This window comes from Dendropsophus ebraccatus, chromosome 5 (assembly GCF_027789765.1).
Source record: "Dendropsophus ebraccatus isolate aDenEbr1 chromosome 5, aDenEbr1.pat, whole genome shotgun sequence".
Lineage (NCBI taxonomy): Eukaryota > Metazoa > Chordata > Amphibia > Anura > Hylidae > Dendropsophus > Dendropsophus ebraccatus.
This window is the reverse complement of record NC_091458.1, coordinates 22,513,715-22,585,803: the sequence shown is the minus strand read 5'-3', so window position 1 is coordinate 22,585,803 and position 72,089 is coordinate 22,513,715. Positions and strand designations below refer to the sequence as shown.

At 44.6% G+C, this 72,089-nt stretch overlaps 1 long non-coding RNA gene across 4 annotated transcripts; it reads left to right on the top strand.

Moving 5' to 3' along the window:
• The first annotated feature begins 36,925 nt into the window (after nt 1-36,925).
• Nucleotides 36,926-57,753, top strand: LOC138793425 (uncharacterized). Of its 4 annotated transcripts, none has more exons than XR_011363262.1 (3): nt 36,926-36,993; nt 52,863-52,952; nt 53,432-54,106. It is a non-coding gene; the product is annotated as an uncharacterized lncRNA (long non-coding RNA). The 4 variants fall into 4 exon arrangements; XR_011363261.1 differs by lacking the exon at nt 36,926-36,993 and adding an exon at nt 37,535-37,615; XR_011363260.1 differs by lacking the exons at nt 36,926-36,993; nt 53,432-54,106 and adding exons at nt 47,365-47,453; nt 57,478-57,753.
• The last annotated feature ends 14,336 nt before the right edge of the window (nt 57,754-72,089 follow it).

Genomic DNA, 72,089 nt, shown 5'->3' with positions numbered 1-72,089 from the left:
ACAGACAGCTGTTTCGGGGTATTGCACTTACACACTGATGAGGGGCAAATACCCCGAAACAGCTGTCTGTGATGGATGCCTTGCTGTGGTATTTTGCAAATCCTGTTATTTTTTGATTGTGGCTTGTTAGGAGGTGGTCTCCTTGACTGGAGTCCCTCCTTGGCTTGGTTGTTCCTTCCCGGAGTATCGATGGCCTATGCTGAGGATAGATCATCAATCTTAAAAGGCTGATAATCCCTTCATCAAAGTTATGAAAATTGAAGGGCTGTGTAATGAGCAGATCAGTGCAACTTGAGCACTCTCCAGTCCGATCGTTGGGCATTTGACTACAGATGGCTAAAGATGTTGGATGCCGCCCTGGGGAGTCCAGGGAACATGATACAGCCTATGGCCTATGGATGTATCCATGTTTTCCAGGACTCCCTAGGGTGGTATCCAACTTTTTCAGCTATTGGTATTCAAATGCCGAACAATTGGACTGGACTTGTTCAAGTTTCACTCACTCCTAGTGCTCAGTACCCCAAAGTAAGAGCAAGGACACACACGCCACCAAGAACCATGCTCACATTTGATAGTTCTGGTTTTCAAATACATTGGTAAAGACCACATATTAACCATTTTCTTGTCAAAACGGGCAACCAGTGTCAATCTATTTAAAAACCAATGGTTTTCGCCACATGTGGCCCACTGCTATGTGGGATCTTAGGATCCTATTACACGGCCCGATCATAAAGTGTAAATGAGCGCTGATCTGCTAGCAATTACACGGGCTAACTATAGGGCAGCAAGGGCTGCACGGACATCGTTAGCGATATCCGTGCAGCCCTTGCCTTTAGTGTAAATTAATGAAGTATATCAGTTTTCTGTGGCCGCTTCATTGTATAGCGGCTATAAAAAACTTGTCAGTTCACACAATGGGGTGCGCCCCATTGTGTGCAGCCGCGAATTTGGATGCGTGCGCATACAGGTACGAGGGCATCCAAATTCAGGAGAAATGGAGATCATCTGTGCGGTACTGTTGTATCGGCCGGGACGATCTTCTCTGACACCGGCCATTCTGTGAACCGGCCGGGTCACAGAACTGCTTGTGTCTTGTGCCATATGAACATGGCCTAATATTGTATTTTAAAGTATTTTGTCTAAATAAAACAAGGTCAATCCCTTTTAAGAGTTTATCCCCCCTGAAATAATTGCAAATATAAGCAGGATAAAAAGAAAACTTTCCGAATTTCCTAGCCGCAGAACCTGAATATTGTAATTTAATTACCTTTAACCAATGTACTGATAAATTGGATCTCCGAAATTAATTAAAAAATGTTTCCTGGAATACAATTTATAAAAAGATTGTTTTTTTTTCTGCATGATCCGAAGGTAAATGGATAATGTAACATTATTCTTCTTACAATAAGATGACTTGTGAATGCTAATTTACCCTGATTTACACTAATTTTCTCATTTTCCCTGGTTTGTGTGATAGAAAGAGGTTATACTGATACAATAGTCATTCTCTATCTTAAGGGTATATTCACACGGACGGGCTCGCAGCGAGATTCTCGCTGCGAGCCCGGCAGGTCCTGGCAGTTCCCATACACTACATAATTGCTGCGGTCTAAACGACCGCAGCGAGTATGTAATTATACCGCCCTTAACCCCTTCTGCTCCCGCCCGGCTCCCCCGCTGTAAGCATACTTTACCTGTCCTTGCTGCACGGGTCCGGCGTCCTGCTGTCCCGCTCGGCCAATCAGTGGCTGCGGCTGGGCAACACACTAATTGGCCGGACGGGAGAGCAGGACGCCGGACCCGTGCAGCGAGGAAAAGTAATGTATGCTTACAGCAGGGGAGACGGGCGGGAGCAGAAGGGGTTAAGGGCGGCAGAATTACATACTGGCTGCGGTCGTTTAGACCGCAGCAAGTATGTAGTGTATGGGAACTGCCAGGACCTGCCGGGCTCGCAGCGAAAATCTCGCTGCGAGCCCGTTCGTGTGAATATACCCTAAAGGGGTATTTTACATTTAAGTAAATCATTTCTGCTAACTTAAAGGGGTATTTCCATCTCAGTAAGGGCCCTATTCCACGGGACGATTATCGTTCGGATAATCGTTTAATCGTTCGAAACTAAGTGATAATCGTTCGGTTGAATAGCAGTTAATGATTAAATGACAAACGATAAATCGTTGATCACTTAATAAGACCTGGACCTATTTTTATCGTTGCTTGTTTGCAAATCGTTCGCATGGAATAAGATGTCGTTCGGTCGTTCGCAGTAGTGACGAACGCAATAGCGACGTTAAGACGACCGCAAGAACGATCATAAGTAACGATCATCGTTCCATGTAGATGGGTGAAAGATTTCAGGTCGTTCGCAATAGCGGTCGTTTGAGATAGTTTATAAGCGCTGCGGAATCTGTTGGCGCTATACAAATAAATATTATTATTATATTATTATTATTGTTAACGATTATGTAAACGATAATCGTCCCATGGAATAAGGCCCTAACTTATGTCTGTTAACTTAAAGGGGCATTCCTATCTCAGTAACTCATGTCTGCTAACTTAAAGGGCTATTCCCATCTCAACTAACACAGTTAAAGGGGTAGTGCGGCGCTTATCAATTCTTCACAGAATAACACACATTACAAAGCGGCCGCGCCATCAGCCGTTCAGCCGTGATTGGCTGAGCACAGTTATGCTCAGCCAATCGCGGCTGAGCATCTGATGACGCTGCAGAGGGCGGCCGGCACTAGGGACAGTCGGAGGTGTTCGGCCGGCGGCCCGAAGAGGACGTCATTGTCTGAAGATCGGAGACGGGGGTCGACACGGATCAGGTATGTATAATGCACCACACTTCCGGGTACACGGGCGGGGGTGGTGGGACACGGGGAAGGGGGCCATTCACAGACATAACATACATTACAAAGTTGTATAACTTTGTAATGTGTGTTATTCTGTGAATAATTGCTGAGCGCCGCACTACCCCTTTAGGTTTGTAGAACTCTTCAAGTGAAATATTTTTGAACGTGATTTCATTTAGTAAACTTGCCTCCTTCTCCTGATGTGGCAGCTCTTTCTTTCCCATTGTTGACAGCTCGTTGCCTAGGTTACCGACCACCACTCTGCTCTAAAAGCATCCGTACTGTCTACCCTGGGGTCAAGGACCTGTGACGCCTGTGCAGACCCCCAGTCAGGACTGGATTTAGTGACACAGGACAGGTGAAGCCCTGCACTGACACCGACAGTCCCTGACCTGAGTTGGTGTAACACAGAAACACAAACAAGACAAACACAATAGTCTCTAAGTCAACAGGCCAGGTCGGTAACAATTGGTGGGTGTGGTACAAAATCAGTAGTCGGGAGAGTAGTCAAAAAGTGAAGCCAAAAATCAGGAAAAGCAGAAAATAGCAATCAGAAAATAACGCTAGCTTAGTCACACTCTAAAGAGGCTCTATCGCAGGCAAGAATGCTTGATGGGAGTGGTGGGTAAATGGAGACTGGAGGCCCAGCCCCAGATGTGATTGCGACAGAGAACCCTGCCTCCAGCACATAGTATGGAGCTGACTAGCGGTGCCGACCGCCAGTCAGCAGTTACAATTCCGGACACCTGGCCTGATCGGCTAAGGCCGGTGAAGCCCCAGCTGCGCAACAACAAAGACCACGTTGCCAGCAGCCAAGCGTGACTGCCAGCTCCTGACACCCCTCTATTTACAAAAAGGTTGTAAACATTCTCAGGGACACATACAGGGTTTCCTGGCCACAGACCCATCTGTGAGCACATTAGAGACTTTGCCCGAAGGACTACTAACCTCATCTGCACACTTAGCTCAATCTTGTAGGATTCCACTATGTTTTTTAAACATCCAGACCCCTATTACCTTCTCGTTCCCATACCTCAAAAACTATTTTTGGATCTACTCTTTCTTTAACCCTGGATCAACAAAAAATTCTAATACGTTTCCTTATCATCTCCTACTTAGACTACACAAACATGCTTCTCTCTGGCCTCCCATCATTGCACCCTATCAGTCAACCTCAAGTTTACTCCTTGATTGATTTCTTCCCATGATCCTCCTCTACCTTCAGCTAATATGGCTCTATTGCCCCCACCATGTCTTATACCTCCCCATATGTAATCTGGAATCCTCACACAGCATCCTGCCCTATACTTCTACTGTCTGCTCCTCACCCGACCATCTCCAAGATATCTCCCAGGCATCACCAATACTCTGGAACATCCTACCATAACACATTGTATTCTTCTTCGCCATTAAGATCTTCAACAGCAACCCAAAAACTAGAGACTTTCCAGTCTGACACAGTGCTCTCTGCTGCCACCTCTGTCCATGTCAGGAACTGGCCAGAGCAGGAGAGGTTTTCTCTGGGGATTTTCTACTGTTCTGGACAGTTCCAAACATGGAAAGAGGTGGCAACAGAGAGCACTGTGTCAAACAGGAAATAATACACTACTTCCTGCAGGACATACAGCAGCTGATAAGTACTGGGAGACTCAAGATTTTTAAATTACAAATCTATATAACTTTCTGATACCAACTGATTTGAAAGAAGGAGTTCCCCTCTAATGGCACAACGAGAGAGAAGACAAAAAATTCTTTGGAATGCCCCTTTAAATTTTATGTTAAATCCATTAGAGCATAGAAAAATAAGTCGGCATAATAACCTTAAACTCTTCATTGTATAGCGCGCCACTCGTTTCCCGTCGATTCAAATGCTCTAATAACCTAATGTCGCGGCTAAGCCTACAAACCATACAAAGGCCGTACAACAACCATTCTAGAAAATAACTATATTAGACCCAAACTATAAAGTAAACCGAAAAACAATGACTTATTTGTATTCACAGCATCAAAAGTGTGTAATTAGACGTGATTAAAGCCAATTGTGAGAATTGATATTGCCGGCAGAATTGTCAACCTGATTATTAGAGTAATTAATTGGGCATCTGGATAGATACAATTAAATGCAGCATGGACTCTGCAATCTCGCTCGGCAGCAGTTGTTGACAGAGGTCCCGGCTATTGAAAGTAACCAGTTTTTTCTAAGCTTGGGGAAAAAAAATATCCAAATCCTTTGCCAACATTGTAATTATCCAGCACATAGCTATCTATCTATTTCACAATGCACCTGACGCCCCCACCTGCAGCCTGGCAAGCAAAAAATATCATCTAGGATCTAAAATGGAATGCCTGCCGGTCCAGCTGTGCTTACCCGCTATTCATATGCTACATAGCGCGTGTTCAGATAAGCCCGGCGTCTAATCACTGAGCACACTCCAAAATAGAAATGCTCGAGATATTTCCAGAAGCTTAAAGAAGAAAAAAAGAAACATTTATAAACTGTGGCGGCTGTAGTAGTAGGGATCAAAGGGATATTGATGAATATATATATATATATATATATATATATATATATATATATATATATACTGTATATATATCAGCAATGTTTTTGTGTTGTATATAGAATAGAATATGACGCAGCTCCATTAGAATAAAAAAGTACCGCTCCATCGGCTTCCATGTTCACGTGCAACACTTAAAGTGAATGTACACAATTCTATATTGAATAAACCATAGTGGCCATTGGCTGCATGATTTGGCTTTTAAAACTGACTTATCACTGGCCACTGGCCCCTGCATGCAGCCAGGACTTTCTCTGCATACATTTGCTATCTGTGTTGGTGGACCCATATCCTTGGTAGTCTCATTTTTTCTGTTACACCATTACGTAGCAGTGATGAAGTGATGGAGGTTTTTTAAAACCTTGGTTTAGCTGATTCCCCGAACTTTGTCAAATGTACTCTGTCCAAACCTGAACATAACCTGAACCTTATGGAATAAACTACACTTGTTTTCACCATATCTTGGGTGTGCAGGGAGATTCTCTTGGACTGTTACTTATTGGGAGGAAAAAAACCGAATCCTTAGCTTTCTAGAACCCAGTTCAGACTTGGAAACAGCAGTGCCGCTCTTCTATGATTGATAGTGTCAGGATTGTGCAGCAACCGGGTGTGAACTGGGCCTGTTTTTATTTCTATGTGTCACACCCGCTTGCAGGAGATAGATAGAAAGATGGATGGATAGATAGATAGAAGATAGATAGGAGATAGATAGATAGATAGATGGATAGATAGATAGATAGATAGATAGGAGATAGATAGATAGATAGATAGATAGATAGATAGATAGATAGGAGATAGATAGAAAGATAGATAGATAGATGGATAGATAGATAGATAGATAGATAGGAAATAGATAGATAGGAAATAGATAGATTAGAGAGATAGATAGTTAGATAGATAGATAGATAGATAGATAGATAGGAGATAGATAGATAATAGATAGATAGATAGAAAGATGGATGGATAGATAGATTTGAAATACTTATTATGACCCCCGTAAATCAGAAAACCTCTTAATAATATTATGTTAATATCCCATAGAGAAGTCAATTAGAATGGCTCCTGATATATTCTGGTATTACAGCCGGGGTTGTGTTACACAGCAGTAGAGTAATAACATTATTTTCCTGCCAGTGTGCTTCATTCAGCAATTACAGAGTAAAACTATGTATTATATTTTAATTGTAGTGAAACAGCAGGTCACATATAGGTTGCGTTCCTCTGCACAATGACTGGAGCCGGGATATTAGTAGGCAGTCATACACATTAGAAGCAGCAACTAAACATAGAAAGGAAAAGTCTGTGTGCGTGGAATTGTTCAGCCTTTAAATTAGGTTAACCCTTTAATAGTGCCATGACTCATGCATAGAGACGTATTATAGATGTATTGTATGGAACGGTATTAGGGCTTCCATAGAGACAAAAGGTTTCTACCTCCATAGTCTCTGCATAGTATACTAAGACAGGATCCCTATGGGGCCTATGGTTGTGTGCTGTACAGTCAGTGCCTTGATTTATATATTTATGATATTTATACTATGTTACAATGTCACAGAACTGCCTATATGATACTCGGACAGAGGATTTCTCATTCTCAAGTGCATTATTTTACATTTAGAAACATTGAGCTGCAGTTTCAATTGTTTGGACCACTTATCTACTAAAGCTAAATCATTTTCTATATTACTTACACCTCCAAGAATATCAGCCCTATTGCACACCATTGTGTCATCAGCAACAGACAAACCTTACCTACCAAACCTTCTCCTATATCACTATCCTTACCTACCAAACCTTCTCCTATATCACTATCCTTACCTACCAACCCTTCTCCTATATCACTATCCTTACCTACCAAACCTTCTCCTATGTCACTAATCTTACCTACCAAACCTTCTCCTATGTCCCTATCCTTACCTACCAACCCTTCTCCTATGTCACTATCCTTACCTACCAAACCTTCTCCTATATCACTATCCTTACCTACCAAACCTTCTCCTATGTCACTATCCTTACCTACCAACCCTTCTCCTATGTCACTATCCTTACCTACCAAACCTTCTCCTATATCACTATCCTTACCTACCAAACCTTCTCCTATATCACTATCCTTACCTACCAAACCTTCTCCTATATCACTATCCTTACCTACCAAACCTTCTCCTATGTCACTATCCTTACCAGCCAAACCTTCTCCTATGTCTCTATCCTTACCTTCCAAGCCTTCTCCCATGTCACTAACTTTACCTGCCAAACCTTCTCCTATGTCACTATCCTCTGTTTCTCTTATGGATCTACTAGGCATTGCTCCCACCTAGCCAGAATCCTGCTCCACACTGGTGAGGGATAGCACCCCAAAACAGCTGTATGTGGATGGATACCTGGCCTTGGTTTTTACCTTGCCATTGCATTGACTTATAGGGCCACTTAATATAATGGTTATTGTGGTTTTTTACAGGAGCCACCCCTTGGCTGGGTCCTTCCCGGAAGGATATCTGGCTAGTCCTATGTTTTGAGACTGTTCAATGAGGCTCCACAGGCTCTTCTTTTGCATATTCATGTTTTCCAGGGAGCAATGTACCTAGGATTTCACTGCATTGAGCGCTTTAACTAGCAGCCGACAGTGTTATCGTTTGGCTGGTCTCCCTGAGATCAGCGATCTGATTCTCTTATGGCTCTACTAGGCATTGCTCCTACCTAGCCAGAATCCTGCTCCACACTGATGAGGGGCAACACCACAAAACAGCTGTATGTGAATACCTGGCCTTGGTTTTTCCCCGTCATTACTTTGACTTATAGGGCCACTTAATATGGTGGTTATGGTGGTTTCCTTACAATAGCCACCCCTCAGCCGGGTCCTTCCCGCAGGGATATCTGGCTAGTCCTGTGTTTCGAGACTCTTTAATAAGGCTCCACGGGCTCTTCTTTTGCATATTCAAACCTTCTCCTATGTCACTATCCTTACCAACCAAACCTTCTCCTATATCACTATCCTTACCAACCAAACCTTCTCCTATGTCACTATCCTTACCTACCAAACCTTCTCCTATGTCACTATCCTTACCTACCAAACCTTCTCCTATGTCACTATCCTTACCTACCAAACCTTCTCCTATGTCACTATCCTTACCTACCAAACCTTCTCCTATGTCACTATCCTTACCAACCAAACCTTCTCCTATATCACTATCCTTACCAACCAAACCTTCTCCTATGTCACTATCCTTACCTACCAAACCTTCTCCTATGTCACTATCCTTACCTACCAACCCTTCTCCTATGTCACTATCCTTACCTACCAAACCTTCTCCTATATCACTATCCTTACCTACCAAACCTTCTCCTATGTCACTATCCTCACCTACCAAACCTTCTGCTATGTCACTATCCTTACCTACCAAACCTTCTCCTATGTCACTATCCTTACCTACCAAACCTTCTCCTATGTCACTATCCTTACCTACCAAACCTTCTCCTATGTCACTATCCTTACCTACCAAACCTTCTCCTATGTCACTATCCTTTCCTACCAAACCTTCTCCTATATCACTATCCTTTCCTACCAAACCTTCTCCTATATCACTATCCTCACCTACCAAACCTTCTCCTATGTCACTATCCTTACCTACCAAACCTTCCCCTATGTCACTATCCTTACCTACCAAACCTTCTCCTGTGTCACTATCCTTACCTACCAGACCTTCTCCTATATCACTATCCTTACCTACCAGACCTTCTCCTATATCACTATCCTTACCTACCAAACCTTCTCCTATGTCACACACACATATGGAAAGAACAGAACCCAGAATGGACCCCTTGAGGTCACCAGTCTCTACTCCACCAATAGCTTAATAGCAGGAAGTAATGAGAAAACATTTGAAAATTAATTTAAAAAAAAATTAAAAAAAAATGGTTGTAGTAAAAGATTTTACATCCTTGATATGTAATGACCCAATATCTTTATGTTTCTAATTAGGAACATTTTTCTGTAGTTTGACATTAAAGAACTAGAGAAATATCCGGGCTGGGTGGTAAATGGCTTCTTTCGCTTTGACTGGCTATATAAAGACATTGTAATTTTCCATCTTTTGTAGCACTCCGATACTATATGGTGCGTCGTACTGTGCGACATAAAAATGCATTTTATCCTCAAACTTTGAATCAGATACTTCTCGGTATAATTATAGCGTTTGGCAGCTAGGACACCAACCTACTGCCAAAAAGAAAAAAAAAGAAGCGGAGAGGTAAATATTCTGCAGCTTGTACTGAAAATGGAAATCTAATGATTTAATGTGCGCAAAAGAATAAGCAGCAATCTGCCAGTACCTGGCGTGGTTCAGCACCTGAACATAAAGGCTCTTCATTCACAAGGTTCTCAAAAAGTTCGGCTTGATTTTTGCTTTCATGTGAGTAATTATATGTCTGCAATCACCGATCAAAACCTGACTGCTATGGGGAAACAATGCAGCTGGCGCTCCGCGGCACAACGCAGGGAGAGGAGGAGGAGAGCTGCAGCAGATCAGCAGGACCTAATGGCCCATCCCGACTCCGTGTTATAGCTAGTAGAAATCGTAAAAATAGGTATCTTGTATCTTAAAGGGGCACTCCGGAGAAATGATAGTCCTTTTTAAATCAACTGCTTTTAGAAAGATAAACAGATTTGTAATTTACTTCATTATTAAAATCTCAAGTCTTCCAGTACTTATCAGCTGCTGTAGGTCCTGCAGGAAGTGGTGTATTTTTTCCAGTCTGACACAGTGCTCTCTGCTGCCACCTCTGTCGATGTCAAATCCCCATAGAAAACCTCTCCTGCTCTGGGCAGTTCCTGACATGGACAGAGGTGGAAGCAGAGAGCGCTGTGTCAGACTGGAAAAAATACACCACTTCCTGCAGGGCATACAACAGCTGATAAGTACTGGAAGACTTAAGATTTTTATAATGAAGTAAATTACAAATCTGTATAACTTTCTAACACCAGTTGATTTTTTTTTTAGCAAAAAATTCTTCTGAAGTACTCCTTTAGAGTATTTTTAAAACTTGCCTGTTTGTATGAGGTGACCCCTTAAGAGCGGTAAGAAGGGATTTAAAGGGGTTATCCAGTGTTAGAAAAATATGACCACTTTCTTCCAGAGACAGCACCACTCTTGTCTCTGGTTCAGGTGTGGTTTGCAATTAAGCTCTATTCACTTTAAAGGAACTGAGTTTCAAAACCTGCACCTAACTGTAGACAAGAGTGGTGCTGTCTCTGGAAGAAAGTGGCCATATTTTTCTAACACTGGATAGCCCCTTTAAATGTTCTCACTGCTGTTATTGAACCCATGGGAGTCCTCTTGCTAGTGCATAGCCAATTCTTATGTTGCGTTTACACGAAACGATTATCGTTCGAATTTGTACAATAACGATCGAATTCGAACAACAATCGTACGTGTAAACGCAGCAAACGATGAACGAGAAATCGTTCATTTTGATCTTACAACATGTTCTTAAATCGTGGTTCGCAAGAAATTTGCAGATCGTTCCGTGTAAACAGTCGTTCACCGATTTAACCTATGGGCGAGATAGGCTTAAGCAATCGCAAAACGATTTTTCCGTACGATATATCGTTCCGCCTAAACCCTGTCAGTTATAAAAAAAAATCGTTACTTCAAAATCGTTAATCGGGCAAATTCTCGCTCCGTGTAAACGCAGCATTAATCTCTCCATTATAGTGGGTAGAACTACGGCTAGGTTCACACTGCGTTTTCAGCATCCGTTTAACGGATCCGTTTTTTTTAACGTCCAGAAAAATAGGGTCAGCAACGTTTTTTGGTCCGTTTTGGTCCGCCAAAAAATACGGATCAGTTTTTTTTTTATAATGGAAGTCAATGGAAAAACGGATGCACACAAATGAATCCGTTTTTTGCAATCCGTTTTTCATGCGTTTTTTGCAAAAAACGGATGCGTTAAGCGGATGCTGAAAACGCAGTGTGAACCTAGCCTACCCAGGAATACTCACACCTGGACCTTTACATAACTGGCCAGTCAAAGAAGAGCACTACTCCCTATCGCTCTCCACTATGTCATGACAGACTGGACAGACTGCTGCTTAGATGTTAAGGGGGTCCCACTGTGGCACTAAATAAATACAGCTGTTAATTACACCTGAGGCAGCTGCCCTGAGCTTTATGGGTGGTCAGAGCTGAGAGGGAAGCCTTGATTTACCTTAAAGGAACATTGTGGATTATCTTCAATAGGAAGAATGGCTCAGCTTGCAGGTACAAAGCCCAGGCTTTCTCAGTCTCTCTCTTCCCTGCACATAGCACATGCAAAGCTCCGTCTCCACTTTCTAAATTTTGTCCTGCTCCAGCTCTAACTAAAGACAGATTTCCCCTGATAACAGGCAGTAAATGGCAGATTGCAGTGAAGTGAGACACCTAGGGGCCAAGACTTTGGAGCTGTTCATCTGGGGTAAGGTAATTTTTGGTAAATAAAGTGATTTAGACATATGTTAGGAATCTGTGGATTGTGTTGCGTAATGTGTTAATATATAATAAAGTATATAACAGCACAGTCATAGGCCATCGAGACTTCACTGACCACTGGAGGCCAGGACTCCATAGACTTGTGATGTCCCTTGTGATAACAGCAGCAGGTCCTGTAAGGTTTGAGGTGCGGCCTTCATGGATGGGACTTGTTTCTCCGCCACATCCCACAGATGATCGATTGGATTGAGATCTGGGGAATCTGGAGGCCAAGTAACCACCATCTCATGTACAATGTCTGTAGTGTGGCCCCTGGGGCATTATCCACTGCCCCTGCCATAGTGCGTACAATGGTTAGGTAGGTGGAACATGATAGCAGGACACAAGGAGAACATTGCCTATTGTACTTCTCCGCCATCTTGTCTTCTTCCCATAGTGCATCCTGGTACCATCTCTTCCCCAGCTATATGACGCACATGCACCCGGCCGTCCACATAGTGTAACCTGATCCATCAGACCAGACACCTTTTTCCATTGCTCCATGGTCCAGTTATTGTGTTTATGTGTCCATTGTACACACAGAATAAACCATAGGCCCTCTGACAAGTCTTAGGCTACACAGCTTCATACATGGAGGGCTGTGATGTCCTGTGTGATCTGACTCTATAATCCACTATGTCAAAGATACTTATGTGGTATCCCACAGTTAAGTGCCCTAGGCACCTGTCATAAAGTTCTCTCTTCAGTTTAGTGGTGATGAAGGTAGCATTCTCTAGTTTCACCACTAGGTGTCAGTATTACTTTTAAACCTTGTTATTTCATACACAGCTGTAGTTAGCAAAGGTTTACTGTTGTTATTGTACCATGTGGTCTGTGCGGACCTATAGATGATACTTTATCTTCTCTTGCCTATTCCTGCTCTCCACACACACACACAGCCCCTGGGGAAGTAACTAGTTAGCCCCGTGTGGACAGGAAGTTCAGATCAGTCTAGTTTATACAGTGTGTTAGTGAAGTGGTGAAAGACACATGTGTATGAAGCAGCCAGAGACACTCAGTTCTTATAGTCTATCTATACCTACTATGCAGAGCTAAGCACCACAAGAGGGAGAAAGTCAGGGATCATCTCCGCCCATGCCAAAAACTACTCTAAAAATTGCAGGGAGTATCCTAAGCTACAAGAAGAACTAGCCTGGATAGAACAAAGATACCGAAAGGTCTATGTATTCTACCTCGCAGTGCAGGTGACACCTGGGAACCTCGGACACTTAGCTTCACCCAGGTGACCACGGATGGGGCTTGTATCACCTTATTATGATGAGTAACTTGACACTGTAGGGCAGAAGGTGGTCAAACACAAGTCTAAACACAGATACAAGTAAACTTCTCACTCTCAAGTATTCTTTTCAAGTTCTGGCAGAGCACAGTACTACATTGGGTTGGGACTCCCTTGACAATCTCCTCTCCCCTACACTGTTCCACTCTACTCTATTCTCAACTATACAAGCACTACTACAGCTACCTCTATTGTATTCAGCACTTTAAAGTATCTCTGCAGCACAGAACCAGTTGAGCACTATCACCTGTACAAAGATTGTTTATCTACTGCCAAAGTGTTCTGTATTATCCAGAGACTGCTCAGTAAAGCTGTTCTATTTATTCACTGGGACTCAGTCATTTCTTTCTATGCACCAGCACCTATAAACATCCGCTACACACCTTGGGTTATTTTTCCCATTTCTGTTGGTGGCGCTACCGATAGTCCGGGTGGGTCAATTGCCACTAAGCACTACTGTGACAAGAGCCCAAGGGACCAATTACGACCCGGCAGGTCACCAACCATTTTGGGAAGTACAGGCAGCCATCCTCTACAAAGCAGGTATCACCATCACACCTGTGTGCTGGACTAGCACTGGCGTCAGGATACTATCATCCCTGGCTGAGCTGTACCACTACACCAACCAACCACCACAGAAGTGACGTCCCTAGTAACATCCCAGCACGCCACCGGTCGAGTAGTAGTGTACCACACTGATACCAGCACAGGCTTTCATAGGAGTTTCTAGCAGGAGGCACCCAAGCACCCGAGCTGGAGCTTGTTGTTAGCCAACATACTGTACTCCACATATCCGCGTGATTATCACAAAGAAGAACATTTCTTGATCTTATTTACCAACATCTTAAAAGAGAATGAGACTCAAAATAAAATGCGGTTCCTGTTATGACGGAAGAACGTGGTGCCAACAGAAGGGGCGCATAATTATGGATTCCTATCGCAGCAGATGGCATATACCATTCTGTGTCTCATTAAATCTTCATTTTATAGTTCTTCTTGTCTATATTTCCACCCCGTGAAAGATGTCCTAAATATCAAAATGTTCTCAGTCCTTTTATACATCAGATGTAGGTTTTTTTCTCTATAGGCTATTTTAAGGTTCCATCTGTGATTGTATTAATCACATAAATGCATTCTATAAGGAATATAAAGGGATTGTCCATGGTTAAAGGAGAAGTCCGGTGATTTGAAAAAAATCTGAGCCAGCTGGGGGAACATAATAAAAAAACACTACTTACTCATCCCAAGTTCCGATGACGTCACAACTGGAGGAAAATACCCAACCCAGCTGATGGATTGCCCGCGCAGCCAATCAGCAACTGCAGAAATAATCCCCCCTCCCCCGCGTCACTGACTAGCTGAGTGAACAGTCCATCAGTCAAGTCATGGCATTCAAGTAGTAAGAAATCGTGTAGCCTAAGAGTCCTTAAATGGCAAGCCAACGCTGGAGTGGCACGGAGAGAGATAAGTGATCTGCCGTCTGTCAAATTTTTTTTTTCAAAAGTCGGACGTCTCCTTTAAATACAAACTGCCTTTTTCCCTAGAAACAGTGCCCCCCTTGTCTGCAGGCTATGCTTGGTAGTGCAGCTAAGCTCCAATTACCTTTATCGATAACGGATAATAATCACTATACGACCAATTGCTATACATATAATGATTACAATAGAACGTTATTGTTAGGAATGAGACAAGTTTTAGACTCCTCAAACTTTCCACCTTTCCTTAAAGTCTGGGTCCAGCATAACAGCTGTAGGACAACCATCCTTTCCACTATACCATTGTCTAGCATTGTTTTATGTAGTAGATAGCTTAATTTCCCTTTGACCAAACAGTGGCCAACCACCCCACAAGCCCGACGTCACTTATCCTCTGCATAAATGATAAGAGACCTTCATTGGAAATCCCCTTTAAAGTGTCACTGTCATTTATAACATCTTCACAGTAATCAATGGTACAAGGAACTATAAGAAAGTCTGTAAGTTTTATTAGGCAAAAGAGCTTCCTTCTGTACTGACAGGTCTGTTTTCTTGCCTTTCCTACTTTTTCTTATCTGCTCATTACCAATATCAAAGAGTGAAAATGGGTTTACACTGCCCATTACAGTCTATAGAGGGGGAGGGGGGCCATGGAGGATGAGCAGGAAGTGGAGACAAACAGCCTGTGCAATGTGCAGACTTTGTGGCCACAGAAAACGCGGGATTCACAGGTTAGATTGCTCAGTGCTGATCTGGGAACATCTGGGGGTTTGCTACAGTGAGGTAGGATTGCAGGATGTTGTTTTTAGTCAGAGCAGGCCTTAGGGGTGTGCCAGCAGTGCGGTCGCACAGGGCGCTGTGCACTCCCAGCAGGAAGGGGCCGTCTCCTCCAGCCCCCTGAGCCCATATATCCGTCCCTGGCACAGCAGCATTGCTGAGAGACAGCAAGGAGAAGGCTCTTCTCCCCCGAGATGTGACTGCAGCCTGGCCACATCCCCCGACCCCCACAGCGTCTCCCAGCTCACAGATGCCCCTAACCACCTTCCCACTCTGGACAGAGATAGATCAGCAGTGTGATCCTCCGCTCCACCTCCTCCTCATGGGCAAAGACATCCCATCACTGCTACTTCTGTGTGGGTGAGTATATGTATGTATCTGTGTGTGTTAGTGGAGTGTGTGTGTATGTGAGTTAGGCCTTATTCACACATCCGTAGTGCAGTCCGCAACCGCGGCCCGCACTACGAATGTGCATCCGTAGTGCTCCATGCTTCACAGAGGCTAGTCTATATAGTGTATAGGCAGCACAGAGGCTAGTCTATATACTGTATAGGCAGCACAGAGGCTAGTCTATATAGTGTATAGGCAGCACAGAGGCTAGTCTATATAGTGTATTGGAGGCAGCACAGAGGCTAGTCTATATAGTGTATAGGCAGCACAGAGGCTAGTCTATATAGTGTATTGGCAGCACAGAGTCTTGTCTATATAGTGTATTGGAGGCAGCACAGAGGCTAGTCTATATAGTGTATAGGAGGCAGCACAGAGGCTAGTCTATATAGTGTATAGGCAGCACAGAGGCAAGTCTATATAGTGTATAGGAGGCAGCACAGAGGCTAGTCTATATAGTGTATAGGAGGCAGCACAGAGGCTAGTCTATATACTGTATAGGCAGCACAGAGGCTAGTCTATATAGTGTATAGGAGGCAGCACAAAGGCTAGTCTATATAGTGTATTGGCAGCACAGAGTCTAGTCTATATAGTGTATTGGAGGCAGCACAGAGGCTAGTCTATATAGTGTATAGGAGGCAGCACAGAGGCTAGTCTATATAGTGTATAGGCAGCACAGAGGCTAGTCTATATACTGTATAGGCAGCACAGAGGCTAGTCTATATAGTGTATTGGCAGCACAGAGGCTAGTCTATATAGTGTATTGGAGGCAGCAAAGAGGCAAGTCTATATAGTGTATAGGAGGCAGCACAGAGGCAAGTCTATATAGTGTATAGGAGGCAGCACAGAGGCAAGTCTATATAGTGTATAGGAGGCAGCACAGAGGCTAGTCTATATAGTGTATAGGCAGCACAAAGGCTAGTCTATATAGTGTATTGGCAGCACAGAGGCTAGTCTATATAGTGTATTGGCAGCACAGAGTCTAGTCCATATAGTGTATTGGAGGCAGCACAGAGGCTAGTCTATATAGTGTATTGGCAGCACAGAGTCTAGTCCATATAGTGTATTGGAGGCAGCACAGAGGCTAGTCTATATAGTGTATTGGCAGCACAGAGTCTAGTCTATATAGTGTATTGGAAGCAGCACAGAGGCTAGTCTATATAGTGTATAGGCAGCACAGAGGCAAGTCTATATAGTGTATTGGCAGCACAGAGTCTAGTCCATATAGTGTATTGGAGGCAGCACAGAGGCTAGTCTATATAGTGTATTGGAGGCAGCAAAGAGGCTAGTCTATATATTGTATTGGAGGCAGCACAGAGGCTAGTCTATATAGTGTATAGGAGGCAGCACAGAGGCAAGTCTATATAGTGTATAGGAGGCAGCACAGAGGCTAGTCTATATAGTGTATAGGCAGCACAGAGGCTAGTCTATATAGTGTATAGGCAGCACAGAGGCTAGTCTATATAGTGTATTGGCAGCACAGAGTCTAGTCCATATAGTGTATTGGAGGCAGCACAGAGGCTAGTCTATATAGTGTATTGGAGGCAGCAAAGAGGCTAGTCTATATATTGTATTGGAGGCAGCACAGAGGCTAGTCTATATAGTGTATAGGAAGCAGCACAGAGGCTAGTCTATATAGTGTATAGGCAGCACAGAGGCTAGTCTATATAGTGTATAGGCAGCACAGAGGCTAGTCTATATAGTGTATAGGCAGCACAGAGGCTAGTCTATATAGTGTATAGGCAGCACAGAGGCTAGTCTATATAGTGTATAGGCAGCACAGAGGCTAGTCTATATAGTGTATAGGCAGCACAAAGGCTAGTCTATATAGTGTATTGGCAGCACAGAGTCTAGTCCATATAGTGTATTGGAGGCAGCACAGAGGCTAGTCTATATAGTGTATAGGAGGCAGCACAGAGGCTAGTCTATATAGTGTATAGGCAGCACAGAGGCTAGTCTATATAGTGTACAGGCAGCACAAAGGCTAGTCTATATAGTGTATAGGCAGCACAGAGGCTAGTCTATATAGTGTACAGGCAGCACAAAGGCTAGTCTATATAGTGTACAGGCAGCACAGAGGCTAGTCTATATAGTGTACAGGCAGCACAAAGGCTAGTCTATATAGTGTATTGGCAGCACAGAGGTTAGTCTGCATCCAGACTGCAGTTGAGCAGAGGGAAAACAGCCACAGAGATGGAGTTTGGAGGGTGATAGTGATAGAATGACCAGACATAGTCCTCCTCTTCATACAGAGGACAGCGCATTCTGCTAAGTCACCTGAAATAATAGTAACACTTCAAATGAAAGAATCCCTATGTTCATCTCTTTTCAGTATTTGCATATCTTCCTCCTCTGACTTGAAGAATATTTCCAATTAGTTTTTGTTTTTGTAGCGATGTGTCACAGGAGCGCTTTATAGCTGAATTATTCCGCGCTGTATCCATTACACTATGATAAATCACAAGCATAAGACCTCACAGCTCTTACTGACTCCCTTATGCCGCATTGTAACCCGTTCCGACCAGGCTTATTCTGGGTCCTTAACTAGAGATGATCAAACAGGGCCGAGGTTCAGGTTCGTACGAACCCAAACCATTGGCATTTGACTCCCGCTGCCTTCCCGTTACCTGGGGAATGGGGAGACAGCCCAAAAACTGCCTGGAAAACAGGGATACAGCCTGGTTAATAGGCTGTATCCCTGTTTTCCAGGCAGTACTCGGGCTGTCTTCACCTTCCCCACGGAACGGGAAGGCAGCGAGAGTCAAATGCCAATGGTTTGGGTTCGTACGAACCTGAACCTCGGCCCTGTTCGATCATCTCTAGCCTTAAAGTGACTCTGTACCCACAATCTGCCCCCCCCCCCTTCCCAAACCGCTTGACCCTTCAGATAGCTGCTTTTAATCCAAGATCTGTCCTGGGGTCCATTCGGCAGGTGATGCAGTTATTGTCCTAAAAAACAACTTTTAAACTTGCAGCCCTGTGCTCAATGGTCGTGGCCTAGATTGTGTGTGCATTAGGCTGGCACAACCTCTCTGTCCCTTCTCCCCGCCCTCCTCATCATTAGGAATGCCTCAGGCAGAATTTCTACTATTCATCAGCTGTGTCAGCACGGCACATGGGCTGGATCGTTAAGGCACCTGTGCAGTGTTCACTACAGAGGAATAGGAAAAATGGTGAAGAGGACGTAGAGGAGGGACGGAGGGGTGGTGCAAAGTTAGGGCACAGATATTCTAAGCCACAGCCGTTTGGAGGTGGATTATAGACTACTTAATGCTTGACACTGCGCCAAATGTGTATATGTATCTCTAGTTGTATGTGATCATATGACCAAAGATTATATTCCATAGCTGTCTGAAGATGGCTGCAAAAGGAAGGACAGCTCCGGAGTACAAACTGCTCCTTTGAAACGAAATTATGTTCTTGTTATTGTTCTACAATGATGGTTTGATGTTCAGATCGTGTTCTTCGCCTTGTGAGATGGCTGAAATTTTAAGCAGGCCGAAACATTGTTAACGTTGGCAAAGTACAATGCCACGAACTTTGTCGATTCTCCGGCCATTTGGAGTATACCTTAATGTAAATGGCCCTTAATGAAGGTAAGAATAGATATCGATCCCACTCTAAATCATCCAAGAGAAATACTTGACAGAAACTAAATGTGAAGAGCCGAGCAGATGAATCTATTTCATCTCCATGTTCTCATATTCCGATGATTGGAACAGGATCCGTCATTCTCTCGGCACTCCGGGAGTGATGAGGCAAGCACTTTGAGTAAACTCTAATCAATAACATCTTCCTCTGGACAATATCGACCACTCCACGCTCGAGCCTTTAAATGAACTTGTTTAATGTTGGTTGTGATTGACTTGCAAAGCGATGTCACGGGCCATTAAGACCTGGCATTGAATATCCATGGTAACTGAGGATAAAGAGGGGGATTATCTTTGTGGACTCGGAGAAATGGAGGGGACAATTACATGGTAGCTATGTCTGTTTTTCTGCAATATATTGTATGGTAATGCGATAAACATAGAGATAGATCAGTGGTTATCTCGATAGGCTTCTCTGGACAACCTAAATCACAGCCTCTACAAATGGCGCCATTATTATTATGTATTTATACCGATCAGCCGTAACATGAAAACCGCCTACCTAATATTGTGTACAGTAGGGTTTCTGTTTTAGCCATAAGAAACTTTTTAAGCATCAACTGAAGGGATCACACCAGACTAGAGATGAGCGCAACTCAAGCAGGCTTAGGTCCAGTTGTTCGGTATTTGGAAGACAAAGGTTGTTGCAGCCCCAAGGAGTCCTGGAAAACATGGACATAGACTGTTTCTATGTTTTTAGGACCACCTATGGCTGCATTCAACTTCATCAAATGCAGAGTGAGCGGACTTGAGAACGCTCAAGTCGCCCTTATCTCTACACCAGACGATTTGTCCTTGGTCCTCCATGCATCCAAGAGCCTTGGGCGCCCTTGTCCCAGTTGTCCTACCTTGGAGCCTGTCTGGTAGGAACTAACCACTACAAACCAGGTACACCTCACAAGATCGGCCACTTGGAGATGCTCTAAACCAGTTGTCCTTTCTTGGAGTCTGTTTGGTAGGAACTAACTGCTACAAACCAGGTCCACCCCACAAGATCGGCCACTTAGAGATGCTCTGAACCAGTTGTCCTACCTTGGAGCCTACTTAGTAGGAACTAATTGCTACAAACCAGGAACACCTTACAACATCAGCCACTTGGAGATGCTCTGAACCAGTTGTCCTTCCTTGGAGCCTGTTTGGTAGGAACTAACCTGTACAAAGCAGGAACACCCTACAACATCAGCCACTTTGAAGATACTCTGACCCAGTTCTTTAGGCATCAAAATTTGGCCCTTGTCACAGTGATAAGCCATAGTAACTCTACTCCACACAAACCACCAAGGGTTTGTCCAGGTTGGACTTTTTAGCTATTTGACCGGCTGGTTAAAAACACTCTGTCCATGCTGTGTGGCCACTTCTGGGTTCTGGGGTTGTGTCATTGCTGCCCTGTTCCAACCCCTTTAACTGAAGTTAGTAAAGGGGTACTCCGACAAAAACCTCTCCTTCTCTCCAGACTGGAAAGAATACACCACTTCCTGCAGGATATACTGTAGGAGCTATACTTTTGGCTGGCAAGGCTCCATCAGGACCTGAGCTTCTCCCATCAGACTGTGCACACCAGGACTTTTCACATTCTCAACTAGTTCTTCCTCTGATGGTGCAGGAACAGGATCCACTCACCTTCTGGCTTCTTAAAGGGACATAATCTTACCTTTGTTGTTGCTCGCTACATGTCCATTGGTTACAATCATAACACTATATAGTGGTTGTCAGGGTGTCAGGGCATGATGGGTGATTTAGTTTTGCAACAGTTTTGCAACAGTTTTGGACATGGACTCCACGTTGGAGTTTTTTTTTTTAACTTTGAGTAACACTCTTAACACCCTGTTTTAGGGTCCATAAGAATATCTTATAGTGGCAGAAGCCATTAATATTGAGCTATAAATAAGCTAGACACATCTTACTGCAATTATATATGAAAAATGCCTGAAATCGGATTTCTCCTATTAGGACTGCGGTACGTGGTAATGAACTGCTTAATTTGGATATTTTGTCTAATGCCTGCGATAATTAATTCCAGAGTAACCTGTCCTCGCATGCGTCCAATTAGAACAGCGCACGTTTAAGATAAGCCAAATTATTCATTCAAGACTCCTCAAATCATTTACTTTGTAAATTCATTTTTAATTATAGAAATGTTTCCTTTTTGATTATTTTTTTCTTCTTCTTTTTTTTTCCAAGCAGACAGGTAATTTCGGAGCTGAATTTTAATAAGGAGATGTAGGTCAGAAAGCTGCAGGGGATCGGTATTTCGGCATCTCGGCAAAAAAAAATTCAGCGATCAAATTGGGATAGGATGCTGGGTTCGTATTAATGCTTGGGTGTGTGGATTTAGTTGTAATTTAGTCAGAAATCCTACAATGGAGTCTGCCTGTAGCCAAGTAGCTGAGCTGAATTTGGTAACCAGTGTTTCTTTTTCTGCTAAACATCATTGGGCTATGTTCACAAAACATCTTGTGTATTTTTGGAGGGTCGTTATTTTGAAGCTAAAATACTTTCATAATATGCAGATTACAGTCAGAAGTTGTGTGAACATAGCCTTATACTGTTTCTGACAGCCCACCCATCACTTTTATACCAATGCCATTCCCTGAACCTTATGGTGACTTTTTTAGCCCACCTGTACGCTATGAGCTAAAGACATGAGAATAGTGCAATAACACAAACATGACTTTTTCTAAAGCTGAAAGTGTAGTGTCCCACTATGTGTTTTTCTTTTCTTCTTACTCCTTGGTAAAAGTGTATCTCTCTAGTGTCACAGGTTGGGACAGGAAGCCGCTGTTCCTTACTCCAACCACTAGATGTCACACTCTCACTGCTCAGCTGCAGCTAACACTAGGTTCTAGCTACTCTCACACTTCCCTTTATAGCAAGTATTTCCTTTTAGTAGTTAGTTAGTGCCTGGCTACAGGCCAGGCAGGACACGTATATAGTTATTCCTGCCACTAGTTACCCAACCACCTTGGGTGACTAGACAAGACTGCTAGGGATACCAGAGACAAGGGAGTCTTCACCCTTGCCTACGCCGTGGATTTTGCAGCTAAAGCAGGCGAGTCATCCACCTTAGAGAAAACTCAAGACTGGACCTGCAGTAGAGCACAGTGCCAGCAAGCCGCTCTCTACTGACAAGACTTTCATCTTTGTAGGAAGCTTTCTACTAGCTAGCTCAGCCCAGAGCAGAGACCTGGGACTCATACAACCCAGTAGGAAGGAAACCTGACACTGTGGGGCAGAAGGCGGTTAGGTGAGGTAACTGGGACTCATCCATACGTGAGTACGAGGATTTCTTCAAACACTCTAAAGAAACTTCCCTGACACCTGTTACCTTACTGTTTCTTCTATCAACTCACCTTTCTATCTGTTGGAGTGTTATTGCTGATTATTTTTTCACTGTTTGTAACTGTTTTGCACTAAGAAACCTTTTTCAAGTAAAGTTTGAAATTTGCTTGAAGTGGGACTCTGTCATCTCCGCTGCCGCACTTGCACCTACACCTCGCACCTCACCTTAGTCCTAACGGCAGAGGTCCAGTTCCCATGTGTCCGGAGGTGGGTGTTACCGCTCCTGGCCACTGTGACAAGTAGCCTCCAAAACACCGAAACCCACAAGCAGGCCCAACATCAGCTCCAGCAACAAGGGTCACGGCAAGAGGCCTCTGCAGAAAGTATGGTGAGTTTTTTTTTATTGTGGGCTTAATTATTGAAGGGGTACTCTGGCCAATTCAAATTCAAGTGCTGGGGCTGCATAGAAAACAATAAACATTCTATTCTTACCTAACCACGCTCTCCCCTAGGGGTCCTCCTGTAACGCCCTCTTGTCCCCTGCTAAAGGCTCTGATTACTACTTCTGAGATGGACTTGTCTCAGCAGTCAAAACCCATTGAGCCAATAACTGAATGAAGCAAGATGGCAACCCGGCCAGTGATTGGCTGAGGGGGCTGTCACAGCCGATATGACTCTGTCTGAAGTATTAACCAGAGAGTTTGGTGGGAGTCTGGAAGATACCACATGAGGACCCTGGGAGAGCATGGTTAGGTAAGATTATTGTATTCTATGCAGCCCCAGCACTGTATCAAAAATTTAGAATATGGAGTACCCCTTTAAGGAGTTGTTGAAGTCCTGAGACCTTCTGTTATACTGGGATACAGCTGAAGATCCAACTCTTTCATTTTATAGACTATGAACAAGCTGATCACTGGGTATCTGACCCCTATAGGAAGAGAGGGCAATGAATGGAGAGCTCACTGCACTCATTGTCTATGGGGCCACCGAACGCTGAACTTAGCGTATTCAGTGGCCCCATAAAAAATTAATAGAGCAGGCGCAGTCATCGCTCCATTCATTGTGGGGACAATTGCACACAAGCTCTCATAATTGATTGGGATCCTAGCGAATAAGCCCACATCCTGTGGTTAAGGAATAACAAGATAAGGTTGGAATACCCCTTTAAATCCGGCCCTGACCACAAGTCTTGCTGTTTACCTCCAGTGACCTGGATTACATATTTTCATTGCACTTATGTATCTACAATTATTCATCATAGTGACATACCAGGGCAGCAAAAACAATGCCCTGAGGCCAACCTGCCAAAAAGTGAGAAAATGAACAAGAGATTCTGCCATCATGCTATCACCTCTGTCTCCCTGACTCGTTGACATTGACTCGAGGTGTGCACTTTGTGACAGGTCGGTGGCACCATCTGCTTCGGAAGCCGGTGGTTTGCATTATTCCACCTGTATTAATTATGCATTCCTAAGTTCTCTCAAGAGAAACATTCATTTTCTATATTCATTGATCAATAAAACTAATGTGTAAGACCTTGGCAGCCCTTCCATTAATACAATTAGCTTTATTCTCTGGTCTTTTAGCTGCCGTCGCCATCAATAGGAGTCACTGGAGCAGCAACAGAGAGTTATCTGACCTGAAAACAATCCCCTGTATAATATCAGATATTGTGGTCTGATACTGCTGGCTCTATGTTATATGATACATTGATGATGGAAATGTCACCATCCATCTGACGGGTACAGCCGATAGATTGTCACCAATCTCTACATTAAATCTAGAGGCATTACTTCCTGTGTCCCTGTCCTGTAATGTATAGGATCACAGAGGGAGCACTATAAGGCTATGTCCACACTACGTATCTTTCCGGCCGTAGTGCGAACCGCGAATATACGTACGTAGTTTTGAGTTTGATGCGTTCGCTTGAAAGTATACGATATACGCCTGCACAATGCACACTACATATGAGCCTGCATGTTCGCAATCCGGCCGCATGTCTATTTTTCCCACGGCCGCACATGTACGGCTGCGTACGAACTACGGCCGGACTCGTACGTATTGTGAACATAGCCTCAATGTGTGAGGACATTGATGGGGGGGCTCGGGGGGGTGATTACAGATGAGTGAACCGAACAGCACAAACCAAGGTTTCAAACCAATTTTTTCTTTGTAAAAAACTAAAAAGAGACAATACCTGTCCATGCTTCCCCCGGTATCCACCTACAAGTCACTGGTGCCCACCGCCAGCTTGCTTTGTGTATGTTTTCTCATGGTTAAACAGCATGTTTTTGTTCCAATGTCAGTGTTTTTTGTTTCAAACAGCAACAATGGAACAAAAAAAAACATGATGTGATAAGTAAATATACAGAAAACAAGCTGGAGGGGTAGAAAGCAGTTGGCATACACAGGGATTACATCTATTGCTTTCTAACCTGACTGCTTGTTTTCTGTATATTTACTTACCATGTTTTTTTGTTCCATTGTAGCTGTTGGAAAAGAAAAACAGCAATACTGAAACAAAAACATGATGTGATCAGTAAATATACACAGAACAAGTTGGCGGGATAGAAAACAATCGGAATACACAGGAATCCTATCTATGCAAAGCTAATCTACAGAAAACTAACTGTATGCAACTGATAAACCCTCTAAAATAATATAAATTATATTATTTTAGAGGATTGAGCTGTTATCATTTGCAGCACTTAGTGGTTGAGCAGGCCTTCTGGGTTCTGCAAATGTCCCTTTAACTGCAAGCACTCCTGACCAGCGCTTGCAGTTATAAAGTTATGACTACACTTGCACTACACTGGCTTATTGGTCAGTCGGGATAGGGGTGGCAGGCCCAATCGAAAGTAAGCACTCAGACATTTCTAATTACCCCCCTGGGTGACACAGAGGTATAATAGTCACATGCTTTTCTGTATTCTCTAATGTATAGCTGAGGGAACGCACTGGGTTATTTGTTGTGTGTCATGCTTTTCTTATGTCCAATCACAGGTGCAGGTATTTTCCCTCCTTTCTTTCTCCTCTCACAGCTCTCCTCTCTTTGCACTCCATAACCCCACCAATTACTGGGAGACTTAGTTTGCCCCTATAAAAGGAGGTTAGTTCCTGGTGAGCGGGTCTTCCTCTAGTCAGGAGTTGGAGAGGGAAAGACAGTGTGTGAGAGTGTTCCGAGTCAGTAACGTCAGCTAGCATGCAGTGCTAGACCCCTCAGGAGAAAAGGATGTTCTCTGAGGATCACCTTGTCCACACCAGCGATACAGTGAACACTACACAGGGCTGTATACCTGAATATGGTACTGACCCCAGCAGGACAAAGCTGCCACGTGCCTACGTATCCTGATGTAATGCACGGCTCTTTTGATTTTGGGTAGTCTGCTTCTACAGCGCAGGGACCTGGGGCCTCATACTAACCTTATAGGACACTGTAGGGCATTAGGCAGTCAAATATGTGAGTACAAGTTTTCACTTCTTCTCCTCTCAACTACACTATCCTGGCAGAGTACAAAGCTAAATTGGACTGGGCCCTTATGGGTGGTATTACACGGGCCGATGGGGGCCCGATAATACCTGTAAACGAGCAGCGATCTGCTAGATCGCCGCTCGTTTACTGGGCCTATTACACGGCCCGATAATCGTTAAACAAGGGCTGCAAGGACATCGTTACCGATGTCCTTGCAGCCCTTGCATAACTATATACATTACCCACCCACACTCCAGGGCTGCTGCTGCGGTCTTCTCCACAGGTCCTGCGCGCTCTTACGTCAGAGTGGCCTGTCAGCTAACAGGCCACTCAGCCAATCACAGGCTGGGACCGCCGCGGCCTGTGATTGGCCGGGCGGCCTGTCAGCTGACAGGCCACTCTGACGTTACAGCGCGCGGGACCCGGGGAGAAGAAGACCGCGGCAGCAGCCCTGGAACGTGGATGAGTAAAGTATATCGTTAGTCGCCGCCCACGCACCGCGATTACATGTAGTTGTGCCCGGTCGGCGCCCGACAAAAATAGGTCAGAACCTATAACAACGATCAGCCGATGATCGTTGTCATCGTCTGATCGTTGTATTTATTACATGGAACAATAATCGGCCGATTCAGCCGATTATCGTTCTGTGTAATAGTACCCTAAGAGGCTCCTCTACTCTCACTTCTGTTGTTTCAGCTTCTTCTACCTCTTGCTTGCACCTGTAGAAACAAAAGTCTTGTTTTGTATTGCACTGAAAAAGTACCTCACTAAACAGATGTTATTCTGGTTAAGCTACTGGACTCTGTCAGTCATTTTGCACCTACACACCAGGTTACACTTGGATTATCCAAAGTTGCAGAAGCAGTGCCTGTCTGACCGGGGATGGGTACCAACGAAACTCGAGGCTACCGTAACAAGTGCTTAAGTGACCCTACACCCACCTAGCAGCCACAACACCGACAGAACTACCCCGGACAACAGGCACCACACCACTGATATGCCGCAGTAAGGCATAGAGCTTAAGATGTTATGGTTCTCTGAGCTAAAGGCAGAAGAGAAAGGAAAGAGGGAAAAAAATACCCATTTTCCACTCACTCAAAGTTTTTAGGCACGAGCCAATATTGTATCATTAGTACCAATACAGTAGGGACCGTAATAAACAAAATGAGGAGCTGTCTTCATTCTTACAAAAAACGCCCAGTACAAACCATAAGGTGTATTATCAGGTCCAAAAAATTAGGGGACCCAACTCCTAGCCCTTTTGCTTCTGGTGGATGAGAATCTATACAGAATAACCCTCTATAGAGGAATTATTAGGAAGTAAAAGGTCGGGAGACCTGCCCAAGGGTTGAGGCCCAATAATAATTGCTATATATATATCGTATTCATTGTCTTAAAGGGATTATCCAGGGATTTTTTAAAAAACATCAACTGGTGTCAGAACATTATACAGATTTATAAATTACTTCAATTTAAAAATCACAAGTCTTCCAGTATTTATCAGCTGCTGTATGTCCTGCAGGAAGTGGTGTATTCTTTCCAGTCTGACACAGTGCTCTCTGCTGCCATCTCTGTCCATGTCAGGAACTGTCCAGTTTTCTCTGGAGTATCTCTTTAAATACATTGTGGTGAAACAGTTAACTTTTAGGCTGGGTTCACACTATGTATATTTGAGGCTGTATTTGTGAGGCTGTATAGCAACCAAAACCAGGAGTGGATTGAAAACACAGAAAGGCTCTGTTCACATAATGTTGTAATTGAGTGGATGGCCATCATTTAATGGCAAATATTTGCTGTTATTTTAAAACAACGGCTGTTATATTGAAATAATGGCCGTTATTTACTGTTATATGGCGGCCATCCACTCAATTTCAACATTGTGTGAACAGATCCTTTCTGTGTTTTGAATCCACTCCTGGTTTTGGTTGCTATGAGGACCTGACATGAGGACCAAATACTGCCTGAAATATACATAGTGTGAACCCAGCCTTCGAAGTGTGTTTCAATATCTATTTAATTTTACAAACTTAATTTTGCTCATATGGATGAAAACCTAATCCTCGCGGGAGCTGCATCCACATCATCCGCTCATTACTGCCTTCACCATAAACACATATTTCTATTTACTCCACAAACAGCAAATCAGAATGTGAATACTTATGAGGATATATATTACCGCAGCTGCTTCTACCTTGTCTGGAGAGAAGATTTATGAAGTGTAGCTCCAGGGGAGTAGAACTATCCTCCGTCTACAGGAGAGTGAGCACATTATTTCAGTACATTGTACGGGAAATTATTTCCAATACGTTCACATGCTGATGTATAATAGGTATTTTTTCTATAGAAAGGGCATGGGGGGCTGGGGGTTTAGATTTATTATATAATATACACTGAATGGCGTAAAACCGTCACATCAAGTGAGCCCTAAATGGAGCCTAGCCCACTATCCCTGCCTTCTTGAGGTTCTGCCCTAAGTGGCAGACCCCAACTGGGTGACAGTCCCTACACTGCTGGAGTGCAGATGGCAAGAATTGTCAGTAAGGGTGGGCTTCTTTTGATGACAACTGATGCCACAACTGATGGCATCTTTTCCATTAAAGCGGAAGTCCCATGCAATGGACAAAAAACAGACAGGCGTGGGGGATGAAGGGAAATAATAAAGCATGTTAACTCACTCTTTGTGCCTTGTAGCGCCATTCCTGGGTCCTGTTCCCAGCATCCAGTGCCCTTAAGCTCTGCTAGCTGCAACGTCATATACCTGAGTGAGTGATTGCCTGCTCAGTCATTCAGTGACTGGGGTGGGAGACCACCCCAGTAACTGACTGGCTGAGCAAGCAATCGCTCAGCCGAGCCGTGATGTTGCAGCTAGCAGAGATGGGTATGAGGCGTACCCGGTTTCCAGCTGGAGATCCGGCGGCGGTGAACAAGACCCAGGAGAACTTGTTTAGTATTTTCTCATCACCCCTGCACAGCACATCTGTGTCAGACTGGAAAGAATACACCACTTCCTGCAGGACATACAGCAGCTGATAAGTACTAGAAGGCTCAAGATCTTTAAATAAAAGTAAATGACAAATTGATGTAACTTTCTGACGCCAGTTGATTTGGAAGAAAACAAATTTCACCAGAGTTTCCCTTTAAGCAGCAGTAGTTGGTAAGCCAACACCGACCTGGTGAAAAATATATAGACTTAAGTAACTATAGGCAGTACAAAAGACCATGTATGATGTACTCTCTACTAATAGAGTCAGCACAAGTGGTCTGTTCTATGTTATGTCTAAAAATGTCCTATTCTTATTACTTTATTTATGTGGTTATTAAATGCTGTTACCTTTACCGGCTTTATTATGCTTTTTTCCCCCTTTTTTTTCTCTTTCTTCTACATTTCGGCGTCTTCACTCAATCAGCAATGCGAGGTTTACACCGTAGTGAGTAACCTGAAGATAATGAAATGTCACTTTTCTTTAGGAAACCTCTTGATTATAGGGTTTTTACATATCCGCGGTGATTCATTTTCCTCTTTCTCTCTGACTTATTTTATACTTTTATTTTTAGTTATTAAATTTCCCATAACCTTGTATGGCAATTTCCAAGGTAGAGTCATTATTTATTGATGGCATCTCGACGTGAGATACGGCGCCGACTATACACATAATATAAGCTGGCATGTAAATTAGAAGCAAACAGGGACTCAACACTTTTCTTCTTATCGAGAGAACCTGATGATTTCTGAATAAGGTGGCCCGGGGCGAACAATGCCCAATTCGATTAGATCGAGGACTCACAAAAGCTTTTACTTATGGAAATGCATTCTCATTTGTTTGGATAGGAAATGGTTTGCATATAGATTAACAACCTACAATTTCCATTGACATAAATTGCCAACCAAAATTCGACTTGTTTCTCACATTGCCCAGAGGGGTAGCTGCGGTGTCAGCAAGCCGCTCCAATAAGGCCAGCAAACTTATAGGGGGAGATTTATCAAACATGGTGTCAAGTAAAACTGGCTCAGTTGCCCCTAGCAACCAATCAGATTCCACCTTTCATTTTCTAAAAAGTCTGTGAGGAATGAAAGGTGGGATCTGATTGGTTGCTAGGGGCAACTGAGCCAGTTTTACTTTACACCATGTTTGATAAATCTCCCCCAAGGTGTAAAGTGAAACTGTCTCAGTTGCCCCTAGCAACCAATCAGATTCCACCTTTCATTCCTCACAGACTCTTTAGAAAATGAAAGGTGGAATCTGATTGGTTGCTAGGGGCAACCGAGCCAGTTTCACTTTACACCATGTTTGATAAATTTCCCCCATGGAGAGGACAGCAAGTTGTATCTTTCTAAAAGTTGGGGCCAAGTAATAACACCTCTGCTTATACACAGTTATATATTTCATGTTATAGCGCCCCCTAGAGAATAAAAAAGGTTGACATTTTATTTGTCTGAGCACAATGGGGGTGATGTTAGTGTATTGGATGGAATATAGTATCATTAAAAAATGAGAAAGTTATACAGATTTGTTATAAACTTCTATTTAAAAATCTCAAGTCTTCCAGTAGTTATCAGCTGCTGTATGTCCTGCAGGAAGTGGTGTATTCTTTCCAGTCTGACACACTGATCTCTGCTGCCACCTCTGTTTATGTCAGGAAATGCGCACAGCAGGAGCAAATCCCCATAGAAAACTTTCCTGACATGGACAGAGGTGGCAGCAGAGAGCACTGTGTCAGACTGGAAAAAATACCTCACTTCCTGCAGGACATGCAACAGCTGATAAGTACTGGAAGAGTTGAGTTTTTAAAATAGAAGTAAATTACAAATTTATATAACTTTCTGAATTGAAAAGAAAAAAAAAATATGTACCCCTTTAAAATTAAACCTTGTACCAATGTACAGGCCTAAAAACAATTAGATTAGTCACCATCACAACATCCAAAGCCCACTTCAAGTATGAATAGATACTTGAAGCACATAATAGCCCTCTATACATGTGGAAAATAATGTCTTCTGTAAATTGAACACGGCTTCTGTGAACACATTGAAGAGATTATACAAGCAACACGCATCTTTCATACAGACAAGAATTAAACCCAGTGAACTCATCCGGGTTCAGGCGCTGCATGTCAATTCATGTCAACTTTGTCTCCCTACAACAAATATGGCAGAATTCATCTTATCTATGGCAATTGCCCTTTCCTGGGTCCTAAAGGTCCATGTAGAAGAGACAGGGAACAGCTTAGGAGCGGGAAAACGCAGATCCTCGGCTGAGCACATCTTTTATAATATATATAAGTATATAAAATATATATTGCTATCTACTGCACAACTGCAATATATTTAAATAGCAGCACAAATAATACAGTGATGCGGCCTAGCAAGCTAGTACCAATCCTGCCATCTTATCTCACCAAGTCTCTATACCAGCAGTGATCAGTCTGACCTGTGAATCCAGCGTTTTATGTCTCCAAACTGCATGGGCTCTCTCTGTCCTCTTCCTGCTCACTCATCCCCCTTGGCCCCTCCCCCCTCCATAGGATATAATGGACACAGCAGAACCCGTCTTCACTTTGCTCCTCTGTAATGTAGATGACTTTGTCTGATAATGCACAGATAAGAGGTAAGGGGGGATGGGGGGGGGGGCTGCAAAACAGCTTTTTCAGTACAGAAGGAAACTCTTTTGCCCAATAAAACCTGTTACAGGTTTCTTAAAATCGTTTGTGCTATTCATTTCTGAAAAAAATTACTGACAGTTAAACTTTAAGGGGTTATACTCAAGGGGAGAAGTTATCAATCATTTGATGGGTTATGCTGCTTTTACCGACGGGGGAAAATGGGCGTGGCCTCACTCGCAGCACTTACTGAGTACCTAGTGTTTTAAAATACATCCACCACTACACACAGGGGCAATATTGTTGATACGATTGGGGAGAAACCACAATTAATTTACAAGGTTAAGAGAGCATGCACTTGCTTTGCTTCTTTCGAGGACCTGATAGGCTTCAGGCCGGGCCCTCTATACTGGCTGCAGTGACTACATTTCTCTGTCTCTCTGTCTACACCCTGCAGTAGCTAATTGTAGGGAATACAAAGAATTTCACATACCAAAATCCTGTTGGGGCCAACTGGGGTAGCCTGTACCCCTTGGAAAAAAGTAACTTTGGGACTGCAAGCACCTTATGGCTGAGCAGACAAAGGGAAAATAAGATACCCCCACAACTAGCAAGTAAGCCCCAGGTTGGACCCTTCTCTAACATTTATGGACAATGGGGGAGATTTATCAAACATGGTGTAAAGTGAAACTGGCTCAGTTGCCCCTAGCAACCAATCAGATTCCACTTTTCATTCCTCACAGACTCTTTGGAAAATGAAAGGTGGAATCTGATTGGTTGCTAGGGGCAACTGAGCCAGTTTCACTTTACACCATGTTTGATAAATTTCCCCCTGTGTTTTTCTACTGAATCTGGAATGTTTGTGGAAATTGTCTCTTTTAATCCTTCATTCAGAAGATGTGTAGAAGAGACTGTAGCTTACATTAACCCTGTGTCTATTTCCCACACTACCTCTTCTACGATCCAGTCCCATCCCGTCATCTTCTTCGCTTAAGGCCTGCTCAACCAATCACGGGCTGACTGGGACAGGACATCACTGCCGCCTGTAAATGGTAGTGCGGGCCCTCACCGGAGAAGATGACGGGGCAGAGCCACAAGGAGACATGGGGGAGCCTGGACAATCACTTTTTTTTTTTTTTTTTTAGATGTGTGTCCACTCTTACCGAACCTGCCCAAATTTTTGCAAAGTCTGGCGGCTCAGTTTGCTCATCTCTACAATTGATACTTAGAATCTGCTCTGGTAGTCTTAAGACATGGGTCCAACCCTTATTATCGGTATGGGAAGATCTTCTGCTTTTGCTGAATGTACAACTGTCATACATGTTCACGTTGGGATCATCCCTTCGGGGTCCCTCCACTTTGGCTCAAGTTGGAAGTTTCTATGATGAGGGACTCAATGGTGCCCATATGCCTTATTAGGTCAAATTGGACTTTTTTGATATTGCTTATTCATACTGTTGACAAAAAAAAAATTAAAATGATATATTAAATGAGGGTTACTGAAGCCAATAAACCTTTTGCAGTTCTTGACAAAATATTTTCCCTCTATTTTTAGATAACTAGAATAAAGTGGTATTTTTGGACAAGGAGACAGTAAATTGCCTGACTCCTCACCTTCAGCCTGGGCTGCATTTGTGTTATTTATACACTGTGCGGGAACTGCTGAAGTTTGCATTTTGTATACTACAGCAAATATATATTTTTGAATTCTCCAACTTAGTACAAAACAGCTCAGGGGAATTTCGCTAGGTGTCAAAAATGCTTAAAATTAAACAATTTATGGTTCTCCCGTGAGCTGGTAAAAATTTTATAATTTAATTAGGATTTTAAAGTAGAACTCAGATACTGTACAGGTTATGGCGATGCTAGAAATTGCTGCGCCATGCCAAGTCAATACAGTAAAATGTGTTCATTAAGTTGGATCTAGTCATTTGACTATCCCCAATGGGACGCCAAACAGTTGACTGTGATCTGTTCAATTGCCTACAGTGCCACCACAGGAGAAATAAAGTATTACACTTCATCACATCAATGGGCTACGTTTCGTCCACGCCTGTTCAGATCTCAGTGTGGCCCCCTGCCCGATTTGGCCGATTATCGTTTCTGTGGAATAGGGCCCTTAGACATTGCTTGCGATAGTCTCTTGCAGCTAGAGCTGGCGTTTTGTATTGTATTAGACTGCTTGGCATTCTGACCTCTTTACCTGTTTTTCTTACCTCTGTTTTTGCCTGCTATTTTTGTATTATTCTGCTATTTCCGGCTTGACCTGTATCCTTCTGACTATTCTCTATTGTGTTTCTCCATCTTGTCTTGTTCTGTGTTTCACTTACCCAGGGTAGGGACTGTCATCCAGTTGTCACCCAAAAGCCTAGGGTCAGGCTGGCAAGTAGGCAGGGACAATCTTGGGGGGCTAAGTGCTATGGCTCACACTGTCCCTGTTTTCCATCCAGGTCCCAGGTCCCCTTACAATCTGTTTGTTTGATGCAGGACAGGGCAGGTCCTCCATCGTGAAAGACTCTTTGTAATCGATGAGAGATCCTGAACAACCAAATATTTCCAAATAAAGTATATGACAATAGAAACTAAATCAGAACCAGACACTGGAACACGTTTTTTTTTTCTAATATCTTTTTATTATTCTGATTTGTTAAAAATTTGAGCACATTATTATGGGGGCAGCCATCTTGTGTAGCCAAGGCTTTAGAGTTCCCAAACAACATCTAAGGGTGGAGACGCACAACAATTATAGTAGGGAGTTATGTTCTTGGATATCATATCAGTAGTGAACACTGCAGTATATATCCGGCACACTGTTCTATACAGAAGACTGTGACTTGTATTTCTGCCCGTTTTCCGGAATATAAATTTTTACATATTTACATTAACCGGCTTAGTATCATATTAAAAACCCATCTGTGCCACATTGTAGAAATTTGTTTGTTATATGGAGAGAAGTGTCAGGGACTTGGTTACGTTGGAGTGATATCACAGTGAGGGGGCTGCTTATCAGGGGGAGATGATGATGTCATTGTAACAGACAGGGGAACAACTAGTGATTTCTTTCTTTTTTTTTTAACATTATTTTTATTAAGTGATTTCACACTGAAGAGATGGTTGCATCTGGGGAGTACTGGTGATGTGACCTTAAAGGGGTACTCCAGTGATTTTTTTTTTTTTTTTCAAATCAGCTGGTGCCAAAAAGTTATATAGATTTGTAAATTACTTTTATTAAAAAATGTCATCCAATATTTATCAGCTGCTGCATGTCCTGCAGGAAATGGTGTATTCTTTCCAGTCTGACAGTGCTCTCTGTTGCCACCTCTGTCCATGTCAGGAACTGTCTAGAGAAGTAGCAAATCCCTATAGAAAACATTTCCTGTTTTGGAAATAACAATTGCCGATATACCCCTTTAAGTAAAGGTTATTTTGGGGAAAACTACTTATATCATAGCAAGACAGCTAGTTAATCTGGGAAAGAGGGACATAGGGGTAGTAGATGTTCATGATGTCACAGCAGTGTCGGACTGGGGTATCTAGGGCCCACCAGAGGAAATGATCCTCCGGTCCTCTTGTAGGCCAGTCCAACACTGTGTCACAGTAAATAAAAAAAAATAAATAAAAAAAAATAAAATATATATATATATATATATATATATATATATATATATATAATCTCCGTACTGTCTCTTTAATCCATTTCCAAACGTATTAACCCCCTTTTCGTAAAGCGCCCAAATAATTCTGCAACAAGCATGAAATCATAAGCGGCTGTGGAATCCTTTATTAGACAGGAAAGGAAATGAACCAGTCCTGATCAAAGTGGGAAAAAAAAATCTATACATATATATTCAAAAGAAGGAAAAGTGATTTAGTCAAGTCTCTGAGGGTAAGTGGCGGCCGGTAGGAGTCATTACAGTTTATCACGGCCGGCAGCGGTGGAGGCAGAGGTGTAATTGGACGGGTAAATGATCAGTGGATTACAGCCCATGCTATTGTTCTTCACTAGATAAATGTAGATTACAAATACGCTTCTCTACAACTTAGAATTCAGATCATAGTTCCTGTTTTATGAGACCTATACATCCTATTCAGCCCGGACCGGCCGGGAATTAGACCAGTGAGATATTAGGCTGGAGGACATGTTTTATGCATTAGATGTGTTCTGTGTATATGTACTTAAGGCCATTGCATGAGATTAGGTTTTGTCCAGAATCAGCATTTCCCTTGTTAAGTTGTGTTCAGGATTACCAGAATTGTTGTTGTTTTTACTATTTTTGACCATAGTATTACAGGAAACCCTAATGACTTGAATATCTCCTTTTTTTAATCCCTCAGAAACACTGCCATCTGGTCTTGAACCTCAGCCCAATTCATTTGAATGAGACCAACTTGCAATACCATATCCAGCCTATGGTTGAGAGTGGCGCTGTTTTTACGTAAAAATATATATATATATTGAAAAATTGAAAAATTTGCTCAAAAATTTCATAGATATGGCCCAGACGCCAATTTTTCCATTGTATTTATGGCATAAAAACATTGATAGATCTAGCCCACTAGTTTTCTGATTGGTGGAGACTCCAGAGCCCAGAGCTATTTCTGTTAGCTGGAGCTAAGGAAAACGGGTCAAGGAGAGACGGGTGGTACAAAACCAAGCATACTTCTGAGGAGCCTGGAAATCAGGAGCCAATGGGATTCCTAGAGGGGTATTGTATGCACCAGACACATCACTACAATGGAGTCTGGTAGGAAGTGCAATGATCTTGAATGCTGGAGTATCTTTACTGGTTACCAGGGTGGAGTCAATGGATGAATTCCAATCCCCTATGCCTCTCCATGGCATGCTCCATAGTAGTTACTACAGGGAAATAAATCCTAGAGATCTAGGAGGGAGATTTAACAAACTGGTGTAAAATAGTACTGGCTCAGTTGCCCCTAGCAACCAATCAGATTCCATCTTTCATTTTCCAAAGAGTCTGTGAGGAATGAAAGGTGGAATCTGATTGGTTGTTAGGGGCGACTGAGCCAGTTTCACTTTACACCATGTTTGATAAATCTCCCTCCTAGTCTGTAAACTAATTGTACGGTCTAGTCTAGAGTATAAACCAGTTAGGGATCTGATCTGTGGCCTGATATACTTAGGTCACTGGTATCGGGTCTGAATAGGGGGTCTTGCTTAGTGTCTTAATAAATTGAGGGGCCTGGTCTGAAATAATTTAGGGTTTTGGTGTTGGGTCTGATTTCTCTAGCGGTTTGATCTAGGATCTGGATTATTATAGGTTCTGTTTTTTTGGGGTCTAAATGAACTTAAAGTGACACTGTCACCACCTTTTTGCATTCTGACTTCTCTACACAGGTGTAAAGGGTAAATTTAACAGTTTTCATACCTTATTTCATATCATACGTCATGGTGCTTGTTCAAGTAAAAAGTGATTTTTTTATCATCTGCAGATTTTGCTAAGTGGGCACGGCAACAGCGCCACTTAGCCCCACCCACAGTGCCACAGTTGGCCCCGCCCCTCCGTGATATCATCGGCACATAGGCCCCCTAAAGGGCCTAGACCTTTAGGCCAGCCTGTTCCAATGGTTGGCGAGGGGGCGGAGCCTATGTGCCTATGACGTCGTGGAGGGGTGGGGACAACAGTGGCGCTGTGGGCTGGGCTAAGTGGCGCTGTTGCCATGAAGCCCCACCCAGATAGCACAATCTGCAGATGATAAAAGATTTCTTTTTACTGGAACAAGCACCATGACGTATGATAATAAGGTATGAAAACTGCAAAATTTACCCATTACCCCTGTGTAGAGAAGTCAGAATGCAAAAAGGAGGTGTCAGATCTGGGCTAGAGTCGCAATAATTATTTTAGGCATATGGGCATGGGTCTGAATCAGGGGCGGGCTGGGCAGGGGGAAAGGGTGGCATATGCCCCCCGGGCCGGTCCCCCCACTTCACTTAAGGGCCGCGGCGGCCGGATATTACTGAGGCCGCTCTGCCACATTAATACTTTTCTCAGTAAGTGCAGTAGCGGCAGCTGCACTTTACATTGTCGGAGTCAGCAGTGGTGACAGAAAGCCGTGCTGACTCTGCCTCACACAGTGTCACACTTCACTTTTCTCATTGGTGGAGCAGGCAGCCTGTTCCATCAGTGAGCAAAGAGCAGTGCACGCACATGGAGGAGAGAGGAGGGAGAAGAGGACGCCTGCCGGGAGAGGAGCCGCACACCGCCCTGACTGGTATCTGGGGAGAGGGTCTGGGGTAGTGGTGGGTAGTTCGTGAGTGATTAGTTCAAAATGAACTAATCTTCAGAGCGAACTAGTTCATCTAGTTCACCATCCTGACAGAGATTAGTTCATTATGGACTAAACAGAAAGTGGGAGGAGCCAGTGATCCCTCATAGTGGGAGGAGCCAGTGATCCCTCATAGTGGGAGGAGCCAGTGATCCCTCATAGTGGGAGGAGCCAGTGATCCCTCATCCAGCTCCAGGAAACAAGCTCCCTGCTCTCACACTTGCTCTATAGCTCCTGATGCTGTAAAATAAGGTAGTAAACACATCACATACAAATATAATAGTAATAATATTAATAAAATTGAGATTGCACAGTAGACAGACACAGCCCATATGTGTGTATGAGAGAGAGAGAGAAAGTTTCTATGTGTGGTTCATGTCCCTCACCTGTCTTTGGGATTAGATCAGCCTCCTGGAGCCTAGAAGATCAGTCTTGCTAAAATCTTTACCCCCTGGCTCCTGTTCTGTACTCAAAATGATGGCTGCTGATCTGCTTCTCAGCTCCCGCATACACATTCATTATGAGTCAGTACTGTACACTACCACAGGGGGCAGTGCTGGGCTCAGTGATATGCATCACATTGAACTAGACTCTCCTGATTCACTCTCAAACCATTTGGTTCAGTAGTTCATTTAGTTCACAGGTCACATGATGCCTCTCTCTATCAGCTCCTCATAGGATATGGCTGGAGAATCAGCAGGCTGTTTTAGAGGAAGATTTTCTTTGCCCCCATAGCAACCAATCACAGCTCAGCTTTCTGATATTGCTCTGGCAAGTGAGAGAACTGGAGAATGATGAAAGGTAAACATTTTTTTAAAAAAAGTAAGCTTCCCAGTACTTATCAGTTGCTGTATGTCTTACATGAAGTCATGTAATCTTCCCAGTCTGACACAGAGCTCCTTGCAACATGACATTCTGTGGGACATACAGCAGCTGATAAGTACTGGGAGGCTTGAATATTTAAAAAAGAAAAAAAAGGAAATTACTAACTTGAATAAATAACTTTTGAATTTATTTTCTCCAGAGTACCCCTTTAACAAAAGTTTGTTATATAATGATCAGACGTATTAACTATATCTGATCATTTTAACAGACTATAACTCATCCTAGGAGCCAGAGCTTCTGTGTAATGAACTAGAACTGTTCAATATCTTCTCAGCAGAATCCAGAGAAATACTGAACTAAATGAACTAAATGAACTAATCTTTTCAGTGAACTAGTTTATAGTGAACTAATCACCAAAACGAACTAGATTTCCCATCACTAGTCTGGGGTAGTTACTGTGTAGTACTGGGGTCTGTAAGACACCAATACTATACAATAGCCTAGGACTGGCTGGAGCAGGGGACACTCACCTTCCTGTCCAGCCAGTCTCCTCTGTTATGTCCGGCCAGCCAGCATCTTCTCTATGATTCATAGTGTGACTAGCACTGCCTGTATCTCTCAGCTCTGACCAGACCTGACTAGAAGAGGCCAGAGCAGCAGAGCAGCAAGGACCAGCTAGTGAAGTGAGTGTATTGGGGAGGTGGGGGACATTGTGCTTTCTTCCACAACATGTGACTCTCCAGTTATTGCATAACTACAACTCCCATTATACCCTGGTGGCAGGACATGATAGAAATTGTAGTTTGGCAACAGCTGAGGAGTCACTGGTTAGGAAGCAATGATTTAGGTATAATTTATTTAGTAGTGTAGTGCAAAACTACAACTCCCATCATGCCCTTCTCGGAGGAGATAATGGGGATGGTAGTTTAGGAACAGCAGGAGGGTCACATGTTGGAGAACACCACACAAAATAAACCGTACCCCTAAATCATTGCTTACTAAGAGTGGCTCCTCAGCTCTTACCAAACTACAACTCCTATCATGCCCTGATGGCAGGAGATAATGGAGATTGTAGTTTAATAACAGCAGGAGGGTCACATGTTGGAGAACTCCACACTAAATAAACTGTACCCATAAATCATTGCTTCCTAACCATTGGCTGTTACCAAACTACAACTCTCATCATGACCTGCCACCAGGGTACAATAAGAGGTGTAGTTTTGCCATTGGTAGGGAACAATAACTAAGGGGGATAGTTTATTTAGTATAGTATTCTCCAACATGTGACCCTCCAGTCACTACAAGACTAGAACTCCCATCATGTCCTGGTGGCATATTGGAAGTTGTAGTTTAGGAACAGCTGAGGAGACACTGGTTAGGAAACAATGATTTCGGGGGGGGGGGGGGGGGGGGGGGGGGGACACATTAGAGGGGACAGTGGTACAGTACATTAGAGGGTACAGTATATTAGGGGGGCAGTGGTACAGTACATTAGACGGGGCAGTGGTACAGTACATTAGAGGGAACAGTGGTACAGTACATTAGGGGGGGCAGTGGTACAGTACATTAGAGGGGACAGTGGTACAGTACATTAGAGGGGACAGTGGCACAGTACATTAGAGGGGACAGTGGCACAGTACATTAGAGGGGACAGTGGCACACAGTGGCGTAGCCACCGTGGTCGCGGGGGTCGCCGCCGCGACCGGGCCCGCCACAAGGGGGGCCCGCGGGGCCCCCCGATCAATCACTCTTGTGACCGCAAGCATTGTTTTGCTTGCGGTCACAAGAGACTGGCTCCGTCTTTCCCACGGCTTCTGCGCGGCTGCCGGGGGTGTCGCGTCTTACCCCCGGCAGCGCGCGCATCCCAGAACTCCCTGCGCGCCTTGGGCCCTGACTTCCGGCGCGCAGGGAGTTCTGGGATGCGCGCGCTGCCGGGGATAAGACGCGACACCCCCGGCAGCCGCGCAGAAGCCGGGGACAGACCGAAGGCGAAGGAGTGAGGATCAACGTGGGAGCGCGATGTCAGGTGAGTTAAGTTTTGTTTTTTTATCAGCCTGTACGGGTGGGGGGAAAGTGGGGGGCATCTATGAGGGTGGGGGGCATCTATGAGGGTGGGGGGAAAGAGGGGGGCCATCTATGAGGGAGGGGGGCCATCTATGAGGGTGGGGGGAAGGAGGGGGCCATCTATGAGGGTGGGGGGAAGGAGGGGGCCATCTATGAGGGTGGGGGGGAAAGAGGGGCCATCTATGAGGGTGGGGAAAGGGGACCATCTATAAGGGAGGGGGGGGGGAAGGGGACCATCTATAAGGGAGGGGGGGAAGGGGACCATCTATAAGGGAGGGGGGGGGAAGGGGACCATCTATAAGGGAGGGGGGGGGAAGGGGACCATCTATAAGGGAGGGGGGGGGGGGAAGGGGACCATCTATAAGGGAGGGGGGGGAAGGGGACCATCTATAAAGGAGGGGGGGGGAAGGGGACCATCTATAAGGGAGGGGGGGGAAGGGGACCATCTATAAGGGAGGGGGGGGGAGGGGACCATCTATAAGGGAGGGGGGGGGAAGGGGACCATCTATAAGGGAGGGGGGGGGAAGGGGACCATCTATAAGGGAGGGGGGGGAAGGGGACCATCTATAAGGGAGGGGGGGGGAGAGGGGGCCATTCATAAGGGAGGGTGGGGGGAGAGGGGACCATCCATAAGGGAGGGTGGGGGGAGAGGGGACCATCCATAAGGGAGGGTGAGGAGAGAGGGGGCCATCTATTTGGGGGGGCAACATAGGGGGAGAGGGAATACACAGAGGGGGGCATATATTATTAGGAGGTCACATAGAGTCAGGGCTACCCACTAAATGAGGGTGTAAAGGGGACAGTACAGATGTGTAGAGAGATGGAGATGGTGTCAGAGTGTGGAGCCTAATATGTCTGTCTGGCAGATTCTGTGGATTCGTGGCTCGGAGAAGTTCTCATAACGGCCCAGGACGGATGGAGAAGAAGATGAAAAGGGAAGAACTCCGATCAGAGAAGACGTCTCCTGTGAGTCACCTGATATAACTGCACTGTAATGTATATGGTGTATAGAACCTGTGTAGAGCTGCATCCACCTCTATATGACTGGATGAGGTGATTTAGTATACTGGATTTGGTCAGTAACAATATGGTGGTGATGGTTGTGGTGTGGCGGTTATGTTTCCTCCCTATATACTGGTATTACTGGTAATATTGGTCTCAGTATACAGGATTTGGTCGGTAACAGTATGGCGGTAATAGGTAATATCTGTCTTGGTGTGTGTGTGTGTGTGTATATATATATATATATATATATATATATATATATATATATATATATATATACACAGTGGTACCTTGGTTTAAGAGTAACTTCGTTTAAGAGCGTTTTGGTTTAAGAGCTCACAGTTTTTCAAAATTGTGACTTGGTTTAAGAGCATTGCTTTGGTTTAAGAACTTCCTGTATTGGGTGGGAGTGCGAGTGGAGAAGGGGCATGGCCTGCATAGCGGGGTCTACAGCACTGTACTCTAAACACCTTCCAAATCATAGCAGATCCCCTTCAGGCTGGGGCTTACATCAGGGGACAGGACTGTGGAGGTAATCTCCCCATAGCTGTAACCCCCCTCTCCCCGGACAGAGAGTGCTGCTATACTGTGCCCACATCTGTCCTGCTCATTCCTTCATGCTCCCTGCAGTCTCTATCAGCCCTTGTGTTTCCCATCCTCTCCATTACTGTACAGTACAGAATAATAAATATATTTGGGGTGTGGAACCAATTGTCTGCATTTACATGATTTCTTATAGGAAAATTTGGTTTAAGAGTGGATTTGGATTACAAGCACGGTCCTGGAACGAATTATGCTCATAATCCAAGGCACCACTGTATATATATATATATATATATATATACACACACACACAATAGCATCACTTGGTCGTGAACGGAGGGGGGGGGGGCCCAAGTTGGCCTCTCGCACCAGGGCCCAGGAGACATTAGCTACGCCCCTGGTGGCACAGTACATTAGAGAGGACAGTGGTACAGTACATTAGAGGGGACAGTGGTACAGTACATTAGAGGACAGTGGTACAGTACATTAAAGGGGACAGTGGCACAGTACATTAGAGAGGACAATGGTACAGTACATTGGGGGGGCAGTGGTACAGTACATTAGAGGGGACAGTGGCACAGTACATTAGAGAGGACAGTGGTACAGTACATTAGGAGTGACAGTGGCACAGTACATTAGAGGGGTCAGTGGTACAGTACGTTAGAGGGGACAGTGGCACAGTACATTAGAGGGGGCAGTGGTACAGTACATTAGAGAGAACAGTGGTACAGTACATTAGAGAGGACAGTGGTACAGTACATTAGAGAGGACAGTGGCACAGTACATTAGAGGGGTCAGTGGTACAGTACATTAGAGGGGACAGTGGCACAGTACATTAGAGAGGACAGTGGCACAGTACATCAGAGGACATTGGTACAGTACATTAGAAGACAGTGGTACAGTACATTAGGGGACTGTGATACATTACATTAGAGGACAGTGGTACAGTACATTAGAGAGGACAGTGGCACAGTACATTAGAGGGGTCAGTGGTACAGTACATTAGGAGTGACCGTGGCACAGTACATTAGAGAGGACAGTGGTACAGTACATTAGAGGGGACAGTGGCACAGTACATTAGAGGGGTCAGTGGTACAGTACATTAGAGGGGACAGTGGCACAGTACATTAGAGGGGTCAGTGGTACAGTACATTAGAGGACAGTGGTACAGTACATTAGAGGACAGTGGTACAGTACATTAGAGGGGACAGTGGTACAGTACATTAGAGAGGACATTGGTACACTACATTAGAGAGGACAGTGGTACAGTAGAGAGGACATTGGTACAGTACATTAGAGGACAGTGGTCGAGTACATTAGGGGGGCAGTAGCATAGTTTATTAGGTAGGCAGTGGTAAAGTACATTGTGGGCACAATATAGTATGGGGGGGCAGTGGTACTATTTATTATAGACACAGTTCATAAGAGGCACAGTTTATCCAGGTACACAGTAGTACAGTTCATTAGGACAAATGGGTACCATTCACTTAGCACAAGTAGGGGGGGGGGGGGGTAACTGCAGATGGGGGCACAAAGGGGTGCCTAACTACAGATGAGGGCAAAGGGAGGGGGCACGACTACAGATGGGATACAAAGAGGGGGTCTTACTACAGATACAGGTATGAAGAAGGGACCTAACTTTAAACAGAGGCACAGAAAAAGGAAATTACTACAGATTGGTCTTTAAAGAAGTTACTGTTACTGTTTAGGGGCACTATGATGGGGAGCTTTATAAAGGTGGGTAAAGGTGCTGTAAAAGTAAGGTGCTGAAGATGTTTGTCTGGCAGATAATGCTGAGAAGATTTGTGGTTGGAAGAATTCTTCATGATGGAAAAGAAAAGGACACTGATCAGACCAACACTGATCAGAGAAGACGTCACCTGTGAGTCACTGGATGTGTCTGCACTGTACCTACATGGTATACAGAGCCTGTGTACAGCTGGTATCTACCTCTATTTGGTCACTGTATGGGGGAATATTGGCCCCTGTGTGGTGGAGTGTAGTACCTGTATAGTAGTAATGCTTGTGGTGTGACGGTATTATTAAGTAACCATTTATAATATAGTTACTATATGATTGTAGTATGTGGTCATGGTGTGGCGGTATTATTTGTCCCTTGTATACTAGTATTATTAGTAATATAAGTATACAGGATTTGGTCAGTAATAGTATGATGTCCATGTCCATACAAGGTATAATCCAATCCAGAGCAGATTAAATTTTGGCCTTATATAAAAATCCTGGGGCTGCAGAGGTTGGAGGAACATAAAAAAGAATCTATACTTACTCGTCCCTGTGTCCCTGCAGGACAGGTTCACCAGCTCTCTCACAGCTACCGTGACGTACGTGACGTTGCTCTCACAGTACGTGACGTTGCAGGACCAGGAGCTGCAGGAACCGGTCTGTGAGCAGTGATGCAGCACTGCGGGGGCATAGGGACAGGTAAGTATGGATTCTTTATTATGTTCCCCTCACCCCCTGCCGGCTTGGGATGTTTAGGTTCGGCAAGAGTTCTCCTTTAAGTATATGTGCCCTGGCGATTATCCGCTACTCATGGGCCACTGCTGTGTGCTTGCCCCCCAGGCTAGAGTTTGCCAGCCAGCCCCTGGTCTGAATGTAGGTCATAGTTCTGGGGCCTAAATTGATTTAGGGTCTGGAGTCTAAATTAACTTAGAGATTGAGTCTAAATAATTTTAGCCTCATGGCCATTCATCTGAATTTTAGGCACTGATCTGGGGGTCTACATTAATTTAGGGGTCAGGTCGGGGGTCTAAAATAGTTCTGGAGATCTAATTTTTAAAATCAATAGATTATAGATTTTAAGGGTCTGGTTTGTGGTCTGACGTTAGTTTGCTATGGGGCCCAGTGCTTTTTTTGTTTTTGTTTTTTTAAGGGGTATTTCACTCAAACATAACTTTTGATACATTGCTGCCCACTGTGAAACTAACAATTCATTTTAACTTGTTATTATCTATTCAGTCTCCTTCCCACAGTTCTGAGCTGCTGCTTCCTGCTGAAGACACAAAAATCTTGAGTGTGTGAGCTTTTCTCTCTGTCTCCCCCTCATCCCCCCTCCCTTCTGAGATGGATAATGTAAACAAGTCCCTTTATCTGCAACATTTTAGCTTCTTTGTAATGCAGGGAGGGTTAATCTGAGTCAAGTTGCCAATGAACTCACTGTGATCTGTCCCCCACTCCCCCCTCCCTTCTAAGACAGCTGATGTAAACAAGTCCCTGCTGACTGGCTTCATCTGCAACTTTGTAGCTTCTTTGTAATGCCAGGAGGGATAATCACAAAGAAGCTACAGTGTTGCAGATAAAGCCTGCCAGGGACGCATTTACATCAGCCATCTCAGAAGGGAGGGGGATGAGGGGAAGACAGAGAGAAAACCTAACACACAGATTTTTGTGTCTTCAGTAGAAAGCAGCAGCTCACAACTGGGGGAAGGAGACTGTATAGATAATAACAACTATAAAAAATAAATTGTTAGCCTCACCATGGGCAGCAACATATCAAAAGTTATGTTTGAGTGGAATACCCCTTTAAGTCTGCTTTTATCTATTATATCAACAATATGGTAGGGACATTCTATTAATAGAAGCTCGGAAATAGGGTAGAAGCAAGATGGCAGTGTTAGTAGATTGTATCATTATACATGGTCACTGTATGGCGGTTTTATTTATAACTTTTTTCCCCTTTAATCTTTATTCTGTGTTATATCTACAGTTAAGGCTACATTTGTAGGTGTGCAGGGATATGATGCTACACACTGTATGTGCATAAGGCCTAGAAAGGATTAGGTAATGACTCTATGTAGCTCTATGTAGATGAAGCTGATCCCCCAGAATCAATCCCACTGGTGGGTCCCGGGCCTCCTATTTCAGCACTAGTTTCCATGTATTTTAATGTAGGTCACAGCTTGAAAAAATAGTCAATTTTAAATAAAATATATTGTACAGTATATTCATAGAGCGGCCTGGGGGCTCCGCACTACAGGAATTCTCCAGTAAACCACTTGAAATAGACTTTCATGTTTTTACGCTAACTTTTTTTCTTCTTCTTAGAACCGTAATAACATGTTTGTGAATCAATTTACTAAAAATAAAACTTTTTGACCTAATTTATTAGGAATAAATTACCAACTCGCAGCGAGTGATTCAGTCATCGCCATCCCAGACCTGCAAATTAATATTCATTAATAAATCATAGGAACCGCTGTCAGATAAAAGGCCTGGCTTCCCTCTAAGGGAGAGATATGGGGCCCAAGAAGGTAGCGGATGGAAAAAAAAAATGTGTGTGGAAAGGCAAATGTACCAGGATCAAGTATGGCTTTAATGAATATCAGCCGGCCACTAATAGACGCAGCAGATCTAAGTTTGTCAGATGTAGTAGAGTTGAGTTTGTTATGTAACATACGTCGTAATTTGTGATTCCCAAATCCCATGTATATAAATCATAAATCTTACGAGTTTTTGGTAATTGATGACGTATTTTCAGGGATCAGTAAAGGTATGACTTTATAGTAAAATAGTTTTGCGTGTAGTGTAAGTGTATTCACATTAATCACTGACAGCAGCTCCTTGTGTACCTTATAGAGCTAAAATCAGATCCCCCCTTCCAGGCTGAGCTGTCCTGCTCTGTGGTGAGTCTGTCTATAAGATGGCTGACATGGAGGAGCATGTGACCATGCCCTGCCTCTAGTGACCTCCATAGACATGTTCAGGCTCAGTGGTGGACACTGGGGGCGGGGCATGGTCACATGCTCCTCCATGTCGGCCATCTTATGGACAGAATCACCACAGAGCAGGACAGCACAGCCTGGAGGGGAGTTTGATTTTAACTCTATGAGGTACACAGGGAGCTGCTGTCAGTATATACAGTGAGTACACTTACTAATACTGTACACTGAACTATTTTACTTTAGGGTGCCTTCACACGTACCATATCGCTGCGTATTTATCGCTGCGTTTTCATCGCTGCGTGTTTGGTGCGATTTTTACATGCGATTTTTGATTTTCACATGATTTTCATGTGAAAATCTAAACTCGCATGTAAAAATCGCACCAAACGCAGTGCCAAAAAACGCAGGGATAAATACGCAGCGTTAAATATGCAGCGATACGGTACGCGTGATGCTAATCTTAGGGTACAAACACACACACCGTATATGCAGCAGAAACGCAGCAGATCTGCAGCAGATTTGATGCGGTGTTCAGTTATATAGATCTAATCTGCTGTATATCTGCTGCGTATGGCAGCAGTAAATACGCAGCGTATACGTTGTGTGTGTTTGTACCCTTAAAGTGGCCAACCCATTTAACAGTCTAGGGATATGACTGCCAGGTGACAATTGGTTTCCTTGGCAACCAGTGGCCCCAGAGGCTTGATATGTAAATGCCTCAAATAAAATAGGCTACATAATGGCCTATTAGAACCAGCAGTGTTTACCTCTCTTAGATGGCAGCCATGTTTTTCCCTTTCACCTCCCTTTCCTCCAACCTCAGTACAAGAGCCAGCGAGTTTAGGAGGAGGAGGAGGAGGGTTTAGGCCGCAAGCTTATTGTCTCCACAGTGAGAGTGGCCATCTTGTTCTTGGGGGGGGGGGGGGGGGGGGGGAATGGGCCAAAAGAAGGTTTGAAAAAACAAGGCAAATAAGCAGCCTAAAAACAGACTTTACTGAATGGGAATTTCAACCTTTTCCACTTTGTAAAAGGGGTATTCCCATCTCAGCTTATACAGTTTTACTTGTAGGACTTGTCAAGTTAAATATTTTTAGCCTTTCAACACAAACTCAGATCTACTTATAAGCCAAGCAGCCTGTTCTATCACTATACACAGATACCTCAAGTACCCCGGCTAACAACTAACCTTACAAAGCCCAGTGCTAGCATACCCAGAGGTGGACATACCACTCCTGGCCACCATGACAATTGCCTAGTTAGTACACTGCAACATCTAGCTACTGCTAACAACACCTAGCAATCCCAAGGTTACTGCACTTTAAAAAAAAAAAAAAAAAATGTTTTTACGATTGTGTCCCTTTAAGACCATGTTCACACAGTGTGTGAACATCGGCCATTGTTTGACTCAGCCAAGATCAAACAACAGCCAATGTCTACAGTATCGGCCGGATGAACATCAGTTGAATCAGAATGTGGGCACATTCGGGTGTGCCCACACTCCAATCAGCCATAGAGCACAATGTAAAGTACGTCCAGAAGCCGTACTTTACATTGTAACAATAGGGTATCACTGAATAGCGGCCGCACAGAATAGACCTGTCAGTTATTTAGTGCGGCCGCATAGAACACCAGCAGTAGTGTATACAGCGTGTATACACTGCGGCCGTTGTTTTTTACATGCTAGTGCAACTGCACACTGGCAATAAATAGCGTCCGTTGTCGCAAACTGCAACAATGGTTGTTATTTATTGTCTGCATGCAGTGCGTGTACATGGCCTAAATACATGCAAACCCTATTAGAATAATATCACTGATAAGAAGAATATCACTGATAAGAAGCTGGATTCAGATTTAACGCTCCTTGAAAGCAACTTTGTGGTGGTATGATGAAGCATTTGCATACCGTGCGGATACAGTAACGTTTGGTCACATGACAGTAACATAATATAATTTACAATTACAGTTAATTGTAAAAGGCGTAGATCAAAGAGGCCCAGCAGAACGCGTGGCGAGCCGCGTCTCTTTCTCCCTCTATAAGACACCTCCGGAGATTTAGATCACACTTTTATACATGCTGATTCAGCAGGAAACTGCCAGGCGCTGGGAATTATTTTTTGCCAACTTCAACAGATGCCAACCGCTGAGAAGCAGTCAGGTCTTCAGACGTAATGCTAATTATTCTCTTTTAAGCGCACAGGGCCCTGGCATCCTGCTGTGCATTTCATGATGCAATCACCGCTGCTTACATAGAAAGCCGTAGCAAATAAATAATTCCCAGAAAATTAATAAATCAATAAGCCGCACGTACCATCAAGACTGGGGCTCCCCGGCAAGCCGAGTTTGAAGAAAAATTTTATAGTGTGCCATTGTCATTCTGGTCTATAATAGAAGTGTATATAACGGGAATAGAGATGAGCGAACCTGGAGCATGCTCGAGTCGATCCGAACCCGAACTTTTGGCATTTGATTAGCGGTGGCTGCTGAAGTTGGATAAAGCCCTAAGGCTATGTGGAAATCATGGATATAGTCATTGGCTGTATCCATGTTTTCCAGACAACCTTAGAGCTTTATCCAAGTTCAGCAGCCGCCACTAATCAAATACCAAAAGTTCGGGTTCGGATGGACTCCAACCTGAACCCGGTTCGCTCATCTCTAAACGGGAAGCTCTGAAATTCGTTACTTTGTATCCTCTATCCTATTACAGACAGATCTGTCAGAGATGAGTTTGCCATCTGGCACTATGGCATGCAGTTGTCCACAGGATTCTGAGTAGTTTCAAATGTACAGTTTCACACGCTGCGTGTTCCACAGCTAAATCTGCTGCGATAATGTGTACTATTAGCCACCGCCTACTTAAAGGGAACCTGTCACCCCCCGTACCGGGGTGACAGGTTCCCGACCCCCCGTTAGAGACCCCTATACTTACCTCATCCCGCCGGGTCCCGCTTCTGGATTCGGTCGGGTCCCGGAGATCTCAGCCGCTGCAGCCCGGCGCGCGCGCTGAGAGATGAGTCCAACACCCATAGAGAATGACAGGAGAGTCCAGCGCTCCGTCATTCTCTATGAGCGTTGGACTCATCTGTCAGCGCGCGCGCCGGGCTGCAGCGGCTGAGATCTCCGGGACCCGACCGAATCCAGAAGCGGGACCCGGCGGGATGAGGTAAGTATAGGGGTCTCTCACGGGGGTCGGGAGCCTGTCACCCCGGCACGGGGGGTGACAGGTTCCCTTTAACCCATCAGCTGCCAGGCTATAAATTTCTTCAATGATTTGGAAAATCACAGAAAAGACAAGCCTGACTTAAAGGCCTGTTTTGTAACCAGGCAGTACTCTGGCTCTCCCCAAGTGTTCCCAACTTAAACACTGCAGGAACCTTCTGGAAGGAAGGTGGCGCTTAATTTTAGTCCAATCACTTTTGAGAAGGAAGGGTGAGGAATAAGAGGAAAAGTTTAGCCTGTGAGAAGAAATTGTGCAAGGGCTTTACAGCTCAAAATTATTAGGACTTTGTGGTTGTCACATCATGTGTCTTGTTAAGAATTTTCAGCTGAGGTCTGGAATACTGGACACAGATGTGATGTCACCAGAGCTCTATACAGCGGGATTACAATCTCCCTCTTCCTACTGGTAATACCTCTGGCTATACAGCATACAGCTCAGCATACCAATATATATTGTGGTATATTACAGGGTCAAGTTATTAATGGGATCTATGTGTCTCCCAGGTTCCTAGCATATGCAGAGGATAGCTATCTGGGAAGGGTTAATTTCTAGAGCTCTTACCTATGTCTTGATTAGGTGCACCTGGCTAGGTATGTTTTAGAGCCAGGCTGTGCTGTTCACTGGGTCTCTAATGGTCCTTTTACACGGAACGATTGATCATTCGTTTTTGCACGATAACGATCGAATTCGAACAATAATTGTACGTGTAAACGCAGCGAACGATCAAACGACGAGCAAAAAATCGTTCATTTTGATCTTTCAACATGTTCACAAATCATCGTTGATCGTTCGCAAAAAATTCACAAATCGTTCAGTGTAAACAGTCTTTCAACGATTTCCCCTATGTGTGAGATAGGCTTAAACGATCGCAAAGCGAATTTTCCGTAAGATGTATCATTCCGTCTAAACGCTGATCGTTATAAAAAAAACATTGTTCATTCAAAATCGTTAATCGTGCAATCGTGCGAATTATCGCACCGTGTAAAAGTACCATTAGCCTGGAGAGGGAGACAAGCTGGATCTCCCAGAGAGACATTGCTGAAAAACTGAAAAAAGTACACAGGTTGCTTTATTGTGCTTGGCTGGGCTTAGGCTAGCTCAGTTTGGTCCTGTAGTTAGGGACTGTATTTCTGTTTAGTTAGCGCCTGGACAAGGCTAGGAATTTCTGTTTATGACTTGTGTTTGTATATAAGCAACCTGCACAATAAAACTGGCAAGGAAGCCTTTTACCCCAGAAAATTGTGTTCCTGCAAGCCTGGTGTTTTACAATATATATATATATATATATATATATATATATATATATTATAATATATAATATAGCCCAGCATACCATTATATATACAGCCCAGCATACCATTGCTTTGCCCTTCCACCTGGCTGCACTAGTAAGGCTGTCAGGAATCACTACCCCTGAATCCTTCTGAAGTCTTTGCCAACATGATACTCAGATAGAGGGTTCCTTCCCCCAGTGCATTATTTTATATTTGCAAACACTGAACCTGTCATCTAAGTAGTTCCATTCCTGTATCTGAATAAAGCAGAGTAATGAAAGGCTAGAGGAAGTAAAAAAGTTGAATTTACATGGGAACCCTGCTTCAGCCTAAGCAAATCCTTACAGCCACCTCTGGGAGTCCATTCTGAACTTCACATGCAAAGAACTGTAAGTTACGGCATCACTTGTCTCTGACTAGTCTTTTGTCACGTTACTATTAAAGGCACCCAAACCAAAACCACTAAGGAGACATACACAAGGAGTGCCAATTGGGGGATAACTACCACCATCATCCTAACTGCAACCCCGTCTTCACTGTACCGCCGTACCGGTCCAAGAAGTGTGGGAGGTTGGGTGGGAACACTCTAGCCACTGTGTGAACTGTGAGAGACCACGTGATCGCCAGTTCCATCAACTACTTACCTCACTGAAACTATAGATGAGTGAACCAAATCTTACAATCGAGATTCGGGCGGACATTGCAAAAAGTTTTAGATAAGTTCATATAGACGGCTGCCGCACAATTTAATATCCAAAAAGAGAAATAGTATGCTTACCTCTCCAGGCTTCCCCGGTGTTGTCCTCTGGGTCTCTGCTGTCCCTGGCTAATAGTAGCTGCCTCCGGCCTGCTCAACCGATCACTGGCCATGAGGCTGCCCCGTCTCAGTCAGTGATTGGCTGAGCCATCTGGAGGCGGCTGCAGGGAGACTGGAGAAGGAGGACACCAGGGGAGCACGGACAGGTAAGTATTGATGAGCAAACTATGTAAAGCAGACTAAAACAGCTAAACCCCTGCAATTGGTTAGCTGTTTTAGTGCGGTTTGTTTAAGGTTTACTTCTAAGCTTGGCAAATCTACTGAACTGAACTTTTGAAATGTTTTGCTATCTCTACTAGAAGCTGCAAAGAAGACAGAAGCCATTACAAACTCTCCTCTCCAGGTCCCAGACTGTCTCTGACTGAAGGAAGCTTTAAACACACATACAGGTATAAAGGCCAAGACCATGTGCCATACATATATATTGCATAGTTGTAAACTGGCTGAATCTAAGTCCATGCAGAGGATACAAAGATACATAAATGCATAGATGCATAGCCCTTAAAGTAACCAGTGATAACAGGAGGTGATTCCCTTTAAGCTCCTCTATTGAGGTGAATGCAGTACTTCACTCTCAGCTCCACTTACTGACCATAATCCAAAAATATGTTGCAGAATATTTGAAGGCGACGTAAGATTGAATTTTTTTTCCCCCTCTAATAATATAATCAATATAAATCTACTCTAACGGTTCTGCATGCTGTGACAAATGAAACTATTACATGCCTCTGCGATGGCTGCGGCTCCTTGGCTTCTCCCCATGTACCGATCCTATATTGTAAGACCAAACAAAGTGGTCCCTGTTGAGTTATAAAATGAAATCCTCAAAAAGGTAATTGAAGTGAAGCCCTCATGTTTTTCTCATCAGGTAAGACGACTTCTCGCCTAAATGATGAAAAATCCCCGAAGCTTCGCGTTTTATTGTTTCTTGATGAGAATTAAACAAGGAGAACTGTCTGAATTTCACTTTAAGGGATCGTAAAGAGATAAAACTAACTCCTGGAATGTGAAGGATTCATATATGGGTTTAAGGTGGATCTCCACCTATCACTTTTTGGGTAGAAGTCAACAGCATCAATTACATGGGGAGTTTTCCTATAATGCGCTGCCAGAACACATCTTATTGGCCAAAGTCATATATGGCTACATACAGACCAGAGCCCCTTGTGTTTGAAGTGAATAGGAGCCTTATACAGATGTATGGAGTTCAAGACTAGTGCCTGGTCACGCATAGTGCCTGATCAAAGTCTGCCGAGCTGGGGGCACCTGGTTAAAGAAGAAGTCCGGCCATCTTTAACCCCTTCAGTACCATGCAAATTTCCGCTTTCGCGCTGTAATGTTATCTATGTTCCTCAAGTGAGTACGATTACAACGATATGTAACTTGTATAACTTTTATTTTATTTGACGGCCTTTAAAAACTTAAAACCTTTTTAAAAATCTAAATGCTCCTTAAAATTGCTCTATTCCCAGGCTTATAGCGCTTTTATCCTTTGGTCTATGGGGCTGTGTGCGGTGTCTTTTTTGCGCCATGATGTGTCCCTTCTATCGGTACCTTGATTGCGCATATGCGACTTTTTGATCGCTTTTTATTACAATTTTTCTGGATTTTATGCGACCAAAAATGCACAATTTTGCAGTTTGGCGGGTTTTTGCACTTACGCCATTTACTGTGCGAGATCAGGAATGTGATAAAATAATAGAATTCAGTGAATTCCGGCCACAGAAAGACCTCTCAGTTCACACAGTGAAGCGAGCATCTCCGGCCGCTTGCTTCACTGTGTGCTATGGGAAGCTCTGATGCGGGCGCGCGCTGATGCGCCCGCATCAGAGCTCTGCGGCTGAAAGGATCGTCCGGACGGTACTTAAGTACCGGCCGAGATGATCCGGCCAGAGACCGGCCGTTCCGTGACGGAACGGCCGGGGTCACGGAACGGCCGATCTCTTACGTAGTGTGAACATAGCCTTAAACAGTAATTAGAAGTCCCCTTGCATTGAGATCAATGCTGTGTATTCAGTGTCCCAGAACAGACCCTCTTATGCTCACACTTTTAATATAACCAGTTCTGTTCTGGAAAGCTATGGTTCACTGCAAACTGCGCGTATTGTGTCACCCTTCTCAGTATTCAGGTCTGCTATTCCATTCATTTCTTGTATGTATATTCAGGTATCAGTGCCTAAGTGTATTATGTCACCCCCCCAGTGTTCAAGTATGGTACTTCTCATGTATATTTCACTGTATATGCCTAATTATGTGATGATGCAAAGGCTGGATGTCACGTGACTGCCCCTGCTTCCATGGTAACTCCAATGGTCATCGAGTTTTGACTGGGGTTACCATGTGACTTCCTGTTCTACCTCAGTCTTGTCCTCCACCTTCAGGAGACAAGTTCTGTGTCTATTCCTTACCACAGAGGGGATAGGTTGTGTCTGTTCTCTCTCCCTGCTAAGAGAGAGGCCTGCGTGTGCTCTGCTGCTCCAGTCCACTGGCTGTGTTCCTGTCTCAAGTCTCAAGATTCTCATCTGGGTGTCGATTCTTCAGTCATTCCTCTCATCATCTTCTCTAATCATCAACAGCAAGTATTTCATTCAAGTCTCATTTCACCCAGCATCTCATCTTCAGTTTCACTACTACTCCCATCATTCAGCACGCTACTCTCACAGCCTATTGCAGCATCACCCATTACTCTGCTTTATTCAAGTCTGCCTTATTCCCGGTTGCATCCGGAGAGACTGTTGCTACTAGTTACCACCGTTACAATAACCATTCAACTACCGTTGTTTCTGAACCTTGGCATTGGTGTGATAATTGGTGACGAGGACAACGAGGAATCGCATGCCTAGTCTCCGCTCGGTCAGGAGCCCGGTTTCCAGCTGGGATCCCTCGTGCCTAAACCGTGACAACCATCCAGTTAGCAGCTGCCCCGGTTCCTGCCCGCTACAACACCCTATCAGCGGAGTGGCCCCTAGGGGCCCGGGCATCGCATGTATATAATAGAGCGCCGATTCATTAGATCGGTACTCTGTTGGTCTGGTTTGCTGCAGAACAGATCAGCAGAATACCAAGCCGGGATCAGCATTATTCTGACTCTGACGTCCAGCCGGGTAAGTTAAAGGATCGCCCGGGGGGGCAGCTCGTTCACTACACCACCAATGATGGAGACAAATAGGCATTTAGATGCAGCTGTCAGCTGCAGCTGTGAGCTGCATCTAAATGGCTCATTAGCGGGCGCTAATGGCCGCGGTCCTAGCACCTAGGATCACGGCGGTTCAGAGCAAGGTCGTTGCGCGGCCCTGTTCTAAATTCCCCTACCCGACCGAGGACGTACAGTTACGTCCTTGGTTGTGAAGGGGTTAAAATCTGGCAGCCTGCAGGGGCAGGGGGGAACTCGATGAGGAGTATGAACTTACCTCTCCCCGTGCCCACGGTGAGCAGCAGGACCGGCCTCGGGACACTCCCCGGGCTTCAGGGTTTCCAGCCCTGACACGTCAAGACCCGGCTGATAGACTGGCCACTCAGCCAGTCAGTGACTGGAGTGGGACGCCGCTCCAGTTACTGATTGGCTGTGCAGTCTGTCCATCAAAGACAGGCATGGCCCCTAAGTTGTGACATCTTAACTCAGGGGAAAATTACTTCCGGCGGGGGTCCTGTGGCCGGTCTCACCACTGATTTACAGGTGCCAAATTTTAAAGGTGGACGGACTCCTTTAAATGCTCAAATATTCCATTGTTGTCAATGGGGTTTGTTAAAAAATGCTCGACCCGAGTAACAAGAACTAGAGTGTTTAAGTGCTCGCTCAATATAATTCAAGACCTTTGTAGCGGCCACCAAGATCTTGGACATTAGAAGGAGCAATGTACAGATGTGTCACTATCAAAGATCTGGACTTTTCTCAAGATGAACAGCTTTCGGTAGTTGTTCATGCTGTACGTCGCCACCCAGTGAATGTGATGTGAGTTGCAGCCACCTAAGGGGTTTGCAACTTTGCCAATTTGGTCCCTGTCCTGGTTAGGGCTTACAATCAAAATTTACCTATATGTACAGTATGTTTTGGGAGGAAACCCTGGAAAACACAAGAACTCCTTGCAGATGTTGTCCTTGGTGAGATTCAAACCTAGCCCCCCAGCACTGCGAGACTATCCAGTGAGTCACCAAGATGCCCATAGTGCCGAGAGAACCTTGAGCTCACTAAGGTTAGTCCAGACTTAAGTGTGTGGCTTTTGGTGTTTTAGTAGGTGAAGAAGTTGGATGCAGCCCTAGCGAATCCTGGAAAATATGGATACAATCTATGGCATATGGCTGTATCCATGTTTTCCAAAACTCTCTAGATGTGCATCCAACTTGCATCAAATTAGTATCATGGGAAATAGAAATCCTTAAAGGGGGATTCCTGTCTGTGAAATGTATAGTATATCCGTTGTCTATTAGATTTGGAACCCACCTCCTGAACACATCGTATCTTGAGATCCATGGCCTTGGGTCATCTAGTAGTCAAACTATGTTAGGAAGCCAAAAACTGCTGAATGGTTAAATTATAAAAAAAATTGAAGTTTTCCCGTACTTATCAGCTGTTGTATGCCCTGCAGGAAGTGGTGTATTCTTTCCAGTCTGAAACAGTCCTCTCTGCTGCCACCTCTGTCCATGTCAGGAACTACCCAGAGCAGGAGAGGTTTTCTATAGGGATTTACTACTGCTCTAAACAGTTCCTGACATGGACAGAGGTGGCAGCACTGTGTCAGACAGGAAAGAATACACCATTTCCTGTAGGACATACAGCAGCTGATAAGTACTGGAAGACTTGAGATTTTTGAATAGAAGTCATTTAATAATCTGTATAACATTCTGACACCAGTTATAATAATAATAATAATAATAATTAATAATAATAATAATATTTCTGTATTGCGCCAACAGATTCTGCAGCGCTTTTTTCAGAGTACCCCTTTAACGTTGTGAGTTCACATACTGTATGAATTGACGAAAACTTCTACCGTCCATCTGATTTACTATGGCTTATATACTACAGTATACTTTTCTCCTGAATACAACATACAGAGAAACCAGTCTGCAAAGTGCTTGTTAAAGCGGCAAGAGGCAGGAGTCCTCCATATGAATAGCATATTAGTAAGCCGGGCCATTCTTTACAGCCTCTTCATGGGGATCGAATAGCAATTAAAATGGAAGTTTAGAATCTCGGTTGCGTTTATACCGGTACATTGAGTCACGGCTTCTTGTCAGGCCCAGAAAAATTAGTCTCCCAGGGTAGACGCTAATACCAACTTCATTCCCATCTGACTTCAAAACGCATAATGATCTCATGAAAATCTGTGCGAGCTTTTCATGGGGCTCTGCGGTCTGCAGCACGGGAAGCCTGAGAAATGGATCCGGAAACACAGTGGCAGCGCGCTCAGATTGCCGGCGAGCCGATGGAGCCGGGGTAGAGAAAACCTCCACTATGGAGACATTGTTTACATCATGTGGAAAGATCCCAAATTCCCCAAGAACGGCTTCATTATCTGTAGAGGTTAGGCTTCCAGGATCCCAGCCAGTCCTACCCGGAGATTATCATTAGACTATTATACATTAACCCTTTTAGTACCTTAGTAGTCTTTATTTGGATGCAAAATACAAGGGTATTTGAGACCCTCATTGTCAAAAATTTAAAATCAGAATTCTAATTAAAAATCTCAAGTTTTCCAGTATTTATCAGCTGCTGTATGTCCTGCATGATGTGGTCTGACACAGTGCTCTCTGCTGCCACCTCTGTCCATGTCAGGAACTGTCCAGAGCAGCAGCAAACCCCCATAGAAAACCTCTCCTGCTCTGGACAGTTCCTGACATGGACAGAGAGCACTGTGTCAGACTGTAAAGAATACACCACTTCCTGCAGGACATACAGCAGATGATAATACTTGAGAATTGTTTTCTTTTTTTTAAATAGAAGTAATTTACAAATCTATACAACTTTCTGACACCAGTTGATGTGAATATTTTATTATTTTATTTCCTCCGGAGTGCCCCTTTAAAAGTATAACTTGGTAACTTATATGTTATTTGGTTATGTTAAACCCATGATAACATGATGATAACAATATAAAAACAGAAGGCCAGATAGTAGTGCTATATACCAGCCAAGAATAACGTGGAGCCCCTGGCCGGTGGCTGTGGGAGCTCTGCTGTGTGTCACTGGTTACATACTGCGGATAGTACATTAATATGAGAGACGAGGGAAGATAATATTATTTACATTGGATTCGAATACAGAAAACCCAGAATTGTGAAATCAATCACTTTAGTTAACTCGAAAAACAGTGCGAGACAATGAGACTTTAGTATGAGTCTATACAAGTTATAGCGATGTAGCAGAGCTGGTGATTTGGCAGAACACATGGATACATGCCTGTGGTTCTACAGTGGACCAGGAGTATATCTACCATAGAGGTGACTAGTGTCGGTCAGGCCCACCAGAGGACCGGAGAATCCTCCGGTGGGCCCCCAGCTTTAGAGCCTTCACTAACACTGACTGACATGTTGTTTCTCACTGGTTCTTCATTGTTGGGCCCCCAGGATCATTTCCTCTGGTGGGTCCCAGATACCCCAGTCCGACACTGAATGTGACCCATATGGCTACTATTAGACCTTTTCCAAAGAGTCTGTGAGAAATGAAAAGTGGAATCTGATTGGTTGCTAGGGGCAATTGGGACAGTTTCACTTTACACCATGTTTGATAAACCCCCCCTATCTGTCTATATGTGGTCCCCTAGTGGTTGTGATTTGAACTGCAGAAAAACATCATGAAAAACTCTGCGAAATCCAGTTTTAACCGGTATACCTTTAGCACAGTCCATAATAACATTGACCATCCACTGCAAGATGGCGGAGAACTTGTTCAGAACTGGACCAAAATTGGCCTCAGATCCTAAGACCGGAAGTGACATCAGTAGACCTACGCAGTGACATCATTTCATGGTGCTAAAGATTTTTTTTAAGGGTTTTTCATTCAATCAACTGGTGTCAGAAAAATATATAGATTTGCAATTTACTCCTATTTATAAATCTCCAGTCTTCCACTACTTATCAGTTGCTGTATGTCCTGCAGGAAGTGGTGTATTCTTTTGAGTCTGACACAGTGCTCTCTGCCAGGGCCGTTTCTTGCACCGGGCGGGCCGGGCAACGGCACGGGGCGCGGACAGTTAGGGGGCGCTGGTGGCACCCCCGGGACCTCACACAGCCTTGGTTGGATAGCGCACCAGCGCCCCCACACCCAGACCGTCACCCGGGCGCCCGGCAGCCCCCCCAGCCCAGTCTGCCGCTGCCGCGCTCAAGACTTGCCCCGGCCGCCTCTCCGCATCACCTCCTGCCCGCACGTGTTCATCCAATCAGCGCAGTGCAGAGCGGGAGCGTGGGGCCGCTCCACGCACCTGCCCTGCTCTGATTGGAGGAACACGTCGATATGTCGGGCGGGCAGTAGGTGATGCGCCGCTACTCTCACTGAAGTACTCACCTCGCAAACGCAGGTGAGAGGTAACAAGGCAGCCAGTGGGGAAGTGTGTGCGTGTGTGTGTTGGGGTGTTGGGGGGTATGGAGGAGGGGGGGGGGGTCAGGGGGGGATAATGTATGGAGGAGGAGGGAGGTCAGGGGGGGATAATGTATGGAGGAGGAGGGGGGCTGGGGGGTATAATGTATGGAGGAGGAGGGGGGGCAGGGGGGATAATGTATGGAGGAGGAGGGGGTCAGGGGGGATAATGTATGGAGGAGGAGGGGGGTCAGGGGGGATAATGTATGGAGGAGAAGGGGGGCTGGGGGGTATAATGTATGGAGGAGGAGGGGGGGCAGGGGGGATAATGTATGGAGGAGGAGGGGGCAGGGGGGGATAATGTATGGAGGAGGAGGGGGGGGTCAGGGGGGGATAATGTATGGAGGAGGAGGGGGGTCAGGGGGGATAATGTATGGGGGAGGAGGGGGGGCAGGGGGGAAAATGTATGGAGGAGGAGGGGGGCAGGGGGGATAATGTATGGAGGAGGAGAGGGGGATAATATATGGAGGAGGAGGAGGGGGGTCAGGGGGTGATAATGTATGGAGGAGGAGGGGGGGTCAGGGGGGGATAATGTATGGGGGAGGGGGGTCAGGGGGGATAATGTATGGAGGAGGGGGTCAGGGGGGGATAATGTATGGAGGAGGAGGGAGGGGGGGGGTTCAGGGGGGATAATGTATGGAGGAGGAGGGGGGGGGTCAGGGGGATAATGTATGGAGGAGGAGGGGGGTCAGGGGGGGATAATGTATGGAGGAGGAGGGGGGGTCAGGGGGGGATAATGTATGGAGGAGGAGGGGGGGTAAGGGGGGGTCAGGGGGGGATAATGTATGGAGGAGGAGGGGGGGGTCAGGGGGGGATAATGTATGGAGGCGGAGGGGGGTCAGGGGTGATATTGTATGGAGGAGGAGGGGGGTCAGGGGGGGATAATGTATGGAGGAGGAGGGGGGGTCAGGGGTGATATTGTATGGAGGAGGAGAGGGGGGGGTCAGGGGGGAATAATGTATGGAGGAGGAGGGGGGATAATGTATGGAGGAGGAGGGGGGGTTCAGGGGGGATAATGTATGGAGGAGGAGGGGGGGTTCAGGGGGGATAATGTATGGAGGAGGAGGAGGGGGTCAGGGGGGATAATGTGTGGAGGAGGGGGGGATCAGGGGGGATAGTGTGTAGAGGAGGAGGGGGATCAGGGGGGATAGTGTGTGGAGGAGGGGGGCTCAGGGGGGATAGTGTGTGGAGGAGGGGGGATAGTGTGTGGAGGAGGGGGGCTCAGGGGGGATAGTGTGTGGAGGAGGGGGGATAGTGTGTGGAGGAGGGGGGGATAGTGTGTGGAGGAGGGGGGGATAGTGTGTGGAGGAGGGGGGTCAGGGGGGATAGTGTGTGGAGGAGGAGGGGGATCAGGGGGGATAGTGTGTAGAGGAGGAGGGGATCAGGGGGGATAGTGTGTGGAGGAGGGGGGGTCAGGGGGGATAGTGTGTGGGGGGGATGGGGTACAGATAGGGTAGTGTGTGTGGAGGGGGTCAAGTGGGGTAGTGTATTTGGGGATGGCGGTCAGGTTATTTGCAGGCAGGAGGGGAACTTTATTACTACGATGGGTCCAGTCGGAGGCATTATTTCTATATAGGAGGTACAGCAGAGGAGGCATTATTACTATTTGGAAGGCCCACTGAGGGCATTATTACTATATGGGGGCACAGCAGAGGACATTATTACTATTTGGAAGGCACAGCAGGGGATCCTATATACAAGGGACAACCCACATAGCTACTAGCCTTACTGCACATGACACAAAAAAGTGAAAGTTGTAAAAGTGCGGAGCCTAAGATGTTTGTCTGGCAGGTCCAGAAGAGACAAATTGTAACTTCAAGAAATCTTCCTGGTGGTCTGGGCCAGATGGAGAGGAAAAGGAAAGTGACGCCTCAGATCAAAGAAGACGTCACCTGTGAGTTACTGTATGACTCTAGAAAGGTTGGGTAACTATGACATAAAACACGCACTGCTTTTTCTAGCAACAACCCAAATAAATCACTTGGGGGGGGGGGGGGGGGGGGGGGCGCTTTTATGAAGATTCGCCCTGTAGTTAAAATTACCTAGAAACTGCCCTGCTCTCTGCTGCCACCTCTGTTCACATTAGGAACTGTCCAGAGCAGGAAAGGTTTTCTATGGGGATTTGCTACTTACTGATCTGGACAGTTTCTATAATGTGCAAAAGAAGGGTCCGTGGAGTCTCAGTTACGAGTCTCAAAACACGGGAATAGCCAGATATCCCTCCAGGGGAGGGAAGCCTATTGCCAAGGGGGTACCTCCCAGTGGGGAGATCACCAAACCACCCTGATACGTAGCCCCTTAAGTCCCACTCGGAGGTACCCCCTTGGCAATAGGCTTCCCTCCCCTGGAGGGATATCTGGCTATTCCCGTGTTTTGAGACTCGTAACTGAGACTCCACGGACCGTTCTTTTGCATATTTAAATTTATAGGGGGCAATGCATCAGTGGAGACTCTTTAGTGAGTACTCCATCTGATTTTTTTTTTTGTCGCTGGTCTCCCTGAGTTCAGCGATTGCTGTGTTTTGTTGGTCTATTTTTCATTGCCCCTGTTAGCCAGAATCCTACTCCACACTGACGAGGGGCAACTACCCCGAAACGATCGTCTGTGGATGGATGCCTGCCTTGGTAAACCCTTGTCATGTCGCAATACTCGCCACAGAGTTAGACTTTGACGTAGAAGGGACCACCCTGGTATTTCCCTATTTATGTTTCAATACTCGCAACCGAGTGGGACTTAAGGGGCTACGTATCAGGGTGGTTTGGTGATCTCCCCACTGGGAGGTACCCCCTTGGCAATAGGCTTCCCTCCCCTGGAGGGATATCTGGCTATTCCCGTGTTTTGAGACTCCACGGACCCTTCTTTTGCATATTTAAATTTATAGGGGGCAATGCATCAGTGGAGACTCTTTAGTGAGTACTCCATCTGATTTTTTTTTTTGTCGCTGGTCTCCCTGAGTTCAGCGATTGCTGTGTTTTGTTGGTCTATTTTTCATTGCCCCTGTTAGCCAGAATCCTACTCCACACTGACGAGGGGCAACTACCCCGAAACGATCGTCTGTGGATGGATGCCTGCCTTGGTAAACCCTTGTCATGTCGCAATACTCGCCACAGAGTTAGACTTTGACGTAGAAGGGACCACCCTGGTATTTCCCTATTTATGTTTCAATACTCGCAACCGAGTGGGACTTAAGGGGCTACGTATCAGGGTGGTTTGGTGATCTCCCCACTGGGAGGTACCCCCTTGGCAATAGGCTTCCCTCCCCTGGAGGGATATCTGGCTATTCCCGTGTTTTGAGACTCCACGGACCCTTCTTTTGCATATTTAAATTTATAGGGGGCAATGCATCAGTGGAGACTCTTTAGTGAGTACTCCATCTGATTTTTTTTTTTGTCGCTGGTCTCCCTGAGTTCAGCGATTGCTGTGTTTTGTTGGTCTATTTTTCATTGCCCCTGTTAGCCAGAATCCTACTCCACACTGACGAGGGGCAACTACCCCGAAACGATCGTCTGTGGATGGATGCCTGCCTTGGTAAACCCTTGTCATGTCGCAATACTCGCCACAGAGTTAGACTTTGACGTAGAAGGGACCACCCTGGTATTTCCCTATTTATGTTTCAATACTCGCAACCGAGTGGGACTTAAGGGGCTACGTATCAGGGTGGTTTGGTGATCTCCCCACTGGGAGGTACCCCCTTGGCAATAGGCTTCCCTCCCCTGGAGGGATATCTGGCTATTCCCGTGTTTTGAGACTCGTAACTGAGACTCCACGGACCCTTCTTTTGCATGTTTAAATTTATAGGGGGCAATGCATCAGTGGAGACTCTTTAGTGAGTACTCCATCTGATTTTTTTTTTGTCGCTGGTCTCCCTGAGTTCAGCGATTGCTGTGTTTTGTTGGTCTATTTTTCATTGCCCCTGTTAGCCAGAATCCTACTCCACACTGACGAGGGGCAACTACCCCGAAACGATCGTCTGTGGATGGATGCCTGCCTTGGTAAACCCTTGTCATGTCGCAATACTCGCCACAGAGTTAGACTTTGACGTAGAAGGGACCACCCTGGTATTTCCCTATTTATGTTTCAATACTCGCAACCGAGTGGGACTTAAGGGGCTACGTATCAGGGTGGTTTGGTGATCTCCCCACTGGGAGGTACCCCCTTGGCAATAGGCTTCCCTCCCCTGGAGGGATATCTGGCTATTCCCGTGTTTTGAGACTCGTAACTGAGACTCCACGGACCCTTCTTTTGCATGTTTAAATTTATAGGGGGCAATGCATCAGTGGAGACTCTTTAGTGAGTACTCCATCTGATTTTTTTTTTTTGTCGCTGGTCTCCCTGAGTTCAGCGATTGCTGTGTTTTGTTGGTCTATTTTTCATTGCCCCTGTTAGCCAGAATCCTACTCCACACTGACGAGGGGCAACTACCCCGAAACGATCGTCTGTGGATGGATGCCTGCCTTGGTAAACCCTTGTCATGTCGCAATACTCGCCACAGAGTTAGACTTTGACGTAGAAGGGACCACCCTGGTATTTCCCTATTTATGTTTCAATACTCGCAACCGAGTGGGACTTAAGGGGCTACGTATCAGGGTGGTTTGGTGATCTCCCCACTGGGAGGTACCCCCTTGGCAATAGGCTTCCCTCCCCTGGAGGGATATCTGGCTATTCCCGTGTTTTGAGACTCGTAACTGAGACTCCACGGACCCTTCTTTTGCATATTTAAATTTATAGGGGGCAATGCATCAGTGGAGACTCTTTAGTGAGTACTCCATCTGATTTTTTTTTTTGTCGCTGGTCTCCCTGAGTTCAGCGATTGCTGTGTTTTGTCAGTTTCTATAATGGACAGAGGTGGCAGCAGAGAGCATTGTGTCAGACTGAAAAGAAGACACCTCTTCCTGCTGAACCTCCAGCAGATGATGAATACTGGAGGACTGGAGATTTTTAAGTAGATTTAAATTACAAATCTATATAACTTTCAGACATCAGATGATTTAAAGGAGAAAAAAACGAAAAAATATTGCAACAGAAAAAATTGCCAAAAATTGCTCCATTGGGAAGAGGTGAAAGGGTTAGGAATCTCATTGATTGTCATGGGTCACTCTGGGACACTCACTGCATTACCGGATTTCTATTTTCTGCAATGAAGTACAATACATCAACTATTTGAATCCCCAAAAGCCAAATCCTTGGCGTCCATACGTCTCCATTAAATGTATGCTCGATGTGAAGGCGAGTCAAAGGGAGAAGAAAACAATTATGTGAAAAATGGGCGAAATAAATTACAGTAAAGTACAAGTAGCGCAATAAAATCTTACACATAGAGATTGCACTAAATCAGGCAGAACGCACTATAAAATATGATGTGCCCAGCGAAATTAAAGAATAAACCTGCGCTGGAGGCATATCCCAGAGCCGAATGTTATCAATGTGGTGAGTACGGGGTAGTGCCATAGCTGCTAATGGACAAATGCATATTTATAAGGTACTGGAGATGGGAGATGGAATAGGCAGTACAAACTAGAGCTGTTTTCTGTGTAATTTTATTGAAAGAAGAAGAATTGAACAGAAGAGTAACTACGGAGGGTGCGGAGGGCAAGGTCACATGCTGTGCTTGGAATCATTCCTCTGTCCCCTATGCCCGATTATTATAAAATATACACTGTATCTAGTAACCCTGTTATAGATTTTTTTTATTGGGGCCCAGGAGCTTCAAGACAAAGGTTAAAGGGGTATTCCACTCAAACATAAATTTTGATATGTTGCTGCCCATGGTGAGACTAACAATTTTCTCAATACTTGCTATTATCTATTCAGTCTCCTTTTTCTCAGTTCTGAGCTGCTGCTTTCTGCTGAAGACACATAAATCTGTGTGTGCGCTTTTCTCTCTGTCTTCCCCTCCTCCCCCTCCCCTACAAGACAGCAGATGTAAACAAGTCCCTAGCGCTATGTATCTGCAACATTGTAGCTTCTTTGTAATGCTGGGAGGGTTATTCTGAGGTCAAGTTGCTAATGAACTCACTGTGATTATCCCTCCCGGCATTACAAAGAAGCTACAATGTTGCAGATAAAGCCAGTCAGGAATTTGTTTACATCATCTGTCTCAGAATGGAGGGAGGAGAAGCGGGAGACAGAGAGAAAAGCTTACACACAGACTTTTGTGTCTTCAGCAGAAAACAGCAGCTTAGAACTGGGAGAAGGAGGCTGAATAGATAATAACAAGTATGGAAGGAATTCTTTGTCTCACCACGGTCAGCAACATATCAAAATATATGTGTGAAAAATATAGTGAGTCCAGCACTCACCGACTATAGAATGCAGTGGGTTTATTCCAAAAGACACCGGAGACTTCACCTCAGCCTCTTGTAGAGGGCCTGAAGTCAGTTGGTGCCGGTTGTATTGCTCTCAACCATTCAATATCAAAAGTTATGTTTGAGTGGACTACCCCTTTAACTCAATGGTTAACTGAATGGTATCTGTTATTGCTTTAGGTTCATCAGGTTTACCCGCAGCTATGACCATCCCCCTACTGCTGTCCATGGGCACCAAGTGACACGAATCCAAAAACAAAGGCCACAGAACTAGTGGGTAAAGCTAGCCACCAGGGGGACCCCTAAGGAAACCTAGCATGTTTGTAGCAGAGTTCTCAGCTGTAAAGGAGAAGTCTGTCAGGAACAGGGTCCGGTCAGTATACTTTCTTTATTATGTTTTCCCCAACCCCCTGCCGCAACTCAAGTTTATTCATTTCGCCAAACTTCTCCTTTAGGTGCTCTTACCTAACTGCTGACTGTTTACTCCTGTCTCAGTTATCAGGAGGTTTGAAATAAAAGAAGATACTCCCCGTTTACAGTAGCCTCATCAAGGTGTTGCTAGCCCACCGTGGCTAGTGCAGAAATACTTGAAGAAACAGTGTTAAGGAACAGCTTGGGACCTTGCAGATGGGTCTTGGCCTCCAGGCCAGGCCCTGGCAAAGTACCTCAGTAGGGAACACTCTGTCTTTCTTACTCTGTCTCTGATTAAATCAGAACTAACTGAAATAACCTGCTCCACACTATATCTAGACGTTAGGGAGCTAGCTAATTGGGGGAAACACATTAGGAGACACAAAATGTAACCTATGATTGTTGTAGAAATAGAGGAGGAAAACGTGTGAGGTACCCTCCTCAGAGATTTCAGTCAGATTTACAGACAGTGGCATAACACAGAAAAATGCATGCAATCAGTCACATAGGCAGTTAACCCCTAGTAATTTTTTCTTCAGCTGTACCATGCAAGACATAGGATATAGTGAGACATCTAGTGGTAGGAGTGCAGAATGCAGCCTTCAACCCAGAGCAAATACACTTAAAGGACAAGTGCCATGAAAAACATTTTCCCAGTAATTGAAGCACATTACAAAGTTATATACCTTTGTAATATGCTTCAATCACCTATCTGCCTCCCTTCCCTGTCTTTTCCCCCCTCCACCCCCCAATAGGAAGTGTCCTAACTCACACAGACCTAATGACTGTCGTCACCGTCACCAAGCTCTTCTCTCAGCTCCTTCTCCTGTTACACTAGCCTCCCCCTCCCCTGCCTTGTCAGGTGACTCAGCTTGCTCAGCTCCCATTGGCTGAACAACTGCAAGCCATCACTTGTCACATGTCATGCTTATCTTCCCTCCGACTGACTCTGGTACATAGGCAGCCCCCCCCACCCCCACCTTATACCCTCTCTCCTGCTGCCGTGGACTCAGTGAGTGAATGAGTCATGAGCAAGCTGAGTCACCTGACAAGGAGGGGGAGGCTGGTGTAACAGTGGAGGGGGGAAAAGACAGGGAAGGGAGGCAGATAGATGATTGAAGCACATTACAGAGTTATATAACTTTGTAATGTGCTTCAATTACTGGGAAAAAGTTTTTCATGGCACTTGTCCTTTAATAACACCGACCTACACACTTGCTAAATAGCAGTGGAACACCTGCTCTGGGGCATTGCATAGTCAGTAGAACCTCAAGCATGCAAGTTCATCCAATCCTGAGCGTGCAGCATTTGAATACCGGTAGCTGAAGAAAGTAGATGCAGCCCTAGAGAGTACTGGAAAACATGGATACAGCCTATGGCCTATGGCTGTATCTATGTTTTACAGGCTGCACACTCGGGTTCATACAAATTATTTGACACCTTTTATACTTGTCTATGCTGCTCCTAGCCTCAAAAGCTTTACATCATGGCACCTATCAAGGAAACTACATCTCCCAGCATGCATTGTACCTCAGAGCTAACTGACGGGTACCCGCTACTGTCTCAATCGGCTTCTGCTTTGCACAGTAAACACAGTATCTATCTATCTATCTATCTATCTATCTATCTATCTATCTATCTATCTATCTGTCTGTCTGTCTGTCTGTCTGTCTGTCTGTCTGTCTGTCTATCTGTTTATCCATCTACATAGATTGATTAGGGAAAGAGAGAAATGAAACAACAGTGTCTCCTTTCTCCTATACTGCTCAGGAGAGGCTGTTTCCCCACCCTTGGCCAGGAGATTACTGTGTGATGTCAGTGCTTGGCGTGGTTACAGATGAGGTGTTACAGCTAGCCTGAGCACAGAATAAACAGAGATCATGTGACCTCTGTCTCAGAAGGGAGGGGGAGGACAGAGGAATGGAAACAGAATGGACTAGCAAGTGAGGACTTTCTGCAGTTTCAGGGTGTGAGTCGGGGTATGCTGCAGACAAACGTGCCAATTCATGTAAAAGAAACCTTTTACACAAAAGCTTAGATTCTGGGTGGGGATTGAACAGAGTTAAATCTTTCTTAACCAGAGTTACCCTTAAAGGCTATGTTCACATTATGTATAAATGACAGCCAATTTTTTATTTTGGACTGCCATTATTGAACGACAAATAACAGGCTGTCATTTTTACAGCATGTGATCATAGCCTAAAACTGCTCAAAGGTACATAATGACCCTCCAAGGTGCCCAGGTTTTAGGTCTCTTAGTTTTATCCATAAGTTTTAGGCTATTGATGAACTTCAGGTTTGGTTTGAACGAATCTGTTCCGAGCCAAACTTTTTAAAAGTTTGCTCATCTCTCCGAGGATTTTGGACCTTATTCGGTTCTGTCATTGATTAACCATTCTATTACTATAGAGTCTGCTGACATTGCCCAGAACAATACGGGTGATTTTTATAAAAGCCCTGACACTCAGAGTAAACTTATTATTGCGGAGCTCTGACCCATTATAGGGCTTTTCTAACCACCGATAATGAGCCTAACCTTGAATACCCTGTATAAGAATATGCAGAATAATACAGTATATTCCATGCACCCCCAGATTCCCCTGTGGGAGGTTTTGGTAATTATTCTTTTGGTGCTAATACATCATAAAACTTTCTGGAAGCAATTTTCTATGTTGAAGTTGATTGCCTCTTAATCAGCGGCGGGTCTGAAGGTCAATCAATAGCCCGTAGTATTACGCCAGGATACAATTACTTTGCAGCCTCTGTTGTTAACAAGTTCCAGAATGACTTGATAATATGTTTTATTCTCCACACATTGACCTTATTTTTCTTTGTTTCACTTGCTTCGGAAAGGTGACCATGTTAAGTGGATTACTCAAATGGGATTCCAACGACTGATGAGAGTCCGTAAAGCTTGACTTTTATTCTTTCAATAAAATCACCATGTACCTTTGCACAGGGACGTACACAGTCTGACACTGTTCGTCATGGATCATACAGACACAAACAATTGCCATCTTGAAACCCCCCCTGTCCATCAGTTACATGTCGCTGACTTTATTTTGATTGGGTAGAAAACGTATATTAAATCAATAGTCCCATTGGGTAATGCTATGCGTATTTTATACCAAAATATACATATTAAATAATAGTATATAATGATATCATATTAAAAGGGTTATTCCAGCAAAACAAAATGATATATAAAAAGAGTTGGGTTCTGCAGTTTTGTAGAACTTTAAACCACTTTTCAGGTTTGTCTAAGCTGAACCTTAAAAAAAACGCACTTAAACAGCTTAATGATGGCAGTGCCGCCACCAATGATTGGCTGAGCTGGCTATCATTCTCGTTTCCAGAGTGACAAGAATGATAGCCCGCTCAGCCAATCACTGGCCTTGGTGCTGCCCTGTCTCAATCAATGACTGGCCGAGCCAGTTGTCACTCGAGACTAATCTGTCTCACAAGTGGAGGCAGCTGTAATCCCCAGGGGACATCGGAGACCTGTTGGAGGACCCTGGGGAGCAGGTAACCAGAGACTCTTTTTTGTTTATGTGTATTAAAGTCTTAGGCATCTTAGACCGGGTTCGTTTCGAACTCTTTGCAAAGTTCGTAACAAATCTTGATTCGCCAAGCTCATCTCTAATTACTTGGCTTAGGAGTAGTAACAGTGATAAGACTCCACCCCTCTCTCTAAAAAACAGAGGCATGATGGGTAATGTAGTCAGTGTAGTCAGAAACTATATCAGTGGAGAAATAGGGATCAAGATGGCTAAAAACCTATGCATGTCACATCAGGTAAAACAGGTAAACACAAAAACCAATCCATTATTCTCTAATAATAGACTATAAAGACATTGGCACAAAGCTATAGTAGGCAGCCTCTGTAATGTTTTAGTTTGGCCTTTCTCCAAGATGATTCTTTATCCTTACATACAGGATATATACATTTACATAGATTCTTGGCCACCTGATAATCCACAATACTTGATCATACTCCACTCTTGATTCTGAATGAAAGGCCTTTTTATGGTATATAGTGCAAATCTATGTAACTTATCTACAAACGGGCACATACAGCACTGGAGAATACTTCTAATAGCCCCTTCTCCTTAGAATTACAGCCCTTGTATAATAAGCCTTTCCTTGCAAATTCTTCTCAAGTATTTGATGTGATTTTATCGTTTAGACCACAGCAGGCCTTCTCCGGTTGCCAGGTTAGTTAAAATGATTTCTGAGTTGTCAAACAGCAGGGAGAGTTCACAGCTTTATATAAATACAACAGCCGAAAGTCGCCGTGCTCCGGCTAAGTGTAAAACTTAATGGGGAGTTTGATATAGTTCGCCAAAAATGCAAAAGGTGAAGATGAAGAAGGAGGTGTAGAGGAAAGAAGAGAGAGATGAGCAGAATAAAGAGAATTAGATAGTAATGGAGTTATCCAGCATTAGAAAAATATGGCCACTTTCTTCCAGAAACAGCACGGCTCTTGTCATCAGTTTGGGTGTGATTGTGCAACTCGGTTCCATTGAGGTGAATGTTCATTGTCCCAGAACCCCTGTGCCACTGCTGCACTGTATGTAAATGGTTGTCACTGAGTATTGTGCATTCAAAGGCTTACTTATGAGAAGGTGTCTTGCTGCTTTTTAGCCACAGGAGAGCAGCCAGTATATACTTACTGGATACAAGATGTCACTGACTCTCTCACTAAAGTTAACTAAGGGGTTAAATGTTTGTGATACTTGTATATGCATGAGAGCAAGTTGCCAGCCACCCCCCTAACCTCTAAGCCTATTATAGGCACTTCTAGAAAGTTCCCATCAGTTCTACCCTATCAGGGTCGAGTTAGTACACAACCTGCTACACCAATAGCAAACTAGATCCAGCCTTCTGATATAAGTTTGGTGAGCAGAGCTCTAGGGAAAGTTTAGTTACTGGTACAATTCCTGAGAAGATCTACACAAAGACTCAGTTCCTGAGGGAGTCCTTTCCAGGGCCTGGCCCTGTGGCCAGGTGCCTGAGTAACCAAAAGACTGAAACCTGATTGTTCTTATACAAGTTCATGCCAGCCAGGCTATGGCCTGCTAAACTAAAGAAGGGGTAAACTACTGCAGGCAAAGGGAAGAACTATTCACACTGTTGGGGATGGTCTCTAAAGTTCCTGAAGTCGTTTCAGTTTACACACAGACAATTGTGAAATCGGTTGGAAAAGTGCGATTAGCCAATGTACCCTGCTACCT